The sequence below is a fragment of the Lygodium microphyllum genome, chromosome 18 (genome assembly GCF_053477565.2).
Source record: "Lygodium microphyllum isolate KBCC chromosome 18, Lygodium_microphyllum_v1.1.10, whole genome shotgun sequence".
In the NCBI taxonomy this organism is placed as follows: domain Eukaryota; kingdom Viridiplantae; phylum Streptophyta; class Polypodiopsida; order Schizaeales; family Lygodiaceae; genus Lygodium; species Lygodium microphyllum.
In genome coordinates, this window is record NC_141152.1 from 43,591,291 (window position 1) to 43,663,379 (window position 72,089).

The window sequence follows — 72,089 nt, forward strand, 5'->3', positions numbered from 1 at the left end:
AGATTTTTGTGCATTTAGGAGGGAATTACAGCTTACACATAGGATATAAAAATGAATTGCTCATAAGAAACTAATCATAATTATCCCTTAAAGGACAGAACTACTAGGAGTAAAGATAGATGCCTTGCTCATGCACATTGTAGTATTGCATGCTTAAGTGTTACATTACCTAGAGGAAAGCTTATAACCTTTGAAAAGTAAAAAGAGGGTTTGAGAAGTATCACATACTAAACATTAGGGGGACTGTCATGTATCACTTTATATGATTACACTTTAAGGAGAAAAAAAGTTTTGGATTGTATCTTTTCTTGTGGAATATTCAAAGGAAACTATTTTGGTTTCAATAAATGTTTTAAGATATACTTGTTGCTTGGAAAAGATATGGTTTCTTGGTTTGGGAATAGGTTGATTGCCTTATTTATGAATTATGGAAAAGAGATCTTGTACCCACATTGGTGGATTCTTGGATATGTGCTAGGTCTCCCCTAAGGCTAGTGATGGAGCCTTTCACAAAGGGCTAGATTTGTTCACACTCTAGGACTAGCCCTAGATGCAAAAGAGCTCTCCTAGGGCGGACGTTAGGCTAGGAGAGGTGACAAGGGTACCAAGGGCTTATAGGGGTTTTGGGTATTGAGGACCTGCCTAACCCCTATAAGCCCCCCCTACTCATAAGGCATAGTCTCACACTGGCCCCCTAAAATGATGCTAAACCAATTTCAAAACTCAATGTTAGGATAGTCATGATTCACAGCCCTTTCCTAATTTTTGGGAGAAGCCACCCGACTAACTGTATCCATCCATCCATAGGGCACCTTCCTCAAGAAGACTATCCACCTAGTTCCCATTTTTAGATGTGATCTATTTTAGTTTTCTAAACAAACATACTACTCATATTGTGTGAAACAAATAAAGAAAGCTTCCTTATTTAATCTTAACATAGGGTTCATTTTGTTATGTTTCTTAAGAAAATATTAAAATATTTCTTTGGAAAATAATGTATTTATATTATTGTAATATTTGTAACCTCTCCAAAGAGCAAAACCAACCCAAAAATTGGGTTGTCACCCTACCCTATTATTCCTAGGCCTTCCAATGTTAAATAAGACTAGGCTCGTATAGGTATCCCTCCCTATTAAAGGACTAGGTACGAGATTATATCCTCTAATCAAAGCCCCACTAGTTCTCACTTGCTCGTAAGGGAGAACCTTCATATACAAACGACCTTATATACTTAAGCAATGGTTGGCCACCTTAGATCATTTCTTTTTACTGTGGGTGAAGAGTTTTAGGTGTGGCCCTAGGAATCACAAACAATGCCTCAATCATGTCCAATTGTCAAAGGCATGGATGTCATTTTAGTATCGTCTACAAGATTTTCCTCCAATTAAAATCAATCATACAAAATAATTGAATACAAACAGTCCTTTGATCAACTATGTCTAAGATAACTTTTTCAATGAAACCTCCATAACTCATTCTATATGATAATAAACTCACTCCTTGGGTTCATTCTATATGTGTGTGTATGTATATTTTAATACTAAGGAATTTCAATCATTTTTTATTATTATGAACTAAAAATAGAAAAATAAATGATTTACTTACCATATTTGGCTAAATTATGGATAAGCTAATCAAAATACATTTAGTTCATAAGAGAATTTCTTTTTTTATTTATTTTTTATTTATCTTTAGATACTAATATTATTTTTATGATAGATTAAATAGAAAACTTTTCCAATATTCTAATGATTTCAAAATAATTTATTTAAAATTATTTAATAAATTTATAGTTAAAATATACTTTTTTAATTTTCTTGAGATTTATTTACTAATCTAGTTAATATTCTTAAGAGAATTGTCATTTAAACTCTAATTAAATTTAGTTACAACTTATTTATTTAATTTTATATCAATTATTAAAATTTATTATTTATTTATAATTTTATAGTAATTACATAGGTTACATTTTAATTATGATTTACATAGATTTTTAAGCTAAATTTTTTATAATATATTTGTTTTAGAATTTTTAGAAATAAAATAATAAATTTGAGTCTTATCGATGGCTATATTTTCAATATTAGGAATGGAAGAAAGACTTGCAATCTCAACAAGTTTTCACGGGCCAATGGTAGACGAAGGAGATGCTAGATTGTCGACACACAAACAACTACTAATCCCTCCTTTACATATTTCCCTCTCCCTAGAATTTTTAGAAATAAAATAATAAATTTGAGTGTTATTGATGGCTATATTTTCGACATTAGGAATGGAAGAAAGACTTACAATCTCAACAAGTTTTCACGGGCCAATGGTAGATGAAGGAGATGCTAGATTGTTGACACATAAACAACTACTGATCCCTTCTTTACATCTCTCTCTCTCTCTCTCTCTCTCTCTCTCTCTCTCTCTCTCTCTCTCTCTCTCTCTCTCTCTCTCTCTCTCCTATTTGTCTCGAGAGAGTTCTTAATGAAGGGGAGGGGAGGGAGAGCTTTCTTAGTTTCCTAAGGAAGAGGGGGATTTAACTTTATTAAGGAAGGTTGAAAGAAAGAGAGAACAACCTTTTTTCTTCCTAAAGGGGAAAAAGGGAATTTTGTTGCTTTTTTTCTTAAAATAAATTTTGAAAAGGGAAGGATTCCAATCACACAAAGAGAAAGTTGCACTTACATCTTTACTCTTAGTCACAGCATCACATGAAACTAATTTAGATTAATCGAGAGTTGGGGGGGATTAAAATAATGTAAGAAAATATATAATAATTTTAAGAAAATTGATAATAATTTAAGATACATGAAGAAAATTAATAATAAACTATAATAATTTGAAAAAATAATAAGAAATTTAGATAAATTAAAAAATAGTAAAATATTTAGATAAATTAAAAATTTTATTAGATTTAATATAAATCAAGGGGAAAAAAGAAAATCATTATACTTAAAATTAATTTAAGTTAATTTAATTAAGATTTTGGTAGTTTATTTGGGTAAAATCAAAATTAAATCGTGTTAAAATATTTTAAAGTAAATAAATAGAGAATGGGGTAAATTGAATTAGCTTCAATGTGAGTGGGAATATTTGAACCTAGATATAAGCATAAAATTCAATAGTTTGTATGAGAGGGGAAGAAAATCTATCACAATGGTGTGCATTTATTGAGAAAATTTGGGTATGTTACATGATGCACACTACCATTGTAAGTGTTGTTCTTCCTCCATGTGTTGCACCTATAGCTTGCCATTCATGTGTCACTCTTGGCTACTGTGAGCCGCATAAGATAAGCATTATTCTTCCTCCATTTGGATATGTTACATAATGCACACTATTGTTGTAAGCATTATTAGGGGTATCTACTCATGTGCAACTATTAACACAAGTGTTTAAGATATTGTCCATACACCACATGTTGTCATATATACATGTACTATGCATAATTGCATTAGATGTAACACCTATGTGTTTAACATATTCAGGTTATGTTTTTGCATAAATAAGTAACATACATCTATATAATCAGTTTAAGATTTAGTTTTTGTATATAAATGTACCATATGTTTATACAATTAAGCTACATTACACTATCGCATGAAAATATAACATGTGTAAATATACCATACGTTATCATACATATTTGTACTGTGCATTATCATCACATACATGTGTACCACATATTTATTTAATAAATTTAGATTTAATGATGCAAAGAAAATTAGATTGTATTAGCCAAAAAAGATACAACATGTTAAAGCTAGTAGACCGATATAAAATGTGTTTACAAATACATGCAAATGAAAAAACTCAATGTTTCTTCAATTTCTTTGATAATAAAGATGAGGGCCTTCTGACACAAATAAGAGTTCTTTCTTTGACTCAAATATGAGACACTTTCTCTTCAACTCTTTCTATAGAAGAAGTGGGTTGGACACCTTGCCAAGCTCACCTAATGCAGTGAGCCTTTTGCACTTTACGAGCACAACCTTATCCATGTTGGACATTGTAGATATTGTATAGAAGGGTGCAAATTTCCTCAATCTTGAATTTTCGTTATTATCTCATCCCGTCCAAGTGAGCACTTCTTATGGAGTAGCAATAAGGTTGTTGATGTATTCCTTCATGGATAAATCCTTGCACTAGTCCATATACCTTGATCCTCCTTGACATGATGCAAACTCATCAATTTAGATTAAGTTCTAGATCACATTGTCAAAATAAAAATATAATTACAAATAATCTACCTAAGCTAGGAAAATAGCCCCGAATATTCTAGCATTCAACTTTCACCAAGACTTTATCAGCAATCTCATAAGGACCATCCATACATTATGCATCCCCTAGTCTAGCTTTTGTCACATGAAAATATATGAAATGAAAATGTAGGAAACTTAGAACATTTGTTAATGAAGCACCTTTTGAGTAGAGGGGTCAACAAATTCTCTTGTGATTGAAATCTCAGGCCTCGGTCTGAATAAGTCATAATGCAAAGCTTGGAACTTAGCCTCAAAAATGTTGTAATTTATCTCAGCTACAACAATGTCCTCCTAAGCAATTGTGATGGCACTCAAGATATCCAAGATTGTGTCATCATACCTTTCAACCTCCACCACTATTGGATGGGAATCCATGTAACAATAGTCAATCATGTCATCCATCAAATCTCTAATTAGACTTGAGAAGAGCTCTTCCTCCTTCATCTCCAAATACTCTAGCACATTTGACAGTACTAAGCATTGTATGCCCTCTATGTCTATCTTTTTTGACTGTGAGAGCCAACCCTTTCTCTATCACCATCTACTACTTCTCTTCAATGTTGATAGGCCCTTAGACACACTCTTTTCCCCCTATAAGTCATAGCAAGAGCCACTAAACTTGCATCTTTATCTTTCTCCTCCTCTATGGATACATCCAATGCATGCAATTAGATAGCTAAGGCAAAGTCACACTCCATGATCTTAAAGGGTATCATACCTGGTGTATTGCCCATAGATATATTGCATGCTTGGCTAAGCACCTATTGATCACTTTTTGTTCGTTTTTCCCATCTTGCATGCTCATCAGCCCATCCAAAGGTATGTAAGATACGTCAACTCAGATCCATCGATTGAGTCTAAGTGAGTGATGAAGATGCTCACAAAGTTCTCTAAGTCCATCGATAGAGTCTAAGTGAGTGATGAAGATGCTCATAAAGTTCTCTATGACTTGGAGATTGAGATCTAGCCCTATGACAACATGTTTTAGGTTTAAGACCTTCAAGAGTATCTCAAACATCTCATCGCCCTTTATTGCAAGCATAGGATATTGTAAATGCTTATATTCTATTAGCCAAATTTTCAAAAATTACAATCATGGTATTACAACTTATAGAGTTAGGATATTTAAGGAGACTTCATAATTTCTAAGATATGTGGAGCCACGCACTTTCCACTAGTCATTATACTCTTGGGTCAGCATCGAATCTTCATACTAGTGAATTTTAAATAGAAGTTAGCAAGTGGATTCTCTATTAACATTACAATTTCATGATACATGATACTCAAGGGCTAATTATCCTCCAACTACAATATTTGGGGCTCATAACCTTCACAAATGATGGTAACATCCAGAGCTAATACTATCACGCGTGCCTTGTTCAACAAGGCAAATTCATTCTTTCTTGAGCATCCTCCATCTACAATACTTGAATACCAAGCACAAGATCTATTGCATGACAAAGTACCTATATTTGAAAGGGAAACTTAGCAAAACAACTAAAAATGTATTCAATTTAGAGGGAATAATGTTACCTAAAAAACATGTCCCTTTTTGTGACTCAATACTCTATTATGTCGGGAATATGAATGATTTTTATATTTATGTTTTACCTAATATTCTCATTAAAAAATCCTTTAATGTATTTTTTATTGCATACATGCTCTTGGTACATCTCAAACCTTCACATTCCTTCAACGTATACATAAAATTTGTAATTGATATAAATCAGGTAGGTGCATATTCTTTAAGACAATCATTGGCTTCATAGAGTTCAAAATGTCTGGTGAGATTTTTCTATTGTATAGTGCAAAATCTCACCATTTCACAATGGCCATTCTACATTATCGGGATCCGATACATGCATGCACTCACATGTTCCATATTCTTGATCACCCTTGGGTAGTATGTACTCGGAATCATAACAAAAAACAAGGTCCTTTGCAAGTTGGTTGGGCATACGCCCCTCAAAAAGCAATCAACTAATTTTGATGCAATAGCACTTGAAAGCCCTGTAAAGCTCTCAATACTTTGCCACTTGCAACATTATAAAGGGTATACTTCTCTAAACACAAGAAAATTAGTTGCATAGATATCATCAATTTTCTCGTCCTCAATGTACTGTGAAGACTTACTATTTGCAATGTTCCATTCAATGCTTACTATGGATGCAACACATGTTTGTTTATGCATGAACACGGGCACAATGTGAGAACCAACCACTCTCTATTTGAGAGCTAAAATTCTACCCTTCTAGTGCTTCGATACATCTTCACTTGCATATGCTTCCACCTTGAAACCTCCCTTCATAGTTGGACACATGTACACCCAAGATGGATATTGATATGTATTAGTGATCTAGTTCCCTTACTCATATTTTTTATTACACACTTCTATTGAGAGCTTCTCTTTTGCATTATGAGCTAGGCAATACATGTAAAGATTTATATGTTAACCCCTAAACAATATGCTGTCGATATTCACCTAAGATATTCTATGACACAATCCTCTATTTAAGAGCTAAAATTCTATCCTTCTAGTGCTTCGATACATCTTCACTTGCATATGCTTCCACCTTGAAACCTCCCTTCATAGTTGGACACATGTACACCCAAGATGGAAATTGATATGTATTAGTGATCTAGTTCCCTTCCTCATCTTTTTTATTACACACTCCTATTGAGAGCTTCTCTTTTGCATTATGACCTGGGCAATACATGTAAATATTTATATGTTAACCCCATAACAATATGCACTCGATATTCACCTAAGATATTCTATGACACGATACATTGTGTGATATATGAAGAATATGCCATGTGAGTTACATGGGTGATAGCCAAATGGCATGCACATCCAAATAGGCACAAGGGATTGACATTTTAAAGGATTTTCAAATATCAACTTCTAGCACACTCAATGCATCTAATATAAAGGAAGAACTCACTACAACAAAATACATCAAGAGTTACATGCTTCACCTAAAACTTGTATTGCATTTATATGTTGAAAAAACATAGCATTTCAAAAAAAAACTAGAAATAACATATTAGTCACAAGAACATTAGATTGTAAAATTATGGAAATCTCAAGAGAGAACACCAAGAAAAAGGGGGAAAGAACTAGAAATAACATATTAGTCACAAGAACATTAGATTGTAAAGTTATGGAAATCTCAAGAGAGAACACCAAGAAAAAGGGGGAAAGAACTACAATAAAACCTATCTTGTAACACCAACAATTATATTTTCTATCTTTTGATAGAGCCACACAAAGAAAACTCAACAAAACTTCAAGCAACATCATAGAATACATTTCCTATGATCATAAATTCAACAAAGCACGTAATATTCTTCATTTCAATGAAGAAAGAGAAAGAACATCCATATGCTTATATGAATGCAAGATGATCACATAGTATTCAAATCATGTCTTCAACAATGTATCCATAATCTTCTTCTCTCACAATCTGTCCTTCTCACATACACAATGTTTTGTTCACTTCTAATTGTCTTGCTCTCACAATCACTCTCTCACATACTCTCGTATAGAGATAAAATACAATAAGGATGCACTTCCTTGTGGTTAGAGTATCAATGAGCCATTTGGATTATCTTTGCATGCAATATGAATAAAGCTCAAGGTTTCTCATGGACAAAAAGGGTTGGGGGATTTCCCACAAGAAACTATGGTTTTTTGGAAAAATCAAAAACTGTGCCATTTATGACGAGACCACTTTCAAGTTTTTCCCAAAAACATTTGAAACCCCCCCCAAAAGAAAACCCCATGGGAATAGCTCCTATGAGTCATGCAATAAATAGCATCATGCGATGATAGATACGAGTCAACCAAATAGTCATGTAGGGTGCTCTTGGGTAGGGCAACCTAACTAGAAAACATGGGGTGGCCAGTTATGATGGTCAAGAGCTAGCACCCTTAAAGTAAGAGGCAAACTTGAGGATAGAGCATGCTTCCTTTTTGGGCCTTGACTTGTTTGCTTTTCACAATGAGGCTTCTTGTTAGTGCTTGTGTGCCTAAAGGTAATGCATGTAAAAAGGCCTCAAACCAACTCCTCACCAATTTGATATTCTAATCTAGCATGGCTAAGCAAATGAGACTCACAAATTAGAGATCAACTCTTTACCTTTCCGCATCACTCAAGCATGCACCCCTCCTATTCCCCCATGTGGTGAGAATGCAAGCAACTCGGGGAAGTCTATTTCATCCTTGCTCTTGCTCCTTGCAATGGAACCAAAATGTTGGCCTCAACAAGTGCTCCACAATGGGACATTCGATGGCAATCTTATTCTTTCAAGAGCTTGATTCTTTCACTACCTCTCACTTAGTTGGCTTATACTCTACCTCAAACTAGTAAGCTTCTTCTCACACTCCCTATTCAAGTGAGAAACCAAGAAATTCAAGTTGTAGCAGACTTATATACTTGCCTTCCCATATTGTAGTCCAAAGGCTTGAAGGCTCATAGATGGTCTCACAATTTGAGTGGTGTGCTCCTCAAGCTCTCTCTCTAGCTCCTTCACATCCACATAAAGTAGCTCCACTCTCACGAGGAGGAGAGGAAGAAGAAAAAGAAGAAGAAGAAGAAGAGCTTCTTCTCAATCAATTCCTCTATATACCACCTTCTTATGAGCAGAGATTGTGCAGAGGCATGGAGGCAGATCAGAGAACCACGCTCACCCACACCGATACATGACCCTGCAGTATGGCATGGATACGCACAGAGTTTATATCATGTACCCGCACAGCCACTGATACCCACACCATGTACACCAAGACCAGGTATTTCATCCTTTTTCACCACTAGTATGGTGAAACATGCTATCTCACGGTTACAGCATGGCCGCGCTCGAGACCAGTTTGATCTTCAGGCAGAGCATATTATATATGGCAGATACACATTGGCTCCACTCATTGCTCACCTCTTCAACCGTGCATTGTCTGAGGGGTTCCCTGACTCGTGGGGACAGAGCACACCATTGTACCTATCCACAAGTCAGGGGATCCTATGGATCCTAACACATATAGGACCATCATGATTGGGCCAGTTTTGTCCAAACTTTATGGCACGGTGATGGAGGAGGAGCTCAGCACGCTCACAGAGAGAGTGCATGCGCACACCCGGACAGGCAGGGTTCAGACGGGCATTTTCTACCATAGATCACATCTTCACTCTCCGTTGTCTAATCGACCAGACACGAGTGAAGAAACAGAGATTGTACTATCTGTTACATATACACATCGCACCACTTTATCACAGCCAACAGTTGTTCCCCTATCACAGCCGACATTTGTTCCCCTTTTGTAGCCATTATCTGGAGTACCAGAGCTACATACGCACATACACATACACGACACTTATCACACTCACAGCACCGTATTTTCAGTTTCTAGTTTTTAGCTTTTCATTCAGCACTTTTATTTTGGACAGCTGGACCTCATCAGTTGTATCACAGTTTGTCTCATAGGCCAGTTTTGGTCTTTAGAAGACGTTAATATAACTTTCTTTCTCTCTCTCTCTCTCTCTCTCTCTCTCTCTATATATATATATATATATATATATATATATAGAGAGAGAGAGAGAGAGAGACACACACACACATATATATACATGCATGCATGCATGTGTGTGTGTGTGTGTGTGTGTGTGTGTGTGTGTGTGTGTGTGTGTGTGTGTGTGTGTGTGTGTGTGTGTGTGTGTGTGTGTGTGTGTGTGAAGGTGAGGTGGAGAGAACATCCTTCATAAGAAAGAAGACTGTACTACGATGACTTTTGGGAGACCCCATCCACATAGACAATGACCTCTCCAAAATGCAAATGGATTATAGATTCACCAACATACCCAAAATAATCAAAGCTAGGAAAGAGGGCAAGAAGGTAATGTACAAAGATGACCGAGTCATCATCGATGGCAAAGCAATTGAGTAGGATACATGGCCAATGAGACAAATACTCCTAAGATATAGATGACAGTATAAAACTGTAATGGTTCACTCTATACACACCTAGGGAGGATAGAGGAGGTGACAAAAAGCTAGGATATGATCATGATTACAAAGTCACATCAAAGCCTTAAGAGGAGGCTACCTAAAGTATCAGACAAGAGCTTCAAGATTGAGTATCCATCATGGAAAAGGACCTTGAAGCTCAATACATATGGGTAAAAAGGAGGTCTCTCAAGATTAGATACTATATATACATCACACTATGTTTCTTTCCTCCGAGAGGATCAAGATATGTCACTAGGGAGACATAGCAATAGGAGTGAGAGAATGATGAAAGAGTAGATGGGGATTCACCATTCACAAATTGAGTGGGAGACATTCTCCTACTAGGAGTTTTTAATTCTAAGACATAGAGTAGATAGTGTGACACATATGATTTTGAGGACTTAGCATGACTACATGTGAGGGATGTGGAGGATACATGAAAGTAGATGATAGATTCCATATAGATGCATAACGGAAGGTGATTGAGACATGGATATGGAGGCTCAAGCTTTCTTCATTCTCTTCTTCTTCATTAATCTCCTCCTATCATCACAACCATCCACTCTTTCAAGTATCTTACAAAGTGATAGACACTTTGACCTTTAGGACACTTTACACAGCCTCTCACACACTTACTTATAATACAATCATAGGATAAGGCCTAGGCTATGCCTTATTTCTCAACACTCCCCCTCAGGCTCAAAATGAGCTTGCAAAGGTAATACTCCAAGTGCACTCCTGAAATACTCAAACTTATCTTTACCTAATGCTTTGGTAAAGATATAAGTAACTTGGTCTTTGTTTTTACATGGACCAAGTCAAACTCTCTATCAATGACCTTCTTTCTAATGAAGTGATAGTGCACTTCTATGTGTTTTGTCCTGGCATGGCAGACTGGGTTCTTTGCCAACATAATACTGTTAATGTTGTCACAATATATGATGTCTCCATCATCAATTTCAATCCCCAAGTCACATAAAATTAATCTCAGTCATGTCTACTCACATGCTGCCAATGCAATACCTCGGTACTTAGCTTTTGTACTTGATAAAGCAACTGTAGGTTGTTTTTTGCTGCTCCAACTTACCATGGCTGATCCAAACGAAAATGCATAACCACTTGTAGATGTCCTATCCATAAGATTACCTGCCCAATCTGCATTAGTATACCTAAACAAGGTAGGATTCATTCCCTTCTCATAGAATAAGCCATATTCAACGGTTTTCTTCAAATACCTTAGAACTCTCCTCACTACATCCAAATGTGATTTACATGGTCTTTTCATAAATTGATTGATCAATCCAACGCCATAACTCAAATCTAGCCTACCAACCATCTTCCTAAACATAGTCACATCTTCCACATATCGCCCATCATCAATCATTTTGATGTTCTGATCCAAGGGAGTATCCACTGGCTTACATCATGTCATGCCATACTTCTCCAACATCTCCAAAAAATATTGTCTTTGTACCAACCAAATACCATGAAGTGTATCAATGACCTCAATGCCCAAAAAATATCTCAACAAACCAATATCCTTTATGTCAAATTCTTTATGAAGACCATGCTTAACTTCAACAATATCCCTCTTAAGTGTGCCTATAAATAATGAGGTCATCAACATAGATGACAACCATAACCATGCCATCATTTGTATATCTCACATAGAGTGAGTAATCAGCCATACTATATTGAAATCCCATGTTGCACAAAAATCTATTAATCCTGTCACACCAAGCTCTTGGTGCTTACTTCAATCCATACAATGCTTTCTTCAACTTGCATATGGAGGGAGCATGAACACAGCAAACACATCCAAAAACCCTGAAGTAGGCAATAGTGGGTGTCCTGCCATACATCTTTTCATATGGTGATACATGATGAGTCAATGTTGTAGGTGTCCTATTCATGATATTACTATAGTATGCACTGCCTCTGTGCCCAACATGTCAATGGCATATTCATTTGGTTCATCATTACCCTAGCAATCTCTACAATGATACGGTTCTTCCTTTCTATCACACCATTCAGTTGAGGTGTGCACATGCATGTCACCTGTCTTTTGATTCCATGATCTCTCAAAAAATCTGAAAATTCATGTGGCATGTACTCTCCTCCATTATCAGACCTCAAGCATTTTATGTAACAACCAAACTGTTTTTTAGCCATAGCTTTAAACTCCAAAAATCTTTCAAAGGCTTCACTTTTATGCTACATGAAATACACCCAAGTCATTTCGCTAAAATCGTCCATAAAAGTGATATAAACCTGCATCTCCCACTCAATGAGACATTCTAACATGGACCTCAAATATCAAAATGCACCATTTCCAAAGGATAACTGTTGATTCTTCCCCTCTTTGGAAATGATAAGCTAGTTTGCATGCCAAACTGACAAGCCTCACATATATGATCATAATTAACATAATCAAAATGGGGCAAACCACGAACCACCTGTTTGGTTTGCATTTGTTTCAATCTTTGTAGGTTTACATGTCCAATTCTCCTGTGCCATAATTCAACATCCTTATCTTGACCATGCCCACTTTCAACATACATAGAATTCTGAATGACAGGAGTACTTGCATCCAAGGAAAATAATCTACATTTCTTCTTCCCTTTAGCAATCAATCTGCCAGGCCTTCCTTTTTGAAATTTCTCAATGAAACATCCATATCTATTGAATCTCACCTGCAATCCTTGGTCTGTGCCATTTGACCAGTTGATGCTAAGTTATTAGTGATTGTAGGTACATAAAGTACATCCCCAAGCTTATTTTCCACTCCATCTCTAGTGACAAATGGCACACTACCAATATGAGTAATTTTAGGTATAGTGTCATCCCTAGTAGCCACATATTCTTCATTCTACATTTGTTGCTTTGTGTCAAACCGCTCAACATGATGAGTTGTGTGATTTGTAGCCCCTGAGTCCAAAAACCCATCATCCTCACTAGGAGGGTGTGTCATGCTCGGGCAATTTGAGCAGTCTCTGACATTTTGATGGCTGAAATTTCAAAAAAACCAGCAATGTGTATCGTCCCAATTAAGCATTCAGCAACATGAACCAATCTACTGCCTCAAATGGTCAACCCAAGACCAAATTTGCACCAAAAATAGCCCAAAATTTCATGTAAATTCCCTTCCAAGTGAATGGTTGTTGCACATGAGCTCAAATTCTATCACATACATTCATACATGATGCCCATACATCATACATTGGCTATCCAGCAAGAAACATCCAAAACGAAGCTCATAACGGTGCTCATATGACCCACAAAGCATCAAAATGTAGGCTTAAAATCAACCAACTTCCTTGCTTCTTTTTTTTTTAGTTTTTTGTGCTAGAAATGAAGTCCCAATCAAGCTGAAACTACCAAAAAAAAATTAGAATTTTTTTGCACTTTTTTGGCCTCCAAAATGGCACATGAAAATGGCATGAAACCAGTCTTCTAGGCCTCCAAAACAACTAGTTCTCTCTGCAGCAGTATGAAATCTCTAACTATGAACCAGTTTATAGAATAACCAGTTCATGGACTGATGCCAGGAGGCATATTCCACGGTGGATTCCGTGAGGTTTTACGGTGGATTCCGTAAACTTAGATGACCGGGGCTCATACGCAAAGAGGATTCTTTGTGCGAGAAGTTGATGGGGACGCCTGTCCTTTCACTGGTGCGCAAATCGGTCGCAGATAGCTCACGTGGTGAATCCCGAAAGGTCCCCAAGAACAAAGTACTCTACTTTTTAGCACAAAAACCCATGTAAAAGCAAGCACGACATGAGACAAGAGACAAATTGGGTTCAATCTCCCCCATGCCTTGTGTGAGCGCTTCACAAAGTATGTATTTAATGTATATTTCCAATCTTTATGCTCAAAAATAGCCCAATTACAAAAATATGACAAGCTTTTAGCTTTTGAGTTTGCTTTCTACCAAAAATAAGAAAATAAAGCTAATGGATGGTGCCCATAGTGTCTGGCACGCCCAATCTCAATATCCAAATAGAAATAATATATCCAGGCGCATAAGCGCATACAAAATAATAATAAATAATCGATGTCTCTATAGACATAACAAAATATAGGCGTGGCGCCTATCAAAATATAGTCCAAAGATCGAAAACCCGCTAGACTCCAATGCTTTCCTCCGCCACTGCTGCTATCTCTACACATCAACTGAAGCATTCACAATCGTTAGTAAAATAACACAATTAAACCGACAAAAGTGAATACCTAGCAGTCTTCAGCTACATAAATAAATCAACTGGTTAGAAATAAATCCTAACCTTAATTTATTACGAGTGCGCACTCTAAACTCATAAACGTTTATTAATTTAATATGCATTTTGCGGAATCACCCGCTATGGAATCACCCATGTACACACTAAATTAATGAAACGCCCGAAAAGGACAGGCGTCCCCATCAACTTCTCGCACAAAGAATCCTCTTTGCGTATGAGCCCCGGTCATCTAAGTTTACGGAATCCACCGTAAAACCTCACGGAATCCACCGTGGAATATGCCTCCTGGCATCATGGACTCTCCAATATCAAAGAAACTCCTCAAGATAACCAGTTTTCCAAACGTGCATGTGAACACAGCTTAGTTGAAAGGGTTTAAGTCTTAGTAATAAGGCTATTAAGCCTTATAATTTTAAAGAAAAAAGAAGCAGCGTGAGCTCACTAAGCTGCAGGCTGCCATTCATGGCACCAATTTCTTGCAACGCCGTCAGCCCAGCTACTGTTCGTTGTTGCCACTTGCAACTTTTTCTTCGATTCGTTTTTAGTCGGCTGTCAGTGCAATAATCCACATTGAATCAACACTGAAATTAGTGCACTTATCGCAATGGCTGGCGAGGATGTGTTTGTGGGTGCTCTGGACCATGGAACCACCAGCACCCATTTCATCATATACAACTGTAGCTCCAAGGCTGTAGCTTCCAACCAAGTGGAGTTCCCTCAAATCTACCCTCAAGAAGGATGGGATTCAATATAGATGCACAATGGAAGGTGATTGAGACATGGATATGGAGGCTCAAGCTTTCTTCATTATTCTCCTCCTATCTTCACAACCATCCACTTTTTCAAGTATCTTACAAAGTGATAGACACTTTGACCTTTAGGACACTTTACACTACCTCTCACACACTTACTTAATACAACCATAGGATAAGGCTTAGGCTATGCCTTATTTCTCAACAATAAAATCACATGCACAACATCAAATGACACTAGAGGAGATCGCACATGATATGGCCAGTACTTGTGAAAGTTAGGTTCATGACCATTTTGTTATCTACAAGGAGGTGAGAAAGTGACTCTGATCCGAAGCATTGGCCTTCTTCTAGCCCACCAGTTCAAGTATAGTGAACTACATCCTAGGCTTCGTTGAGACAATGGAGCTAATCAAATCCTTCACTATCCCCCCCACTAATTGGAACAAACCATACCTACCTATCCCTCACCATATCCACCTCCATATACCCACCCACAAGCTCCAACCACCACCCACACCCAGTCCACCACCTTCCATTTCACAAATGAGCTAGTCGACATGTACAATCATCACGTCTATTATGGGCTCACCCGATTGAAGGGCATTGCTTCTCTAAGGACACTCACCTCCTACTAACCCCCACTCACTATAAACAACCAACTATTGGAGACAAGCTATTGATGTACCACACGAACTACCAATTCCACACCCTGTAGAGTCTCAGCCTACCACATCAAATTTCTTCACGCATGATATAGTGACGAGAGCAATAGAGTACCTACAACATGGATGATCGATAGATCATACACTCCTTCATTCATGCAATGAACATTTTGGCTCCTCTCCTTATTTTCATGTTTAACATGGCACAAGTGGAAGCCTTTCCAAATGAGTGGATCATGTGCACCATTGTGTCTATCCATAAGTTTGGAGATCCCCTAGATCCAGATAGCTACAAGATCATCATGGTGGGCCACACATTGACTAAAATATATGTAGTGAGGGGGGCAAAGCTAAGTTCCTCTGTAGAGAGAGGGAAATTGAGAGCTATAGGACACACTAGATTTACACACATGTTCTCTACACTTGACCACATCTTTACCTTGAGAGGCATGATCAAGCACACAATAGCTAGGAAAAAGAAACTCCACTATAGCTTTGTGGATTTCTACAAGGCTTTTGATAAATTCCACAAGATAGACTACTACAAAAAGACAGCATACACTTAGGATGCCATTAAACATGATTCGAAGCATCTATGCATTGTATGAGAGGGTGATAGGCCAAGTGAGCTACCTAGGGGGACTTTCAAATGTGGTCCCTATCACCACCGACATTACACGAGGATGCCCTCTCTCCCCTTTACTCTTTGGAATCTACATCTATCTGAAGGGGGAGGAGACAAGGTGTACATAGCACATATATTGGTCGTTATTATGCTTTATGCTAATGATAGTCTTTGGTCTCTGAGTCACTGGAGGGTCTATAATAACATCTCCACACTCTATATAACTTCTATATATAGTGTGGATTGAAAATCAATCTTGGGAAAACCCAGACCCTGATCTTCCACATAACAATCCCAGTGTGGAGGAGATCAAGCCAAACAAGTGGAGATAGTGGACTCGTATTTCACCTTTGGATTACACTTACTGCATCCACTAGGAGATTCACCATGGCATGAATAGCCAGAGATTTACATAAGAATATGAAAGAGTGCCATCAAGCATACTTCCATGAACCCCAAAGATGGAGATGGCTATTTGACACAATGATTACACCGGCCATGATGTATGGAGCAACTATTTGGACCCCTAATGTGGCTACATATCTATAAGCACAAATTGAGAAAACCCAAATAATTACGCTCATGGATTATCTACAACACAACATTTGTACCACATGAGATCATTAGAGCAAAGTGTGTTGCAACCCCCCATGATGTTGGAGGCCCTCTTTCAAATCATCAACTTCATACACATATTATGTGGCCACACCTACATAGACAACCTACGAGAGCTCTCAAAGCTTCTGAACAGCTAGCATACACAAGACACAATAACTCATGGTGTAGGCCAAGTAGTGGCTCACATAATATGGCAATTCCCCCTCCATACACCTCTCTCACACTAAGGGGAACATGGTCAAGTGACAATCTCTACTAGTTGCACAGCATACATGAATCTCATGTCAATAATCCCTCCCCCTAAAGATGTCATACTACATGGGCCACTTTATGAGGACTATGGCAAATGGTTTCATTGAGACCTAGATACTTAGACATATACATGCCACGTGAGATGTGAGTGGCCATTGGCTAGCTAAGGGTCTCCTCTCATCCAACTCAAGATTGAGACAAAGAGAGTAGCTACATCCACATAGCAAAGAGGATCTGCAAACTATGCCAAGAGGTGATGGCGAGTCAGAAGCACTACATTTGCAAATATAGGACCTACAATACAATCTGAGCTAGATACCCCACACTATTCAAAGGAGTCTTTTCTCATGCTAGTCATGGAGTCCCCAAACTAGCACTGCCTGAGAGAGTTCCTACTTGAGATGTAGAGGCTCCACATTTTATTACTACATGCATATACTCTACAAAGAGGGAGGCAACAATCACAACTCACTAATTTTTAGTAGCAAGTGCCCACAAATGCTTCACCTACATAGAGGGGTGACGATCGAAAGGGCTAAGATCAAAGTAGCACACTGACCGACAGTGCAAGGATACTAAACATAAAAGCTACACCAAGGATAAATAAGGGAGATCTACCAACAATATGAACAATATTAGAACGAACTGAGGAATCAATCCAATTACTAACCCTATACAAGGATGTATGGCATACCATACTCACTAATCCTAATGTATCATTATTCATTCACACTAGCAATGTAGTGCCCCATACATCCACCCCATGCTCTCCCTAGACAAGCATTGTATCATACTTTGCTTTAACTCTATAATATATTAGGATTGGTTGTGGACGCAATTCAATGTAAAAGTGAATAGACATCGCTTGCAACCTTCTCAACAATTGTAAGTCTCTTACACACGACTTCGAACATAATGAAAAATTGGCAAAGTGGGCAAACCCAATTCTCATTGAATATTTATAATCACAATTTGTATATTCACCCATAAGTAATAATTTGAAAAAATCTTAAGAGCAGCTTACAAATAAGTAGTACCTAGATTAACATATTAAGCTCTTTTGATTTGATATGGTCAAAAAAAATTTACTCTAGCACCCTTCCATCTTCAATATTTCCTTGCTTCCACTCCAATCTACCTTCCATAGAATCTCTCGTGAAGATCAACACAGTAACTCACCATATCCCAACAAGGAGAGTGGGGAAATGGCTTACATACGATTTTAGATAACCACGTATCATCACAAAACCAAGTTTTAGGGCTAGTACCTAGACTTGAAGAGCATATTGCACTTTAATGAAAAGGCTAGAACACAAACCCTGACCCCAGCCCCCCTATTATTAACTTTTGGAGAATTGGGTGGACTCTCCACACATCATGTATTGTAGGAGAGTAGTACCAGTATTCACTATATAAGCATGGAAAGTTTTTCTTTTGTTCCATTTATTTTGCCAACTACTCTTTAACCATTGAAGCATTTCTATTTGTAGCAACGCCATCCGAAATCACATCAAGCAAGAAACATTGACATTACATCTAATTTTTGGTTTAAGCAAGCTCAAGTAAGATCTTCCACACTTCCCTGTCATTGTAAGTTTCTGTCCATTACATCTTCCACACCTTGTCCCTGTCATTGCAATTTTCTGTCCATTTCAACATCCATGATGATTCCCTACCAAATGCTATCCATGAAGAGCAAGTAGGCTCCTACGACAAGCGCCACACAGGTTTAGTTTGTAGATTGGTAGTAGTGTCAATTATACAATAATATAGATTCAATCCAGCCAAAACCAAGCAAATAAAATTCCAGCTCATCCTGTTTTTCCACCAACTCAAGAAAAAAAAGGCATGCATGCACCAGCATACAGAGGGGGGTGGAAAGGTGAGAGGAAAGCCATGTATGACAATGAACTGGCATTAAGGTAAAGTAAATTGCAAGTGCACTGTTTGTGCCTCTAACCATTGTATAATCATATGCCCTATCGAACAATACTGATTACTTGGACATCTTAAACAAATGTCATCCAAGATTTCATAAAAATGACAAAAAACATTTGTATAGAGCTTAATAAATAACAGCAGCTATATTACAGGCCCTCCACTTTGTCAATCTTTTTGATTGATAATACTCTACAAGTTGCCACAAGTTGCATATATTCAACAGTCAACCTGAAGGGAGGGACAATAATGGTGCAGTCACTGCTCCCACATCTGTACACTTCTTTTGTTACATCAACAGCTCCAGGCAAACTAGGCATTCACATATGATTGCCAGGTCCCGTAAGTCGAGCTTAAGCAACCTCCACCCTGATGTGTTGCAACTTCTATCATTGCACTGCGTGCACTTGCATCCCATGCTTTTGCCATGTCTCCAAGCATGACCGGTTGAGATAGACATCGAACAGCTCTATAAAATTCATCTCTGGCAGTACGCGAAACTGGATGACTGCAATGGGAAAAGTCAACAAAGCACATCAATAATCAATAATATGGATTAATAAACAATGCACTCTCTAAATTCAAGGTTAGCTTAATATACAATATACGTACTCGAAGTCGGGGGCATTATGGTCTACTAGCACAATCGGTGAGCTCTCTGGATAATATGGAGGAATAAGCAAACGCAGAGGTGATATTGGGACCTGAGAAAAGGGAATGGTGAGTAAGAGTATTTTCAAATGCATGCACACCATCATAAAACCTTGCCAAGAAACTGATATAAGGATGTTTTCTCGTTTTGAAGGATGATACAAAGAATCACCATGGTTCACTTGCCTAGAAAAAACAACACTTATCCTGCAGAAGAGCATAAGAATGTTATTTTATTTTTGAAAGATGATACAACGAATCACCATGGTTCACTTGCCTAGAAGAAACCGCACTTATCCTGCAGAAGAGAGGGGCTCAAATACCAGGCCAAATAGGGAAGGAACCACTACATGCCCAACCCAAGAATCAGATAATGGCAACAGCAAGGACAGGGCAAGGCAAACCAACCATCTAAGCTGGGAGCAGGAATGAAGTACCTGCAGTCACCAAGCGTTATTCCAGATTCCATAGCCTTACATGACAAAGGACAGACAAGAAGGGCTGGCAGAACAACTGAGAAGTGGACTACCAGAAAACAGTGACAAGAGTGAGCCTGACTTAGCAGGTGTAGGGTTCTACTGGAGGAGTGGACTGTGGAACTCACACCACCACATTACAGTATCAAGTGGACTAGCAGAAAACAATGACAAGCGTGACTGAGCAGGTGTGGGGTTCTACTGGAGGAGTGGAACTCACAACACCACATTACAGTATCATTCTCTTAGTCCTTTGGTAACAACACACACAGAATTGCTGCAACAAGAGAAGATTGAAGTAGCCAGGTTGAAGCCAAAATCAGATATACTTCACCAGGAAAATGGCCTCAGTAATGTGACAGTCATGGATTCAAAATCTGGCAAACAATACATAGCCTTTTGCTAACGTGACTGCTGCAATGAAGTGTCGACACTTTTGAGGAGACTGGAGCATGTAAATCGAGGGCCAGCTGTTCATAGCACCTTAACACTGTATTTACCCTTTCTTTTCACAAAGAGAATTTTATCTTCTACACTGTTTAATATTAGCAATACGACTGGAGCTTTTCATTAGTCTATTACCCCCAAGTTGTTTACTCGAACCAAGAGTTCTACTGACATTTTGCCCGGAGATTTTTTAGTTTGTAAGGCACCTGAGTAACAGATTATTAGATGAGGGTGAATCATCCATGCCCTTGGGGACACAAAGACACCCCATTCAACATAAGTTGCAACATACAAACATCCAAAGGAATTGCTTTCAACCAGTTCCCTTTAGTCCACAATTAAATCACCTTTAAGCACTTCATACACAAAATGTCATACTACAAGCAAATGGGTTTAAAATTAATTAGACACAGGCAAATGGGTTTAAAATTAATTAGACAGAGAGATGTCATATATTACTACTATTCCAAAATAGTAAAGGTATAAGCACCAACTGATACTTTAGTCTCATGGTTTTGATATCCAGCCATCGTTTCAGAACTCAGAATAGAATCAAGTTTAGATAGATTCCCAAACGAAAGAGACCAAAGCACCATCACTTACCATACGAAACAAGTTGGTCCGAAATGTGACATTTGGATTCAATGCAATAGCATTATATGAGCACGTCAATACTATTCCTTCCTTTCCTTCTGCAGCAGCTGCTTCTACTCCCTCATCATCTATTTCTACTCGTGTGTCAATGAGTTGCTCATTAATTTCATTGATTTCTTCTTCTAAGCTTCTGCTTATCTGGATCAAAACAGTTAGCATAGGCATTAGAAAAGTTCAACATTTAGACAAAAATTAAATCAATTGAATGATCCCAATACATGACATGCAGATTAAGGAACTTCAAACTGTAAGCTAAATGTTGAATTCTCGAATGTCTAACTTCACTATCAGAGCTAAGGTGGACCAATTCCACCACCCTAAACATACAGCCATGCTAGTTTTGTATTCAGCCAGCCTTAATGGGTGTTTGTGGAATGCCATGAACATTCACCATTCAATGTTCAAAAATATGGGGAACACATTTGCTATGGTATCAGAGTAAGTTCACAAACATATTTTCACTACAAATTTCTTTTCCTCCTCCCCTATTAAGCAAACAAAAGCCAAAAAGAATTGGATAGGTTTGAGAGCAATGAAAACAAGCAAACATTAAGCAGACATCTGATGTAGAAGGTTGACATCATTGTAGGTCAAAAACCAAGATCCCAATTTCATACGAGGAACACAGACATATTGATTGCCCATCACAGCACTCAAGTCACCAGCTGCAAGCCTTCTAGCTGACCGACCTGCCAACTTAGCCCACATAGAAAGCCCATAGAGAGTAGTTGTTCACCGGTTAAACACAAGAAAACCCCAATAATATCTAAAATTTGTGCAGCTTAACAGGTTAAAGCTCTTCCTTTCTTTTTCTAGCTATGAGGATGACCTTTCTTTTACCAACTCTGTGGATGTCCATATCTACTCTTTGATACTGGTGCTTGCTGCTCAGATAATTAGCTCCACTAGGCCCATATACTGACATCTTAGAGAACCTAAGCTACTTAATCCACCACAACAATCTCCAATACACTATTCTGACGTTTTTGGCCATAATATATCTACTCAGGCCCTCTAAATTACCTACTGCACAACAGAAATACCCCCACCAAAAAAAACCCAAAAAAAAAAAAAAAACAAACAACACATTACCGAAGTATTATAAAAATACCAGCAATTAGGAATCACCTCAAATTTAGCCCGTTTGAACCTGGAAGTTGCTGTTGATTCTGTTTCAACATCAGAACTATTCAATTTTTGTAAACTATTTACAACACTTCCATCAGATGATACTATACTCAGTGCCATTGAATCAAACCGTCTTTTGAACTTCTTATTGCTGGCACCACCATCTGCAGAGGTGAAAACTCTGGCTTGTGATCTGCACTTAATCACCTGTGCCAAGTCCTCACCTACTGCAGCCCTTGACTGGCTTCCAGGAGCCGACCCTCCCAACTTATCTGACAAGCTTACCAGTGAATTAATGTCACCAACAGCTGATGCCAAAGCTTTGGATGACATTGCATTTATCTGATCAAAATAGAAAACAGATTACCAAACCTCAGTTAAAACTCTCTTTGGGTTGCGCACACAGTAGAAAAATTAAGAGGAAGCGAATCAAACCACTCTAATAAGCCGATCCAATGGCGGTTCAGTTGAAACTTGCCGCTCATCCAAGGCTGGATGGTAATTTGGGCCACGATCTTGAGGCCCAGTATTCTGAGGACTTGGAGTAAATTCTCCCAAGTAAGGTGACACAGAAAAACCAGGTGTGCCAATAGGAGCTGAGTGCCCATTCAATGGAGCAGTCGTCACCGTGGATATGCCAGGTGTCAAAGGTTTCAGTTCAGATTCCTCTAGCTTTGAAGAAGGAGAAGGAGCCATGAACGGTGGTGTGGCAGCCTGTAATGGTGTTCCAACTTTGGGAATCTGCAGAACTGAACTTCCAATACTCTGCATATCACTTTGAGGGGACATTTGAGGGGGAGATGCAATCTGTGGGGAGGATGCTGGTTGTGATGAAGTCTTTTGTTGCTGTTGTAAAAAAGCTCTTCCACCCTGAATTTGGATCATCTGCTTCATTACAGCTGGATCAGGCATAGGCTGAATGTGTTGAGGCTGCTGTGCTGCCAACAGTTGAGCAGCCTGCTGATGCTTCTGTTGTTGTATCTGAAGATGCTGCAACTGGCGTTGTTGCAGCTGCTTTGACTGTTCATCTTTTATTGTACGTTGCTGAAGTAAACTCTGCTGTTCATGCTGCAGTGCCTGCTGCTGCTGCTGCTGCTGCAGTGCCTGCTGCTGCTGCTGCTGCTGCTGCTGCTGTTGCTGCTGTTGCTGTTGCTGTTGCTGTTGCTGTTGCTGTTGCTGCTGCTGCTGCTGCTGAATAGAAGTAACATTTGTTTGCAAAGCAGTCAAATTGCTTTGTGTGAAAAGTGGCATACTGTTCTGATGCAATGTGCCCATGCCAGTACCTTGCATACCACCAAGTGAAGGAGTACCCTGTACACCATTGAGTGTGTTGGATGTACCAGTACTGGTGATGTTCTGCTGCAGTGAAGCAGATGCATTGCCTTGTAGCATTGGCAATGAGGTATTGGAGGATTGATTGGATGAGAGATCCGTTGTAGTTGTAGTAGCTGCACCCACTTGCTGTGGCTGTGTAAGAAGTTTCTCCTGTTGCGAGCTCTGAGGTAACTGATGCGATGTTTGTTGGGCTCCCTGGACCTGAGTCAGACCTGCTGCTGGTGCTGCAGGTGGTTGCTGCTGTGTAGATTGTTGTTGGGTAGGTTGTTGCTGCGGAACACGTTTGCGACGCTTAAAAGTCTCCATGATCATTATGATTTGCTTCTCAATGGCTTCAACCTTATCGATCTTAAAATCCTTTGGAAAGTTTCCTTTAGAAGCCAACAAGTATGGAATCAATCGTTTCAACACCTCCTTGTAATGAGACAATTTCTGAAGTTGTTCAGCTGCCATGGGCTGTACATATCAATGCATTGAGCTCAACTACTAAAAAAGCTGAAATGGCTCCCTTTGAACAGTTATTTAAAATCACTCTATGAAGTTCAAGGCACATCGATTAACAACAAATACTAAACCAGTTGTAAAGTTGTTTGGCTATGCCAGTCAGCACCCTAAATTGATTGGGAATAGATAAAACAAATTATCTGAATACTGACCAAAGTAGCATCATAATAAAGATCACCAGCTAATGCCCATTCACAATGTTAGCTAGTGGTCTGGCATTTGATGTGTGAATAACTGTCTATGCATTAGCCCTGTGATGAGCCCAAGATTGTTAACAATCATATAACCAAAGTGGCATCATTGTATGAGTGCAAGATTCTTAATGATCACATAACCAGTGGCATCTTTGTATGAAGTTCAATGCAGATTGATTTCAAAACCAGTAATTAAACCGGTTGTAAAATCATTCTGCTGTGCCCATCAGCAAACTAAATTAAGCTGGTCTGCTGTGCCCTATCAGCATTCCATGTTTGGTTGAAAATAAAACAAATGATCTAGAATCTGACTGAAGTACCATCATAACCAAGTTCAGCCACCAAACTTAAATTTGCAGTCTAATGATCTAGTGAACATCACTGCTAGCATCAGCACCTATCATTCCAAGGTTTTGCATGTGAATAACTGTCTAAGCACCAGTATCACTAGGAGTGTAAATTTGTTGAGCATCAAGCAATCAAGGTGGCATGCCACGCACAATCATAATAGTAAATCTTGATATTTAAAGTTTCCTTGGCATGAAACAAAAACCCAGAGTAGAATGAAATGAGCATGCATGCAATCCCCCACTAAAGGCACATGCAAAGTGGAAGAGAACGACACTCACTTCACAAAAGAGGATGCCAAATGCACCCTTTGTTGGTTGAGATGAACAAAGGAGAAAACACCTGTTATCGAAACAGTTCACCCCTGACAAAGGGATGAAGAGTGTGCTGCTGCTGATAACAGAAAGGTAATAAGCTTGGTATATGAACAATTCCTGCAATCTACTTTAAGATCTGAATTAACTAGTTTTGCAAGCTTGGAAAAACAAAACTTGGGTTTCCAGCTTAAAAATGTGCAGTATACATAAACTGCTTCAGTGTCCCATAAGCAAACCCCCACACTGGTTGCTTCCTTGCCTATAAAGAGATCGTGTGCAGTCAGTTGCATCATTTCCTGCTCATTCTCCATCACATGGCTGCATCCTCCTCAAGCTTGGATGTCACAACTCTATAGAAACAGAATTTGTATCCTTTTTCATTAATTTGTCTAAATAAAGATTTCTTAAATTTGTTTCCTTTGCACTAATTAGATATAAAGAAAGTGCATTGGATCTAGCCACTGATGAGTGGTCACAGGTTATGGTGGACCCACGCGGTGGGTTAGAGAAAAGATAGTTCATACTTCCACCTATATGGGCCGATTGGACGCCTGTGACCAGAACTCACGCATATCAGGGTTAGACTCGCACACAGAAAGGATTGATGCCTTGAAGTGTGGCCTAGATCCGCCAGAACAGACAGTTACAATCAACAAGATGGCATGATTATGAAATGCTTGTACAATGTGCATGTGTGGGCTGAAAGCTTGAAATGCACATTTCTTTGCATAGGAAAGTCACATGAAGATTCTGATACCGTTTTTGCGGTGTACACGGAAAAAACTTTCATATGACACCCATATTGGAGGGGTCCCTAAATTTTAGGAGGTCCCTAAATTTTAGGAGTCTCGAATTAGCCTAAAAATGCTAGTCCTAAAAAATAGGGATGTCATTCTAAAAATAGTAAATTCTGTACTCTGACTGTGCTTACTAAATTTGGTTGTTTCTATTCTTGACAGTATTCAGCCCAAAAAGGAAGGCCATAGAGAAGAGACAAGTGTCAAGACACTTGTCACACAAGTTTCCAAGTGTCCCACCACTTGTCACATCTCATGACATGTGGCTGGACACTTGTCTTGTGCTACTCCACTTTCCCCTTTTGTACTAGCTCTTCCCTCTCCTATAAATCAGAGCTCGTTTTTCTTCATTCAGCATCATTTTTCTTTGCTGTAAACTCATGTACAGCACCCACAGATAGCGAGAAACTAGCCCCATCCATCCCCATCATCATCCCCCACTTCTCCATTATCAAATTCCTCCATATTCCCTCTTCTATCATTGTTGTTTTACAGGACAGCAAGCCTGTAAATTCATTACAGCACCTCCTTCTCGAGCTCTTTCTTCCATTTTAGCAACAAGAAGCAAGCCCTATCCATGTACTGCTGATCAACAATGAAGAAAGGCTGATTTCCCCTCTTTCTTCTCTCATACTGTAAAGAAATCAATTCTTATCATTGCATAATAGATAATGCATATGTGTGTTTGTACATCTTTGCATGATCTTGTGAGAGTGAGAATTACTTCTCCTCACTCTCAGGTTGATTGTAACTGAGCTCTTCCCTAAGGGACTTGGGTTGAGCAGAAATACACTCCTTTCGGGGGGGGGTTGCCCATCTTCAACCCCCAATCTTGTCTCCGTTACTTTTACATTTTCATGGCTGTAATTTTGTGAGTAATTTTCATTTTCAGCTTTAAGTGTTCATTCTCTTTTATATTAAATCTCGAAAACAAGCGAATATCATAATTGTTAAGCATACTACGTTGTTCAGGGCGTTTACATTGGAATAACAAAACTTGGGTTACCATTGTTAAGCTAAAACAAGTGCATTATACATTCAAATCTTGTTTAGCTCATTTAAACAACCCCAAAACTCCAGCTTTAATGCACAAAGTGCTTCAATGTCCCATGAGTAAACCCCCGAATTTTTGGTCGGTTCCTCATCTATGAGAAGTAATTGTGTGACTAATTGATAGAGAATGAAAGATAATGAATTAATCAATCAATGCACAATAACACAATCATAAAACGAGAGGCGATGTATTAAACGAGTAAGAGAGAGTACAATACTCAAGGCGACCAAAAGATAATGGCACACTTACGTGCTAATGACACACAATGTGTCTTTTTATAATAAAATGAAACCCTATCGGCTTAACCGTCATAGGAAACCCTAACCCTAGTGTCAGTGACTAAGATCAAAGGGCAACAATTGCACTTAATGATAGTTTAAATGCCTAGGGGGCCCAAATCATGGATCAAAGGGCATCAACGCGTAGCCCATGAGATGATCTACACATGTGCCTCCATGAAATGTGCAAACTAATATAAGAACAATAGCAAAATCTTAGGAAAAATGATATATATGGTCATGGTTGCACACGTGCATCCTGATGGATATAGCAACCTATGACAACACAATGAATAACAGATCACGTTTTAAAAGTATCATGTGTAGAAATAGCAGAATAGCTCAAAACTCTGATGCAAAAATAGCCTTGATAAAAATATCTATCATAATGCCTTTTGAAAAACCAGCCCAATCACAATCCATGAATCCATGGAGAAGTGGAGAAACACCCTTCTAGAAAAGGCTTAAATCCTTGGTGTCCTTGAGGTTCTTTGCTACTTGCTAATGATCCACAAAAGAATTGTCAATGATGATGATGCTTGATTGGACAACTCAATACTTTGTTGGTCATGGAAGCATAGCCCCCTCAATGGTGACGAATTGGGGAGCCAAAGGTGGACGACAAATATCAACATAAATGATAGCAAGTGGTTGCTAGAAATGATGCTGTAATTGCTACAATTTGGACAGCACTGATCCCATGATCAAGAGAAATTTCAGCATGCTATTGATCATGGTATCAAAACAATAAATCTTGACATGAGAGTGCCAGTCAATACAATGGAAGAAGGTACTCAATGATTATAAATGGCACACCAAAGGCCTCAAAGAGAACACAAAAGCCCAAAGTAGCAATGGCTGAGATGAAAAGAAGGTTCTTCCTAATTCCTTTCACATAAAGGACATCCTATACCATCATGTAAGTGCCAAAAATAGTAGTAACTGCATATTGCCAATGCCTCAATTGCATAAGAGGCATTGTTTGCATACATGACTATGCCCCCCTTAGGTACATGAAAAACTCATGTGAGTAATTCTCAACTAGAAGTGATGTACTTAGAAGCACCACTCTCGAAATACCGAGTAGAAGCCACATAGTGATAAACGAACAAACATCGTATTTAGAAGGATTATACTGACACTCCACAAAGAAAGTATATTCCTTCGACTTGGCAAGGTTGGCGGTCTCATTGTTGACGTCAAGACTACACCCCCTTTTTCTTCTCTGATGCATTATATGATGTTGTAGCCCGTCTTTCCACAATAATTGCACCTCTTTGGTTTGTTGGATGTACCTTTGGAAGGGTTGAAACTTGAAAGATAATGGAACAGCATGGAAAAGCGTCTTGGAGGAATTATTTTACAAAGAAGATGAATGACCAGCATGGGTATCTACTTGTTTTTTTACCAATGTGCTTGTTCTTCACTTGATTTTTACTTTTTCCACGATGGTAGGTAGAAAAGGTTTGCTTAGTTGCCACAATATCATTGCCGTTGAGATAGCTCTGTTCTTCCTACAAGAAGAGAGAGACAACCTGGTCGAAAGTGTAGGTAACTTCGTTGCCCATAGTTACCAGCCGCAAAGTGGTAAAAAAACCTTTATATGATTCTGTTAGGCCATTAAGAGTGATGGAAACAAGCGGACTATCGCAGACAACTTCATTAATATTTAATAATTGTTCAATAAGATCTTTGATGCCAATGAGATAGACATCCATGTTACCTCCTCCTTCCATGAGAACATCTTCCAACTGCTTACGTAAACAAGTATGCACGCTTCATTGCATAGTTGACACAATGATGAAAGCTTATCCCATGCATCCTTGGCTATCTTGCATGATCAAATGTGTGGGAATGACAGCTCTCTTCACAGATAAAGCAACAAGGGTGTGCACTAGGTGTCACAGTCATCCCATTGAATCTGCTCGAGTGGGAGGTGATGTGGAAGAGAGATGATTCGGCATCATAATAGCCACATCTCGATGTGGAGGCAGGAGATGGTGCCAGTGTTGGAGAAGCCGGCCTTTGCTCGATGACATTGACAATATGCCATAAATTCTTCACAACAAAAACACGTCACATCATGTAAACCCACATTGGATAATCGGTGCCATCAAGCTGATTGTGAGTACTAAGCATGCCCAATAATTCATTGTTATTGTTGCCCATGAGTGAAAATCAAAAATAATTTGATAATTACCAAATGAATAGAGAGAAAATAAATGCTGAATAATGATAAACCACAAATAGAAGAGATGCTCACCGCTTCAATGAAGTCAAATAATAATAATTTTGTTGTTTTAAACTACTAGTCACTATATGCCTCAAACAAATTGCTACCTCTACATCTTCAATACATGTTCGTCTCTAGCTACCGCCTTGCTAATCTACGATTGGAGGACTATTATCGCTTTACTCTTCATGGATCATCCTCCTCCAATGTCCCTCCTACAAACCACATTTTACTACCTTGCCTGCCCACTCAATTGATGTCGATTTGGACTCCTGGTTTCTAGCCTCACAATCTGTCTCCAATGGATGACACACTCTTTAACACCTCCCTCAACTGGCTTCCATGAGAGCCATTAGCTCTTGGCATAGTTACCAGGAACGGGACCCCCCGGAACGGAGGGAACGCCTAAAGTTAGGGAACGGAATATATATATATATATAGAGAGAGAGAGAGAGAGAGAGAGCTCATAGATTAAGTTAGTTGGAAGATTGCATGGTGGAAGTGAGAAGAGTGGCATGATATCACCGTTGCATCTTGCTCACACCAAATCTGGACAAATCCCCAAATTTTCCAAGTCCTGCGTGCACTAATTTCAGTGAAATTGAAAGAATTTCACTAAAATGTGAAAAGCCCCAAAATTCCCGGGTAGATGTGCACCGACTTTGCAATTTCTGAGTCAAATTGTCCAATTCTGTGTTAAGATCCCCAGATTCGAGAAAAGCCCCAAATTTTTGAGCCGATTTTGAACAGATAAGAGATCTTATGCTCACGCATGTGAAACCCCGTCAATGGGTGAAGGAGATTTCAAAAAAAAGATTGAAATTTTGAAAAAATCTACGGGTCAACCGACCCGTCAGTCGTGCGCTGTGACGCCCGCCTTTCGCCGTTACGTACTGGTAGCCGTGTCCGCCGTGCAGTCGCCCCGTCGCGTGCAGCTGTTGCCTGTTACGTATTGCACAGCAGTCGCCTCCAGTCGTCTGTCCACGCTTGCTGCAGTTCCAGGGAACGGTTGCTGGAACGGCCCGGAACGGGCTGGGAACGGGCAGGAACGGGGCTGGGAACGGGCAGGAACGTTCCATTGGCGTTTCGCTGGTAGACACATGCCGGAACACGTTAATCCGTTCCTAAGGCCCGGAACGGGCGTTCCCTGTTTCTATGGCTCTTGGACAGCTCTACCCTTGAGCATTGTGTAAACGTTTTTATTATTCATTCATAATTCAACACTTTTTGTTTCATTCAAGTAATCTTCATTATTCGGTTTTGTGTTTTCATTAGTGTTTCGATTCAGTATATTTCAATCACGGGAATACACTCTATGTTCTCTTTTGCAAACTCTACCATATCGCCACATGGTATTAGAGTCTATGCTCTTCTAAAGAGTATCATAAGGCTATCATGGATTGCTTGGTTTGTCCTTGATCATTCTATATGTCACACATTGACTCACAACAGCCACTCCATCTTGGGGGGATCCTCCGATGTTTTGTCATGCCACTCCTTCAGTGGAGGCCTTCTTGAGGCATTATGATCCTCAAGTGGAGAACAACACTTCGTCATTGTTATCTACTTATTTTTTGTTCTAGGGACCATCCACCAAAACCCAGCTCTTTTTCTTTTCATATCCCTTCATTAAATTTAGGGCTCTACTTTAGACCCACCATAGGGCATCCAATCTTGGCACATATCGTTTTGTATCAACATTTGGACAGTCTTGGCATTTTCTTCCATACATCTGGAAATCAGCCTTCCTCCTTGGATAGGGTAGTAAATAACTTGATTAAGTACTACTTACAACAAGCATAAAATTCACATAAACTGAAAATGCACACTTTACCACTTTAATCTTGGACATTGGACACCCAGTTGACCCCAAAACTAGCACTTCTTGCAATATTTCTTTATCTTATATTGCAAATGGAAGGAGTACAACTAAGATCCTCTAATCTGCTCCGCTAATCCAAGTGTCTCTTGCCTGTCAAAACTGACCAATAAGCCTCCAAACCAATTGCCCCTTGGATTGCTTAGGGATTGGCCTTTACCCTACTCCTTGAAAGACAAATTCAATCCCAAATCCGATATTGGTCGGCTGGCCTCTTGAATCTCTCTAAAATTTCTCAATTTCAGCTATTCGAATTGAAGTCCTAGGACCTCAATTTTGCGCACACATCCTGAGGCGGCTATCAAAACCCTAATTTCTATTGTAAATTAGGGTTTACAAAAAAGATTGACTAAAATCTTTTCCTCCAATGGCTCAAATTGCTGAAAAATGGCGAGATAACTTAAGAGATGGCTAGGGGGATGAGTGAGAATGCTATAGAGAGAAATTTCAAAGTCTTATCACGAGAAACACTAAAAATTTGTTGTTGCCCTGCTCAAACAGCCATGGAACCTATCACCTACAGCTTAGGACCACCAGAAATACTGCTACCGCCTCCTATATACTATCACTTGCAATAGGACCTTGGGCTGCTGTCACCTCCTCCTAGAGGGCTCCAAATTGCTATCACTTGCTATAGAACTAATCCCCGGTGGCTACAAATCACATCAGCAACCTCTTTTTGATCTCTAACAACCTCCTTCTCTCTCACAATGGCAAGAATAGACTCCATCAAACCCTAAAACCGTTTATCCCACTTGCATGGGCAAGTTTTACTAAGTAACAACCTTCTAATCCCATTTTCCAACATTATCCAGCTTATCAAATTAAATTTTAGGATATTATTTTTAACAATTAATTTAATAATTATTCTAGTGCTCAAAAAATTAATTTCACGAGTCAATAATTAAATTCGCTAGGCCAATTTGTCTTCCAAGTATCCTTGCATAATTATTGACCCTTAAACCGGTATTAATTAATTAATTAATGCCTAGTCTCAAATGTCATCACCACTGATATTAGTGGCCAATAAATTGATCTAGGCCCAAATCTAACACCAGGTACCACCTCATACTTGTCAGATATACCACCTTTTTGTTAGCGAGTCACTCCCTGGCCACATCAGCAATACGGACAACAGAGGTGCCACGTCAACAAAGCAGGTCCCAGCAAGAGCCACGTCAACTGCCACTTGGTAGCAGATTGTGCAATCGGTTAGCAATTTGTGCAGTAGGACAATTTTATTATTATTTTATGCAGTCCGTTGTATTTACTGCAGCCGGCTTGGTGCTGGGCACTATTCTTTTCCGGCTTTATAGTCAATTGATGGCACACTCTCATATATTTTGATCTCACATCTAACAAAGTTGATCTGTTGAGACTAACAGTGCGCGGGTTGACGGAGATCGAAGTTCTCAAGGTGAAGACACACGCAAATATTTTATCTGCACCCATGTATATTTTTGCACTCCTATACAGCATACTACACTGCAGATTTTCTGTGTTGCACTGTCTCCTTTTCTCTCTCTCTTCTCTCTGTGTTCACTCTCTCTGTCTTTGTCCTACGCTTCCATATCGCTGCACTTTGACATGGTATGAGAGCGATAAAATCAGACGGATTGATTAAAGAACCTACCTGAAGAGGAGATTTCAGCACGACACAAGGCTGTGTTTTCAGCATTGGAGGGCGAGTGAGAGGGCTGCGCATCGAAACAAGGCTGAAGCGAATGTGGGCGTGCGAGAAAGGAGTCCAGCTGGTGAATTTGCTGCAAGAATTGCAGGTGAACATATCTACAGAGACTGATTTGGAGTTCCAGGCAATCATGGACTGTCCTACCGGCTCTTCCATCAGATCAGAAGCTTGATGGTGACAATTACCACATCTGGCGGGTGATGATGTTGGCCGTTCTGAAGTCTTATGATTTGGCAGAGCTTGTGATGGAGGAGATTAACAAGCCCTCAATAAGAGATGAGTCCAAACTCCCTTCCAATGCTCGTGCGGAGTTGAACAAGGCCCAATATCATTGCAACAAATTGAATACCAGGATTCGTTCTTTTCTTTTTCTGTCATCTTAAACTACAACCGTGATAACTCACATCAAGCACTTGACGGTGGCTCGAGAGATTTGGCTCGAGCTCGATCAAATGTATAACTGGATGACCCTGAAAAAGAGGGTTTCTTTGGAGGTGCAAATGCGGACCTTGTCCGTGAATAAGTCTTCTTCGCTTCGGGAATGCATCAACAAGCTTTGGCAACTTTAGATGCAGGTTCAAAATGCGGGGAAGCCTATTTCCTCCGCAAACATTGCGATCACTTTATTGTCCCACTTGCCGCCACGATTCGGTACCTTTTCTTCCCCTCTTATTGCATCAGGGCGGGAGTCGACTCTTCGGTGGAAAGAGTTGGTTCCTATGATCTTGGACCAAGAGAAACAATTGAAGGGACAGAATGCTTCCAAATCGAAGGCTTTGGTTGGTCAAGCCTCTCAAAAGAAGGGAAAGGACCAAAAGAAGAAGATGGAGGACAACAAATCCAAGAAGGACTAGGAGAAGGAATCAACTTGCCATATTTGTGGTAAGACCAGTCATTGGAAGAATGATTGCCTTGACAAAGACAATAAGAACACCAAGAGGAAAGACATGAAGGATTCGGGAGCGATGGCTGCACCCTCATCAACTGCTTTTCTACACTTAGCAGTCATTGAGGACTCTACACCGAAGACTTCTAATGCTGCAATGACAGCTCCCCAAGCTTGAGAGTGGATCGTGGACAGTGGTGCCTCACGGCACATGGCTCCTTCTCCCGTTAGTGTTGCCCATTTGCGACCTTCGCGCAGGCAGATTCTCATTGAGGACAGCTCTTCTGCGTCTATTGCTGCACAGGGTGAGATGCAGTTGATTCCAAATGGACGTAGTGATACCCACACTTCCAAGGTGTGGCATGTGCCACGCTTAGGGTATCATTTGCTTTCGGTCCATAAGATTTGTTCTCTTAGTCTCTTGGCGGAGTTTGAGAGTGATGCGGTTCGAGTCCTTGATCGTGGATCGAGAAAGATTCTCTCTTCTGGGTTTGAGAAGAATGGTACCTACAAATTGAAGTCTTCTACAGCTCTTACCTTTCTTCTTCTCACCTCTCACACACAATCCGAGCTATGGCATGCTCAATTTGGCCACTTGAACTATGAGTACCTTTGGAAGGCGTCACGAGGATCATTTGTCCGAGGTTTGCCGGACATAGTGGTGAGCCATCAGTCATGTATCTCCTGTATTCGTGGGAAACTGCATCGGGATGCAATTCCCAACAACGCTTCAGGGTGGTCTACATCACCTATGAAGCTTGTATCTACGGATCTTTATGGCCCGATAAGGACCAAGTCTCTGAAGGGGAGCTTGTACTTCATGTTGATCGTAGATGACTACAGCAGGATGACTTGGGCCTATTTTTTAACATTGAAATCGGAGGCTCTCTCTCACTTCAAGGATTAGCTTCTCTTTGAGGAGAACCAATCTGGCCGGTGACTGAAGACCTTGTGTTCAAACAAGGGCAGTGAATTTATGTCTAATGAGTTTACTCGTTTTTTGTGTAGATAGGGGTATTCACTAGAAGTTTGCTAACACTAACACTCCTCAAGAGAATGGCATTTTGAAGTGGAAGAACAAAAGTGTCATCGACATGGCGCACACCATGATGAAGCACCGACAGACACCTCAGTTCTTGTGGGCCGGAACCGTGGCTACTGCAATTCACATTCTCAATCGATCTCCCACTTCGGTCGTTGACAGGATAACACCTTTTGAGACTTACTTTGGGACTAAGCCTGATGTCTCTTATTTCCGGATCTTTGGGTGTGACGCCTATGTGCACATCTCGGCGATACAACATAACAAGTTTGAGGTGGCTTCCCGACGACGGGGTTTTTGTTGGCTATAGCTCCCAGTCCCAAGGTTATTGTCTGTTTGATCTCATCAAGCGGGATGTCTACACGAGCCGAGATGTGCGGTTCGTGGAAGTTCTGGCCACAGAGGGGGTTGAGAAGCACCCCGTCCTTGGAGATCCCGAGGAGAGTTGGTATCCCAAGACAATTCTTTTGGAGCCAAATCCCCTTGATGGAGGTTCTTCTTCTGATTCAAAGTCTTCTCTTCCACCGGCCATTCCAGTGGAGCTGCCACTGGTGGATGTTCTCGAGTCTTTAGCAAATGGAGAGCGACAACAAGGAGAGGTTCGACCTCCTCCTCGTTGGGCCCGTGACACACTTTGAGATTCAGGGATCGAGGGGGTCCCTGAGGAGTGGGAACCACAGGATGGACCACAGAGGTCACGGAGAAACCGGGCACATTCTACAAAGCTTGTTTGCTCTAACTATTATTTGATTACCTGTGTTATGTAGGATCGAGAGCCCACTTCAATGAAGGAGGCTTTGCAGTCTGACCATTGGCGACAAGCTATGGAAGCCAAGTTGAAGGCTATTGAGAGGAATGGCACTTGGTCCCTTGTGCCTCGTCCCTCTCACAAGAAGGTGATTGGCATCAAGTGGATCTTCAAGACCAAGTACCTTAGAGATGGTTCTTTGGACAAGCACAAGACTCGCCTTGTTGCTAAAGGTTTTGCTCAACGCCCAAGCATTGACTTCCATGATACTTTTGCCCCCACTGCTCGTATGGCGACTATTCGCGTTGTTCTTGCCTTCGCTGGCCATAGGAGATGGCTTGTCTATCAGTTGGATGTGGAGTCGGCCTTTCTCAATTGTGACTTGCAGGAGGAGATCTATGTTGAGCAGGCTCCTTGCTTTGGATCCTCAGATGGAAAAGTTTACAAGTTGAAGAAGGCCTTATATGGCCTCAAGCAGGCTCCACATGCATGAAACGAGAAGATCAACTCATTTCTTCAATCGAAGTTGGGATATCGACGCTCCAAGGCCAATCCGCAGCTTTATGTGTACACTTCTGAGGTTGGTCGTGTGTTGTTTGTGTTGTATGTTGATGATTTAATTCTGACAAGGGATCATACACAAACGGTCCAAGCGACCAAGACAACTTTACATTAGACGTTCAAGATGACGGATTTGGGGCTTCTTCATTTTTTCTTGGGTCACGAGATTTATCAGTCTTAGAGGGGGATTTTTATCTCTCAGCAACGATACATTCGGCAGCTTTTGGTGACTTTTGAGATGGAGACTTGTCGGACCATTTCTACTCCTATGGATCCGACCTAGAAGGCCACTTCACACTCCGATTCTCCCTTAACGCATGCTTCCCGCTACCGTCAATTGATTGAATCCTTGATTTGGCTACTCAATACTTGTGTTGATCTTTGTTTTGTTGTGGGTCTTTTGGCGGGGTTCATGAGAACCCAAACAGGTGCATTGGCAGGCTGCCCTGAGGATTCTTTGGTATTTCAGGGGGACCTCTGACTTAAGGATTTCTTATCCAACAGGTACATATGCTTCCGATCTTGTTATTGCAGGTTGGAACGACTCGGATTGGACTGGTGATGTGGACCACCAACGGTCTACTACAGGTTACTGTTTTACCTTGGGTACAAGTGTTATCTCTTGGAGTAGCAAGAAGCAGCCCACGGTAGCCCTTTATTCTATTGAGGTGGAGTATCGGGCCGCATCTTCCACCACATGTGAGATTGTGTGGCTTCGCATATTGTTGGAGAAGCTTGGCTGCCCTCAACCTCGTCCTACTCTTCTGCGGTGCGACAATGAGAGTTGCATTGCCTTCTTGGTACGGAACCCTATATTCCATGCCTGAATGAAGCACATTGAGATCCAATATCACTTCATTCGGCAGAAGCTTCTGGACGGGACCATTGATGTGAAGTACTACAAGACAGAGGATAATCTTGCGGATCTGTTCACGAAGGCACTTCCCCGGGCTCTTCTTCAGAGACATGCCAGATCCCTCAGTCTTTTGACCTGTCCAAGATCTGAGAGGGGATGCTAGCAAGTCATTCCTTGGACACGTCAACAGTACGGACAACAAAGGTGCCACGTCAACAGAGCGGGTCCCAACAGGAGCCACGTCAACTGCCACGTGGCAGCAGACTATGCAGTCAATCAGCAGTTTGTACAATCGAACAGTTTTATTATTATTTTATGCAGTCGACTGCATTTATTGCAATCGACCTAGAGTTGGACACTATTCTTTTCCGGCTATTTATAGTCAGTTGGTGGCACACTCTTATATATTCTGATTTGACATTTGACAGAGTTGGTCTGCTGAGACTGACAGTTCACGGGCTGACAAAGATCAAGGTTCTCAAGGCGGAGACACGCAAATATTTTCTTTGCACCCGTGTATATTTCTACACTCCTATACAACATACTACACTACAGATTTTCTGGTTACACTGTCTTCTTTTCTCTCTCTCTCTTCTCTCTTTGTTCACTCTCTGTCAGTCTTTGTCCTACGCTTCCGCATTGCTACACTCTTAACACTTTTACCTTTGGCACCCACTGTATCCTCGAAGTCTATGGTCTATTGCCATGAAAGAACTACCATGTGCATCACATGTGCTAAACAACCTTGCATATTTGATTAATAACTTAATCAAATGTTATCAACAAGATTAAAGCATCTCAAAATTTCACATCCTCGTGACAAACCTTTCCCTTGAAATCCTTGCAATTGTCCTTGATTGCACTGCATTGTGCCTAAGGAAAAGCATACCGTAGTGAAATTTTCATAAGGCATCACAATCACAACATCGGCCACTGTTTTCCAACCATGCTATATGCCAAACTTGCTGAAAATTTCCAACCAACATAAACATGATATAAATCTAAAATGCAATCCACAATTGTTGCTAGAAAACCATTTAATGCATCTATAACTCATGTTTCTCAACTGTTCTAACTTCAGAACCAAGTAAATCATAGAATATTCTCAACATAAACCATGGTTGAAACTATCAACGGCATTTACTAACATGCTGCTGTCTGTGAAACCAACTATAAACCATTGAAAACTTAGCATAAATTGTTAACAAGCTGATCACTTATTGATTTGAAAACTGATCGCAAACTCCCACAAACTTGACCTCAAACTAATCACAAACTGATTGCAAAAACCGATCAGCAATCAATGCAAATACTGACGCAAAACTAATCTCAAAAGTAACCATAAACGGTTCTCAAATTGATCAAAAACTGAGCTAAAACTTATCAGACTTTGATCTCAAAATTGAGACAAAAACTCATGTCAAACTGATCATAAACTGATGCAAAAGTATAGTTTCAATTATCGAGTAAAACTCATATTTATCTGCATACATCTCACACTGACTAGTACACTAGGTAGTGACCTCATGAAAGACATACTATCAATACAATACCTTGGATGCATGCTGAATACATGTGAATCCGCTATATATGAGGGATGTCCACAACCCGAGGAGTGAAAATGCTACCTTTGTCATAAGGACATGTATCTTTGAAACCTTGCTTAACATGTGGATTAATTTTTAATCACATGGTTAAAGTAAATGTTGCACATGTGAGATGTAACTAGGATTAGAGTAGATTTACGAGTCCAAGACCAGAGGAAATCACGGGATGTCAAAGGCAAAAGTTGTTATAAATTACGCCGCACATGTATTTGGAGGTATCTGGTATCAATTTGTTGGCCTAGGTCATTCATTTGGCCACAAGTGTCAACTGGTGACACTAAAAAAGTGGCGTTTCTTAAAAAGACCCACATTTTGGTCTAAACCAACATTATCAGCTTGCTAGCCATGTTGCATGCCTTGTCCAGGATCAAGCACTACATTTTTTCCAACACTCAGTGAAATTTCAGATTAAGAGACATCCATCATCCCTGCTTGATCCTATATGACTCTCCGAAGACATTATTGTTGTAATGCTCAAGTGAATACAATTTCAGCACTAGAGCAAAGCTTTTGACCTTTAATCAGGTGTCTCCAACCTACCAAGTCAAGGGAATTGATGGCATATCCCAGCTATGGAACCTTGAAACCGATCTTTCCCCTCGAATAGGGTGGTAAATAACTTGATTAAGTACTAACTAGAGCAAGCATAAAATTCACATAAATTGAAAATGCACACTTTATGACTTTAATCTTGGACAATGGACACCCAATGGCCCCAAAACAAGAGCCCCTTGTGGTATTTCTTTATCCTATATTGCAAATTGAGAAAGTACAACTAAGGTCCTCTCATCTCTGTTGCGCTGAACTGCTTGCTAGAATGCGAGCTTGAAATTAGCAGAGATAGAGCTGAGAGCTGAGAGCTAAGAGCATTGAGTAAGAGTGTACCAGTGTGTTGCATGGTACACAAAGAAAAAAAATGTATTTATATGTTAGGATACAAGTAAAGGGTGTGTTCACACCCGTAAGTTTGTACACGCGGGAGTTTACACCCGAAGGGGCTTTATACCCAACAACCTCCCACTTAAAGGCCCAAAGTGGTGTCTGTAAACCATCCAACTCCCACTAATCGAATGCAATGCGCATATAAGCCTTTGCAAGACTTTTAGTGAGAACATCTGCAGGGTTATCTTGGGTTTTGACCTTAGTCAATGTGACAAGGACATCATCCAAGACCTATCAAATGAAATTATACTGAACATCTATGTGTTTGATATGGGCATGAAAGATGGCATTTTTAGCCAGACATACTGCACTTTGGCTATCACAACCAAGCACCGGAGTACAGGAAGAAATACCAAAATCCTTGACCAAACGACCAAGCTAAATAGCTTCCTTAGAAGCTTCTGTGCATGAAATATATTCAGCCTCTGTAGTACTCAATGCTACAATTTTTTGCAACCTTGAACACCAAGAAATAGGTCTTCCAACCAAAGTAAATACATACCCACTCGTAGACTTTCTAATGTCAAGATTTCCTGCCATGTCCCAATCACAAAACCCCTGCAGCTCTAGTGTACCCTTTCCATAGCATATACATTTGTCTTGTGTATCTTTTAAGTATCTAAAGATACATTTCACTACTTCCCAATGTGGTTTGCCAGGGTTAGACATGAATCTACTAACAACTCCCACTAGATGGACAATGTCTGGATGAGTTGCAACCATGGCATACATCAAAGAACCACAAGCTGATGCATAAAGTATGCCTTTCATCGCAATAGCGACTGCATCATCTTTTGGGCAATCAGCTTTGCTAAGCTTTGTATATGGTAGTAAAGGTACACCAAGAGACTTAGCATCAGCCAGATTAAATCTGTCACGTACTTTACTAATGTACTTGTCTTGTGAGAGAAACAACAAGTATTGTTCTCTATCTCTTTCAATGCACATGTCCGAAGTGCGTTCAGCTAGTCCCAAATCTTTCATTGAGAAGTCTGAACTCAACTGCCTTTTAAGTGTATGTAAAGTACTCTTATGCTTTCTTGCAATCAACATGTCATCCACATATAAAACCACCACAACAAGGCTTCCATCATCAACCTTTTTAGTATATAAGCAGTGATCTGCATGACTGCGTTTGAATCCATGACTGAGCATAAAGGTATCAAATTTTTTATACCACTGTCTAGGAGCCTGTTTCAGCCCATATAAGCTGTGTTTCAACTTGCAGACTAAATGCTCTTTCCCTAGAATAACAAAATCTTCGAGTTGTTTCATGTACAACTCTTCATCCAAGTCACCATGAACAAAAGCAGTCTTCACATCCATCTGATCCAACTCTAAATCCAAGGATGCAATGGAGCAAACAAAACACGGAGCGAAGTCATCTTCACCACCGGTGAAAAAACCTCTTGGAAGTCTATGCCTTCCTTTTGTGTATAGCCCTTAGCAACCAGACGTGCCTTGTATTTGGACTTCCCATCAATACATTTCACCTTACAAACCCATTTGTTAAGAATAGCCTTCCTATCCTTGGGCAAAGGTACAAGTGTTAGAGATCATAGCCTGCACAGTCGGACCAGCAGGCAGCTGCACAGTCGGACTGTGCAGTCGGACTGCCACAGTCCGACTGTCTACAGCCCAGTCGGCTGCATTTAATGCAGCCGACTTATTTCCAGGCTACGCCCTGTTTCTGGCGCCCCATTTCGTGGCAGATTTCGACTATTTATAGTCGACGCTTTCAGCAGTCTGACACTTCTTCTCTGACGCAGATTACAGACCGGTGACGCGCGGTCTCTGTCTCTGTTCACAGATTTCAGACAGCAGACAGTGCAGACTGCAACAGACTTCGAGGTGGACAGCAGGTCGCATCGTCGAGGTGGAGACACGCAGTCCAGCACACTACGCCATTGTATATCTTTGTATTCAGCATTCTATATACAGCAGATCTTCATCGTCCACTGTCTCTTTCTCTCCCTTCTCTCTCTGCGTTCTCTCTCTCTCAGTCCTACGCTTCCGCACCGCTGCACTCTGACATGGTATCAGAGCAGTGTTTGAGGGCTGACTGAGCGCAGAATCAACCTGAAGAGGAGTTTCCATCGCCACACAAATTTGCGTTTTTTGCGTTTAAGGACAGACAGGAGGGCTGCGCCTTGGAACAAGGCTGAAACGAGTGTGGGCGCACAGGAAAGGAGTACAAGTGGTGGATTTGCTGCTGTTTACTGCTGTTTGACGCGGAGGAAGTTTGAGTTTTCAGCCTAAAAGTGCAGTTTTTGCTTTTTCATCGCCTCCGGCGGGTGAAGAAGCTTCAGGACGCGGAAGAGCCTTAGCAGGCTGAGTTTACCCAATCAGAGGGGGCTGCTTTTGCGTTTGAGAAGGCATTGCAGGTGAAGATGTCTACAGAGATGGACTTGGAGTTCCAGGCGATCATGGACCGAAAGGTGCCTGTCTTACCGGCTCTTCCTACAGATCAGAAGCTCGACGGCGACAACTACCGCATTTGGCGCGTCATGATGTTGGCCATCCTTGAGTCCTATGATTTGGCGGAGTTGGTACAGGAGGATATTGACCGGCCCTCAGTAAGAGATGAGTCCAAACTCTCTTCCGATACTCGTACGGAGTTGGCCAGGGCCCAGTCTCATTGGGACAAACTGAATGCCAGGATTCGATCCTTTCTCTTCCTATCATGCACTACAGCCGTGATCGCTCACATCGAGCACTTGACGGTGGCTCGTGAGATATGGCTGGAGCTTGATCAAATGTACAATCGGATGACCCTGATGAAGAGGGTTTCTTTGGAGGTACAGATGCGGACCTTGTCCGTAAATAAGTCTTCTTCGCTACGGGAGCACATTAACAAGCTAAGGCAGCTACAGATGCAGGTTCAGAATGCGGGGAAGCCAATTTCCTCCGAAGACATGGCGATCACACTATTGTCCCACTTGCCGCCACGATTCGGTACATTTTACTCTGCCCTTATTGCTTCGGGGCGAGAGTCTACTCTTCGGTGGGAAGAGTTGGTTCCTATGGTCTTGGACCAAGAGGAACAGTTAAAGGGACAGAATGCTTCCAAGTCGGAGGCGTTGACAGGTCAAGCCTCTCAGAAGAAGGGGAAGGACCAAAAGAAGAAGAAGGGGGATAACAAGTCCAAGAAGGACAAGGAGAAGGACAAGGACAAAGAATCCACATGTCATATTTGTGGAAAGACTGGCCATTGGAAGAAGGATTGCCCTGACAAAGACACGAAGGACACCAAGAAGAAGGACACCAAGGATTCTGGAGCGGTGGCTGCACCCTCATCAGCTACATTTCTTCATCTAGCTGTCATTGAGGACGCTTCACCGAATGCTTCTGATGCTGCGATGACGGCTCCCCAAGCTTGAGAGTGGATTGTTGATAGTGGTGCCTCACGGCACATGACTCCTTCATCAGATGGTGTTGCCCAGCTGCGACCCTCGCGTGGGCAGGTTCTCATTGGCGACAGCTCTTCAGTTTCTGTTGCAGGTCGGGGTAAGATGCAGCTTATTTCGGATGGACGAGGTAGTACCCATACCTCAGAGGTTTTGCATGTACCAGGATTAGGGTACCATCTCCTTTCAGTTCATAAAATTTGCTCCCTTGGTCTTTTGGTGGAGTCTGACAGTTCTACTGTGCGAGTCCTTGATCGTGGATCGAGGAAGGTTCTCTCATCCGGATATGAGGAGAACGGCATTTACAAACTGAAGTCTTCCACTGCCCTCTCTACTCTTTTTCTTACTTCCCAGTCACAGTCTGAGTTATGGCATGCTCGGTTTGGTCACCTGAACTATGACTATCTTCGAAGGGCATCACGTGGACAGCTTGTTCGAGGGTTGCCGGATATAGTGGTGAGCCAACAGCCATGTGTCTCCTACATACGGGGGAAGCAGCATAGAGATGCCATTCCCCCCACAGCTTCGCGGCGGTCTACTTCACCAATGGAGCTAGTATCTACGGATCTATGTGGCCCTATGAGGAATGAGTCCTTGCGTGGGAGCTCTACTTCATGTTGATCGTGGATGACTATAGCAGGATGACTTGGGCCTACTTTTTGGCACTAAAGTCAGAAGCTTTCTCGCACTTCAAGGATTGGCTTCTCTTTGAGGAGAACCGATCAGGCCGGAAGTTGAAGACCTTGCGATCCGACAAGGGAGGTGAATTTGTGTCTAATGAGTTTGCTCGGTTTTGTGCAGATAGAGGAATTCACCAGGAGTTTGCCAATACCAATACTCCTCAAGAAAATGGTATTCTTGAACGGAAGAACCATAGTGTGATCGAGATGGCGCGCACCATGATGGAGCACCAACAGACCCCTCAGGTTCTGTGGGCCGAGGCTGTGGCTACTGCAGTCCACATCCTTAATCGATCCCCTACTTCGGCCGTGGAAGGGATGACTCCATTTGAGGCTTATTTTGGGACGAAGCCAGATGTTTCTTACTTTCGAGTCTTTGGGTGTGATGCCTATGTTCACATTCCCAAGGCTCACCGTGATAAATTTGAAGCGGCTTCCCGAAAACAGGTATTTGTTGGCTACAGCTCCCAGTCCCAAGGCTACCGATTGTATGATCCCGTCAAGCGGGATGTGTACACTAGCCGTGATGTGCGGTTTGTGGAGGTTCCGGCTACTTCAATGGGTGAGGAGCATCCCGTTCTTGGAGATCCAGGGGAGAGTTGGGCTCCTTCTACAGTTCCACTCGAGCCCGTGCCTTTTTATTATGATTCTGTTTCTGACACAGAGTCTACTGTTCCACCGGACCCCTCTGAGGAGTTACCACCGGTGGATATTCCAGAGTCTTCTGCTGATGGAGAACGACGTGGGGAGGTTCGGCCTCCTCCTCGCTGGGCCCGTGACACACTCCGTGATTCAGGGATCGAGGGGGTTCCTGAGGAGTGGGGACCGCAGGATGGTCCGCGGCGGTCACGGAGGCACCAGGCACATTCTTCGGAGCTTGTTTGCTCCAACTATTGTTTGATGTCCCGTGTTATGCAGGATCGAGAGCCCACCTCCGTGAAGGAGGCTTTACAGTCCGCCCCATGGAAGAAAGCTATGGAAGCTGAGTTGGAGGCTATTGAGAGGAATGGCACTTGGTCACTTGTGCCACGCCCCCCAAAGAAGAAGGTGATTGGAGTCAAGTGGGTCTTCAAGTCCAAATATCTCAGTGATGGTACTTTGGATAAGCACAAGGCTCGCCTTGTTGCTAAAGGTTTTGCACAGCGCCCAGGGATTGATTGTCATGACACCTTTGCCCCCACAGCTCGTATGGCAACCATTAGAGCTGTTCTTGCTTTGGCTGGCCATAGGAGATGGCCTGTTTATCAGTTGGATGTGAAGTCGGCCTTCCTGAATGGTGATCTGAAGGAGGAGATCTACGTTGAGCAGCCTCCTGGCTTTGGTTCTTCTGATGGGACAGTCTACAGGTTGAAGAAGGCCCTGTATGGCCTCAAGCAGGCCCCGCGAGCTTGGAACGAGAAGATTGATTCGTTCCTCTAGTCTCAGTTGGGATATCGGCGGTCCAAGGCCGATCCGCAGCTGTATGTTCACACTTCCGAGGATGGTTGTGTGCTGTTTGTCTTATATGTTGATGATTTGATTGTCACAGGTGATGATGCACAGCAGGTCCAGGAGACAAAGTCAGCTTTACATCGGACGTTCGAGATGACGGATTTGGGGCTCCTCTATTTCTTTTTGGGCCATGAGATTTATCAGTCTTAGAGGGGGATCTTTATCTCCCAAAAGAGATATGTACAGGAGCTCTTGGTGTCTTTTGAGATGGAAGATTATCGGGCCCTCTCTACTCCTATGGATCCGAACTGGAAGGCCACTTCCCATTCAGCTTCTCCTCTGGCGGATGCGTCCCGCTATCGCCAGTTGATTGGGTCCTTGATTTGGCTTCTCAACACCAGGGTTGATCTATGTTTTGCTGTTGGGATCTATGTTTTGCTGTTGGGCTCTTGGCAGGGTTCATGAGTGAACCTAAGACGGTGCATTGGCAAGCTACTCAGAGGATACTTCGGTATCTGAGGGGGACGTCTGATTTGGGGATTCATTACCCCGCAGGGACAGATGGGTCAGATCTTGTACTTGCAGGTTGGAGCGACTCGGATTGGGCCGGTGACGTGGACCACAGGCGGTCTACTACAGGTTACTGCTTTACTTTGGGTGCAGGTGTTATTTCATGGAGTAGCAAGAAGCAGCCCACGGTAGCCCTTTCGTCTACTGAGGCGGAGTATCGGGCCGCGTCTTCCACCACATGCGAGGTTGTGTGGCTTCGGAGATTATTGGAGGAGCTTGGGTGCCCCCAGTCTCGTCCTACATTGCTGCGATGTGACAATGAAAGTTGCATTGCCTTGGCAAGGAACCCTGTTTTTCATGCCCGGACGAAGCACATTGAGATCCAGTACCACTTCATCCGAGAAAAGCTTCAGGATGAGACCATCACTGTGGAGTATTGCAAGACGGAGGACAATCTTGCGGATTTGTTTACGAAGGCGCTTCCTCAGGCTCTACTTCGGCAACATTCCAGATACCTCAGGCTTCTGCCCTGTCCAGGCTCTGAGAGGGGGTGTTAGAGATCATAGCCTGCACAGTCGGACCAGCAGGCAGCTGCACAGTCGGACTGTGCAGTCGGACTGCCACGTGGCAGTCCGACTGTCTGCAGCCCAGTCGGCTGCATTTAATGCAGCCGACTTATTTCCAAGCTGCGCCCTGTTTCTGGCGCCCCATTTCGTGGCAGATTTCGACTATTTATAGTCGACACTTTCAGCAGTCTGACACTTCTTCTCTGACGCAGATTACAGACCGGTGACGCGCAGTCTCTGTCTCTGTTCACAGATTTCAGACAGCAGACAGTGCAGACTGCAGCAGACTTCGAGGTGGACAGCAGGTCGCATCGTCGAGGTGGAGACACGCAGTCCAGCACACTGCGCCATTGTATATCTTTGTATTCAGCATTCTATATACAGCAGATCTTCATCGTCCACTGTCTCTTTCTCTCCCTTCTCTCTCTGCGTTCTCTCTCTCTCAGTCCTACGCTTCCGCACCGCTGCACTCTGACAACAAGCTCCCATGTGTTGTTTGCATATAGAGATTTCATCTCTTCCTGCATAGCAAGCTCCCACTTTCTCTTGTTTTCACATGACTGTGCCTCTTTAAATGTCAAAGGCTCACCTTCATTAGTCAATAATATGCAATCCAAAGATGGCTGTGGCTGCCTTTTGACCCGTGTAGACCTTCTTACCCAGAGATCTATGTTGATAGGCAATGGGTCTACATCCTCAGGTATATGCACAACATCACTTGGTGGCTAGTTTTTAGCATTTTCTTGCTGCTGTAACCTATTTTCAACATGTTTTTCTTGCAGTCCTCTTCCATCATGCGTATCAATTTGCTATCCATTGTCTTCTGGCTGTACCCAAAATTGCTACGGGAGATTAGTTGTGGACAACATGCATCTGACTCTCTCACAAAGTATGCGATTAAATCTTTCAACCACGCCATTTGATGTAGGGTTGTAAGGGGCTATCAACTCCCTCTTAATGCCACGCATCTCACAAAATCTTTTAAACTCATTACAGATATACTCCCCCCATTATCCATTCTTATAGCTTTTAACTTAAGCCCTTTCTGTGTGGTAACAAAGACATGAAACCTTTTAAAAGCATCAAGCACTTCTTTTTGCTCTTTAGTACATACACCCATGACTTTCTACTGAAATCATCAATAAAAGTGACAAAGTATCGTGCATCCCCATGTGAATTAATAGGCATAGTGCAAACATCTAAATATACTTAATCAAGAGCATTGGACTTCTTAACAACACCAGAGTAATAAGGAGACTTCACATGTTTTCCATATATGCAATCATTACAAAAGTCAAGTCCAGAGCCTTTTACATCAAATCTCCCTGAAGATGAGAGAACTTGAAGGCCTTTTTGGCTCATATGACCAAGTCTTTTGTGCCAAAGTTCCATCTGTGAATAAACTTCAGCCACAGCCAAAAACTTGCCAGGTAATGCTTTACAATTCAAATTGTACAAAGTCTCCTTTTTGCTACCCTTAACAATTAACATAAAGCCCCTGTGGACCTTCCAAGATCCACCACCAAAGGTAGTAAAATACCCTATTGCATCAAGCTGCCCAACTGATAGTAGACTTTTCTTTATGCCAGGTACATATCTGACATCACTCAAGATCAGCTCTTCACCATTTTCAAGGGCCAAGTGAATGGTACCTACACCCTCTATTTCACATGCATAATTGTTGCCCAAGTAAACTTTGCCTAGACAACTTGAAGTGTATTCAAAAAATGACTCCAAAAAGGGAGTGACATAAAAGGAGGCGCCGCTATCCACTATCCATGACTGAGACATCCCATCATGGGCTGAAAGGAAGGCATCAATCACCTCCTTTTTAGTGATGTGCATATCACCTGCTGCTACCATAATATCTACATCATTACATGAGGTTGCAACAAGTATCTCTCCAATGTTAGAGAGTTCTTCGATAACCACACTAGATGCAACATTTGCTTTTGCAGCTTCTTTTGAGCAAGAGCAATCATCATCTTTCTTGTCATTCTACTTTTTCTTTCCTTGCTGTTTACTTCTTTCTTGGTCTTTCTTGTAGTAGCGACAATCGCTTTTTATGCCCTTTACATCCACATTGATAGCAAGTGACATCTTGTTGTTTGCCCTTGCTTTTACTCCTGCTTTTGCCTTTATTTCTTGCACTACCTCTCTTTTCTGACCTGCCTCTCAGATGATAAGCTGAACCACTTCTTTCTCCACTGGACTTTCTTCTAATCTCCTCATTGAGAATAGAACCCCTAACACCATCGAAGGTTAAAGCAAGGTTGTGGCTCAATGAAACAACCAAAGACTCCCAGCTATCAGGCAAAGTCATCAACAAGAAAATGGCCTTCAATTTATCATTAAAGAACTGCCAACCAGAGTCCTGTAACTAGCTCAAAATCCCTGTGAAAGCACTCAAATGCTCCGATGCAGACTTAGACTCATCCAACTCCATGTTTATGAGCTTGCACATAAGATGAACTTGATTTACTGGAGTTGTATTCTCACAAGTATCCATTAACATTTTCCATATGGCATAAGCTATATCAAGATGCTTAATGTCCATAAGGACATCATCAAATACGGCCATTTTAAAGTATGGAATGGCCTTCTCGTTGAGCCTAACCCAATCTCATCTGTCGTAGTTGCAAGCTTGACTTCCAAGAGAGCATCATCACAATCTTTGAGAAACAAAATGTCTTGCACTCTGTCCTTCCAAAAGTCAAAACCATTGCCATCAAATCTCTTGATTTCAAGAAGGGATTTAGTGCCACTGCGGCTTGAAGTATTTGCAGCCATTTTTCAGTGATATACCCAAAAAAAAACTGCAATTTATAACAAATGAGCTGAATATTCAGTTAATATCAGCCCAAATTTTCAAGCAATGAGAGCAAGGATAAATCCAAGTACATGTACAGCAGTAGGACTGATGACTTTCAGCAGTATAACTGAAATTTCAGGACATACTCAAAGCATACATCACTGCCAGGTGACTCCGACTTCAGCAGTATCACCAAAAGTACATCTACAATAATCCCAGATCTGCAAGTGATCACTAAGACTGCTGCAAAATGACTGTTCAGCAATACATCAACTCAATGGAAGCTGCCCAACATATGTACTGCATACATATGCAACCAAGTACTTCTGATACACAAAAGAAACCAAGATTCTCTGCAATTTCTTCAATATTTCACAAGTGGGAATGAATCTCACTGCTTGCAGCCCCAAAATTTTACTGATAAATCTGAACCGATTGCATCATTACATAAACTCGAGACCATAAAATGGGCAAAATTGGCAAATTTTGCAAAAATTTTGCAAAAGCCACAAAAATTTCTCAAGTCAATTGTGCATCAATGTCAGCAAATTTGACTCTGCTAAGCAAAATTTCATTGATATGAGAAAAGCCCCAAAAATTTTGAAGCCAATGTGTACAATTTCTGCAATTTTCTAGTCAAATTGTCCTCTTATGTATAACCAACATCAAATATGGGAAAACCCCCAAATTTTTTGGCATAAAAATGCACTGGTCTGAAGACCGTGCTTGCACACGCGAACCAAGGCTTAGAATAAGCCACTTCACCATAAAATTGAAAGATAATCTGTTGATCATCGCTTGACACGTGACATGGTTGATTGCGCCTGTCCCCGTCGTGCTTCCGTCAGGTCCGAACTGGTCGCCCGCTGGTCCCCGTCGTGTTTACTGGTCGTTGCTTGACACGCCAAGTCCGAACTGGTCGCCCGCTGGTCCCCGTCATGTCTACTAGTCGTTACCTGACATGTCAGGTCCGAACTGGTCACCCGCTGGTCCCCGTCGTGTCTGCCGGTCCCCATCATGTCTGCTGGTCATTACCTAGTACGTCAATTCTTGTGGACGCCAATCTCGCTGGTCTATGCTGGTGTCGCTGGTCTCTATTTCTTCACCTCGACCTATGCGACCTATGTTGATTGCTTCTTCCTCAACTCTTTACTTCAGCTCGACATGCCTCACGCGTCGAGTGTTGTCTGTTGGCTAGATCTTGTGTCACGACCTGTGACATTCTTGGAAAGCGCGAATGCTGTAACCAAGGGCTCTAATACCAGTTTGTTGCGCTGAAGTGCTTGCTAGAATGCGAGATTGGAATGAGCAAAGATAGAGCTAAGATCTAAGAGCATCGAGTAAGAGTGTACCAGTGTGTTGCACGGTACACAAAGAAAAAAAAATGTATTTATATGTTAGGATACAAGTAAAGGGTGTGTTCACACCCATAAGTTTATACACACGGGAGTTTACACCCAAAGGGGCTTTACACCCAACAATCTCCTCCGCTAATCCAAGAGCTTCTTGCTATCAAAACTGACCAACAAGCCTCCAAACCAATTTGCCCTTTGGTTTGCTTGGGGATTGGCCTTCCCCTTGCTCATTGAAAGACAAATTCAACCCCAAATCTGATATTGGCTAGCTGGCCTCCTAAATTTCCTTGAGATTCCTCAATTTCAGTTGCTAGAATTCAAGTCCTAGACCCTCAATTCTAAGCACACATTCCAAGGTGATTATCAAAACCCCAATTTCTATTGTAAATTAGAGTTTATAACAAAGATCAACTGAAAATTGCTGAAAATTGGTAAGAACACTGAAATATTGTTGCTGCCCTACTCAAACAACCATGAAACCCATCACCTACAGCTTAGGACTACTAGAAAGATTGTTGCCCCCTCCTATATGCTATCACCTACACCAAAAGGACCTTGTGCTGCTGTCACTTGCTCCTGGAGGCCTCCAAATTGTTGTCGCTTGTTGTAGGACTGATCCCTAGTGGCTACAAATCACATCAAAAACCTCTCCTTGCTCTCTAACAACCTCCCTCTCTCTCACAATGGTTGAAATAGACTCCACCAACCCTAAAAACGTTATTTCCACTTGCATGAGCAAGTTTTGCCAAGTGGCAACCTTCTAATCCCATTTTACAACATTATCCAGCTTATTAAATTAATTTTCAAGATATTAATTCTAAAAATTAATATCATGTACTATATTACTTCCTTGACTTTGTGAATTTCCAAGTTAAGAGGCACCATCCTTGCTTGATCACATCTCATTAAATGAAGACATCCTTGCTATAATCCCCAACTGAGAAGAATTTCAGCACTAAAACAAAGCTTCTAATTTCCAATCAAGTGCCATGAGCCCACCAATTCAAAGGATTTGATGGTGTCTTGGCAATGGAACCATGAAGCCAACCTTCCATTTAGGAAAGGGTGGTAATGACCTGATTTAACACTAATCACAACAAGTAATAAATTCAGAAAAACTGAAATTGAGATGTTACTAATCTTGGACATCAGACACCCAATTGGCCCCAAAACCAATGCCCCTATGACAGGTAACTTTTATTTGCAAATAGTCCGAAGTACATTGAGATTTCTTCAATCTTCTTCATTGTCCGAATGCCCCTGCTATCAATAATGGCCAATAGGCCTTCAAACCAATTTACCCCTTAGTTTGCTCAAGGATTGGCCTTTGAAACACTCCATGATGACAAATTCAGCCCCAAATCTTAAACTACTGGTTGGCCTCTTGAATTCTACTGAAATCTCCCAATTTCAACCTCTAAAATTCAATACTAGGCCTAAAAATCTGACCACACTTTCCAAGGTTGCTATCAAACCCTAATCCCTACTATGAATTAGGGTTTACAACAAAGATTCTTCAAAATTTCCACCTCCAATGGCTTGAACTGTTGGAATTTGCTGAAGGAAGCTAAGAATTGGTTGGAGGATGTGAGAGAATGTGAGAGAATGTTGAAGAGAGAAAGTTCAAACTTCCATCATGAGAAAGTGGAAGAAATCAGTTGCTGCCCTGTCTAAACAGCCATGAAAGCTATCATTAACTATTGGAACACAACCAAAATGCTATCGCTTGGCTGCAACATCCCTCCTACTACTATCAATAAGTTCCCATACAGCAAAGATCTCCAGGCATCATGACCCAGCCAGTGGTTAGTCAAGTCCGTGACATAACCTAGCAGAGTTAAACCCCATTACACTCCACTTGAACCGGGAACATCAAACATTATAATAGTCTAAGATCTCAATTTGAAGTAAGCTCACCCCTACTAGTCTGGCAACAAGCACTAATCTAGGCGTGTTAAAATGACCAATAGACAATCCAATCCCCAGCCAGGAGTTGTGGACCTTCTGCATGACTGCTGAGAGAGAGAGAGAGAGAGAGAGTGTGTGTGTGTGTGCGTGTGTGTGTGTCTCCCTCTCGTGTGTCTGTGTGTGCACATATGCACATGCATTTTTCTTCGGTTCTTCAGCTTTCAAGGCTGTTTGTTATTATGTTATCTAGTACTCTGGCCTCTCACAGATCTAAATGCCAGAGGGCTGCAAAGAGTGCAACTTTTCTAATCTGCATGAACACTCTATTTTTTCTGGCTGCTGCAATTGTGCAAGTTCAGCCTGCTCCCTCCAGTTATGTTTCCAATTAGGTTTGGATCAAGCTCCAGACATGCACAAAAGAAAACACACATTTGTAGTAAAACATGCTTGAAATTTCATGTTTAGCAAACTCATTGTCAAAAAGGAAACTATGATGCAAGCTGACAATTACTCTGGCAAATCAATGTAACTCTTCCAGTTAAAAAGAACATGCAAAATAATTCTGCTTTACAACAGCACCATGACTCTTGCTAAGGCAAGTACCTGTTCGCTCCGTACTGCAAGCATTTTGTAAAGATCAGTCATATCCTGGAGATACTTATCTTTCAACACTTGCATCTGGCAAAGCACGACAACAAATGCCAATAATTCAGTTGTCAACTAACTCTGAAAATAATCATTCTGCTCTACCACATCTGGTTCACTTTTAGCACTATCATCACAATAAATACCTTTGTCCAAACAATCTCTTGTGGATCAATTATTCCTGACTGTCCTGCCTGTAACAAGGAATCCAGAGCTGCAAGCAGGCAAAAGCAAAACCTTCTTTATAATCCACTAAGCCAAACATTCCAAAATCAAGATCTGCTCTCTCCAGATTTTAGGATCTTCGAGAGTCTACAGACCAAAAGAGTTTGCTACACCCCTTGCATGTGGACTAAGTGACATGAATCAAAGACGGTAGAGTTTATGAATTAAGAACCATGGCAAAGTATATAACCACACGTGATAAGAAATGTATGTCAAAATATTTTGGCTGCCCCCACCCAGCTTTTGTTAGCTCCAAAAATTCTTTCAGAAAAAGGACAAAGTCAATTAGTGTTGAGAGGAAGTAATACTAGTTAGAACTCAGCTAAATGCTACAAAAGATCAAATTCTCAACCACATGAAGCCAAGGAAAAATAATCAAAAACCATCCTAGCTTTGTATCCGTATTGAAATAATTGCTCATGATGACTGAAAACCACTTACTTGACTGTGGTTGCACTTGAAGTGGCTGTTGCTTGTGTTGTTCAACTTGCTGCTGCATCACACCACCTGGCTGTAAAAGCCTCTGCTGCTGATCCAGTTGAGGTTGTGCAGCTTGTTGTTGCATCTGTTGCTGCTGAGTGGCTTGTGATTGTGGAAGCAGAGACTGTTGCTGAGAAGCCGTGGACAGTAATGAAGGTGTGTGTCCTGATTGTGTTTGAGGGGGTTGTAGAGACTGAGGCATCAAAGCTGCCAGGGAAGCTGATGCCTGGTGCTGCTGTTGCACCTGTGCTTGGGTTTGTTGCTGTTGTGCCAGCTTCGCTTGCAGAAGAACTTGATGCTGTTGTGAAGTCTGCAGATTGTTTTGGCCAGGTAATTGTTGAGGAAGCTGCAATGATTGCAAGACAGACTGTTGTTGCTGTGGTAAAATTGGCTGCTGTTGAAGACTTGATGATGGCTGTTGTTGAAGGACTGTTTGATGTTGAAGCAGTGATGGAGTCTGCTGTTGCAAAGACAGCTTCTGCTGCTGTTGCAGTTTCTGTTTAATCAATGCTGACTGCTGCAGCCGCTGCTGCATTAGAGCATTCTGTTGGAGCTGCAAAGGCTGCTGCTGCTGCTGCTGTTGAAGCTGATGTGACTGAGGCTGTGCCTGCAGATGTTGAAGTTGCTGGGCCTGTGATTGTTGTGGTTGTGGCTGTGGCTGTAGCTGCTGTTGCGGCTGTGGCTGTGATTGTGGCTGCGACTGTGGCTGAGGCTGTGGCTGTGGCAACTGTTGCAGGGAGATTGGCTGAGGCTGCTGGAGTTGTACTGATTGTGAGATTGGCTGCTGTTGCTGGTGCTGAACAGGTTGCTGTATAGCAGACCCCTCCTGCATGATAGCACCAGAATGTTGCGGTTGCACTTGTTGTGCCTGTTGATGTTGTTGCTGTTGCTGCTGCTGTTGTGATTGTTGCTGCTGTTGGAACTGTTGCTGTTGTTGCTGCTGCTGTTGCTGGTGTTGCTGGTGTTGCTGGTGTTGCTGCTGCTGCTGTCTTGCTTGTAGCTGAAGTCTTTGGCTTGCAAGCAGCACATTTTGTGCGAGAGACGATTGTGTGTTGTTAGTGGCATGTAAGTTTTGTGAAAGAGATTGCCCATTGTTAGTGGTAATCAAAGAACTGCCAGCGAGAGGTGGTGGGTTAGCAGGCATCTGTCCTGAACTCAGAGTTGGAGTCTGTTGGGGCAAACTGCTTACACTGCTTCCACTAGATAGGCTTGGAGTCAATCCAGTAGAAGTCTGCATGCCCCCCGCAGTTGTCATGCCACTTTGAGCAGATTGAGAAACCTGTGGCCACACTTGAGGTTGAGCAAGGCCTGGATTTGTAGGCAGTCCTTGAGTCCGTGAAGGATGTTGCACAGTAAGGCCTGGTAACAATAATTAAACAATCACTTTTATATGACCATGTTTTGAAGCGCATTGTCTATTTTTCAGCATGCCTCAAGGAGCTAGCATGCAAAAGCATTCTCACACTTACTGGAATCTAGAGACTTGGTAGGATTTGAATTTGTTGGTAAAGCACCATTTGTACTCGGTGTCCGTGTTTCTAAGGTTAACATTTTCAAAGAAATTTTTCGCAGGTAATCATGCTGCAGTTGGACATCAAAACATACAGTTACAGAAAGGCTTTCAAACTGCTGAAAAGATTTGGTGTTAAGAACTAAAATCCTATGAAATTGAGAGTGCTGGAGGAGTCACTGGAGATAGTCCTCACACCTGGCTCTGAGCTGCATAGAAAATCTTCTCCTCAAACCGAGCAGCAATCTTCCAGAGATCATTCATACCTTCTTCACCAGAATAAGGTATGTGCTTTTGCAGAGTATCCATACTGCAGAGGAATAACACATTCAAAGGCATTTATACAATGAATAATTGTGAAGATGCAGGTTTTGTAATAAAAACAAGCACACATGATTGAAATCAGTAAACATCCAACATGAACTCCTTTGATGTTTGCATAGACACGAGAATCACATAAAACACGAGATTTAATGGCTACGTCTCTTTTGTCCTCTGTCTTGCTAACACAATCTCCTTTCAAACATCAAGTCTGGTAAGTCAACGAAGCCTTTTATAATGAAAGGCTCCACTCCCAATTACTCATATCTCAAACTATGCTCTCAAAGAATATCTTAACTGAAAACTGGAGTTCCATAACAAAATTCTGACAAAATAGCCTCAGATGAACTGAAATTCCTGGCATCGTATCACATATCCTCTTGCCTCTTCTTATTAATCAATAATTTCATAGAGTCATATTGACATGTTAACCTCAGCACATAATCTCTACTGTTTCAGCATCAACGAGTAGCCACATCCCGGCTGTGCAAAGGGTTCTACAATAAATCAGAAGGTAAGAGCTAGCTTCGCCACAGCGATATGAATACAGCATGCCTTGAATATCCACAGTATAACTAAGAATTTCATGTGTTCCTACTCCGACGTCCCAATCCGGTGGATGTCATCGACCAAACCAACAACAATATGTCTACCTAAGATTGTCCCGATTCAAAATTGTATGTGCAAACTCGACCTTTTCATGTTCTTTCTTCTTTCAGCTAACTATGAGCATATGTTCTCCACACGCAATAATTAAAACAGCAAACGTGTAACGTAGGATTATCTGCATCCGGATCCAGAAGGAAACAGACTATTCTCGGAATGTCTGTAAGGACGGGAAAAGAACCTACGGCAGAGAAACCGTGAGTGGGAGGTTGCTTACATTCGATTGACGATTTTGTGGCGGGAGTCCTGAGCTAGAGCTGCTCTCCAATTGTTATCCATGGTGGACATCCAATCCGGGCTGCGTATCACGATCGAAGAGGGACCGAACACACACACACAGACACGCAGAGAGAGAGAGAGAGAGAGGCCGGGGGGGCGGGGGGGAAGAGGACGTAATAACGAGGAAATATGAGTGAGAGAGAGAGAGAGAGAGAGAGGAGGAGGCAGTGTTCATTTTTGAAGGTTGCACAGCCCTTCTAGGCCATTATTGACCTGCTGGAGAATCCCAAAATATTGCAAGCAATGCAATTGAAGGGGAAAAGAAAAAATTTGCCCTTCTTGGAGAAAGGCAAAATTCTTCAAGCGCTGCATTCGAAGGGCACTTTTTTTCCTAAAAAATTAATATATTATATTATAAATAAATTTATTAGTAGTGAGTCTACTAGTTGGTAGTAAGTTGTAAGTATAGATAAGTTTGTTACTAGTTAGTAATAAGTATAGATAATAGACTATAGTAGTAAGTACTATACTACTATCTTCTAAGTACACTGACCGGTGCCGGGCGATCAAAACCCTAGGCAGCTAGGCTCAAAACCCTCCCCTCGACTCTCGACTCTCGAGGCTCACATAATACATTCTTGAAAGCGACAGGCTGCAGGCAGTGAGGCATGCCGCATGTTACCGACTCGTGGAGTGACGAGTCGTGAGTCGTGACCACGGTCCAGTGTCCACCATCCTGGAGGCTGCCGGCTGGGACTTGGGAGTCGGGACTCGGCCCTCAGAAGTCAGGACTCAGGAGTCGACCGCCGACGTGAAGCTTGAAGAGCCAAGGCTGGCTGCTGGACTCTGGGATCTGGGTTCGCGAGGCTCGAGCGGTGGATTCTGGTCCAACAGTCGACTTCCTAGAGGCTGGCCGCTGGACTCTGGAGTCGTGAGCATCTCAGGAGTCGGGCTTCAGCGTGGGGCCTGGGCGTGACGAGAGTCCTATGTGCCCAGTGCCCATTGCGGGCAGCGGCACTTGCCACTGCCTTGAACTTCCATCTGATTCGTGGAGTCGAGTCTGTGACTAGAGGGCACTTGCCACTGCCTCAGTGCCTAGAGGGCCGAGTCCCGACTCCCGACTCACGAGGCTAGTACCAAATGCCATTTGGCACTTCAGGATTCATCATTCAGGTACCGTCCCAGGAATCAAGATTCAAGATTCAATACGAGCTCGAGCCTCGGAGCCTCGGAGCTATAATAGAAGCTGTCTTGAGGTCCACCACCCGAGGGGCTAAAGCCTAAAGCTTACTCACTGCTCAGCCTTGCACAGCTCGAGCCTCGAACTTCAAAGGTACATTCCTTGTCGAACAACATATGATTCTTGAGCTTGGAGAATTTACATTTGAACATACAATTCTTGAGCTTAGAGACTTTCAAAATCTAAGACTATTAATCTTAGATAGATGTCTTTGCCTTGCAGCCTACAGGGCAGATTGATATTAGAGTATACCATCTAACTTTAAATCAAGTCTTCATCGAAACTTTGAGCAGGTATGAGTTCAACATTCTACCAATTTTTAAATCTCAAGTTTTAAAGATTGCTAGTATTTGTCGCAGTCCACTACCATTTGGACTTTGGAGTGTTTAACTTTAGCATACCTTAACTCTTTGCATCCATATTATAGATATGGGTCGTCCTAAGAGGGATTTGAGTCAATTGACTCTATCTCTAGCACTTGCTCGAAGGAAACGGGTTGCTCAAGGAGATTCCATGCTTGTAAGTGCCTCATCGATTGCACCTCCGCCCACATCTGACACACCTACTGCATCTACTCATATAAATGTGAGTTTGGATCTAAACATGCCTATAGGGGATGCAAGTGAAAGTGTGGATTCTTTTGATGAAGCTATGAGAAGTCTTGATGGGGTAAGAGAGCAATATGTTGCTCATGTAGATGCCACCCTCGATTATGAGGGTAGTGCACCTCAAAAAGTGAAAGGTCAACGCTCTTACAAAGAGCATTGGAAAACATATCATCCATGGAGTTATTCATTGCATGATGCTTATGGTAAAGAAAGGATTTTTTGTAGCTATTGCATACAATTTCGAATGAGTAATGCTTTTGCTACTGTTGGGAGTACAGTACTTCAAAGGCCATCATTACAGACTCACGAGAAATCGAAGGAGCATGAGAAGGCTGCATTTCTATGGGTTGAAAAAGAAAGGAAATCTATGGTGCCTATGAGCTTGCATCTTGAAAAGATGGACTCTAATGCAGTAGATAAAAAGGTATCTCGTGTAAAAGTTCTTTTGAAAGTTTTGTATTTCATTTCCATTAGGGATAAATCTTTGTGTGATTTTCAAAAGAATGTCGAGGAATTGGCATTCCTTGGAACACCAAATGTTCCTATTGAGAATTGTTATGCATCCTACCTTTCATACACATCTTCTTTGCTTTTCTTGGAGGCATGTTATACACACTTTTATGAGATGGTTAAAAGTGAAATTATTGAGAGTCCTTTCTTCTCCTTGATGGTAGATGAGAGTACAGATGTCTCTAATGACCATCATATGATTGTGTGTATAACATATTTGACAAAAACTAGTCATGTATGCAATCGCTTCATTAGGTTGCTTCATACAAGAAATGGAACTGCAGCTGCTTTATACGATGCACTTTCAGAGTTCTTATGCATGTATGGTTTATCAAAATCAAAATTGGTGGGATTTGCCACTGATGGCTGTAGTGTTATGATGGGCATGGAGAATGGATTGGTTGCACGTTTTGCGAGAGATGTACCTCATTTGGTTGGAATTCATTGCATTGCACATAGAGATGCTTTGGCAGTAAAAGATGCATTGGGTGGATTTCCTATTTTTGATGTTGTGGAAAAGGCAGTAAAGAAGGCTTACAAATGGGTGAATAGCTCTTATAAGAGACATGAAGAGGTAAAGGACCTTGCTTCAGAGTTTCATCTTTCAGCCCATGAGATTTTGAGAATGCATGACATTCGTTGGTTATCACGTGGGCAAGTAACAAAGAGGATGGTAACTTTGATGCCAGTGCTCTTGCGAATTTGGAAGCGAGAGAAATGTGATTTGTATACCTCCTTTACCTCTTTTAAAGTTCAGTTTTTTCTTCATTTATTGACAGATGTACTTCATCATTTGAATGTTTTGAACAAAAAGTTCCAAGTTGATCATGTGGATATTACTACAATTGGCACGGAGCTTGTGACTACAATCGATATTCTTCAAGCTCGCTTTCTTGCAGGTGAGTTTGGTAGAGGTGCTGAGCATATTACCCAGTTTTTTGGGCAAGTGAAAGATGGTTGCATGGTGTTTCAAAATGGTGCACAACTGATAGATAAGCATACACTGCATATCAATGTCTTGGGAAATAAAGATACAGCCAAGGATCTTATCACATGGGATGCTTGTATTGATGTTGGAAGACAGTTTCTTCGTAGTGTGATAACTTCATTGCATGCTCGATTTCGTGACTTGGAGCTTTTTGAGGCTACCAAAATCTTTAGCCCTAGAGACTATCCAGAGGATGTACGTGGTATTTTCAACATGGGTGCTATATGGATTAGGCCATTGTTGGAAAAGTTTGGAGATATAGTGAATGTGAATATGTGTAAGTTGCAATATGAAGAGTTCATGGCAAAACTGAAGAGAGCATGTCCTGGAAAGAGTATGCATATGGCATGGCAGTTTTGTGCACATGATATTGAATGGGATCAGTCTTTTGGTGAGATGAAGAAGCTTTGGCGTGCTTGCTTGGTTATTGTTGCAAGCACAGTCAATTGTGAAAGGGGATTCTCCAAGATGAACCGGATCAAGTCAAATGACCGCAATCGATTGAGCTTGGAGAATGTTAACAAGCTTATGTTTCTTTCTTACAATGGCACACGAGATCCAAGAGAGGTAGATTGGGATGCGATCTACTCTACTTGGGATAGCTTGAAAGCTCATCGGGATGTTGATATCCATACCACAAGTTAGATAGTTGTGCTCAAGCCTCTCACTATTTTATCACTTGTATGAACTATTCTAATTTATTTTCTTTATTGACTTGAGATTTGAAAATTGTTATTTTGCATACAATTCAAATAAAAAGATATTAACATTGTTGTTAAAGCTTGTAAGAATACAAAGATTTAAGTCTCATTTATTACTTTGAAGTTTCTTACCAAAGATACATGAAAATAGGTATGATTACATAGTTTATCGAGAATAGATAGTAAAAGCTATATCAATGATTCATAATAGAGTCGATATGATTCATAATAGAGTTGATTAAATCTAATATGTATAGTAAAAATTGAAAGGAAAAATTGTATTGTACATGTATTAGAATTTTACCGTTGTTAAGTGATTTTGATTAAAAAGCTTCCTTGAATCCTTGCACAAACTTTAGATCTTGAAAGGAAATATTTATTGCACACATCATTCGAAGGCTATATTTTGAAAAATGACCTTCAAGTCGAAGGGCAAGATCATAGAGAGACCTTCAGGAGAAAATATGGACTAGCCCTTCAAAAATGAACACTGGGAGGAGGGCGAGGCGGGACTTGGGACAGAGGACCTAATAACGAGGAAATGAGGCGCAGAAAGAAATTCAGAGACCAAAAGAAACGACTTTTTCTTCAATAATTGTGACCTGACAGCATAACCCTTTTTATTGTTCCAAAGTTTTTATTTTGAAAGTTATTTCTATGCAATGCAATGTGTCAAATGAATAGGCCTTGCACTCAAAACCTTAATTTTTGTAAAATCAATCGATCAATCTCTCTCTCTCTCTCTATGTGCAAGTTTACACTCCCCATCAATGAAAACCCAAGGTTCAATGTCAATCGAATAGCAGCAAGTGCGCACCAGGCCAACAAGTGCGCACGAGCCTTGCGCATTGGAGCCCTATTTTGTGTGTGTATGTGTGTATCTGAGCATGTAGGAATGCATCCCTACTCATTCTTTCATGCAAATTAAATAAAACATAACATGTTCTATGTGCCACATGGCTAGGTGACTCTACTGAGCTTTGGTGATTTTGTAAAGCTCAAACAAGCAGGGCAAAACCATTATCCTAAAATTCTTGTTAAGGCAACACTAACATAAATGCGAAGAATACCTCTAAGCCTTCAAGAGAATGTCCTCTAAAGCAAATTATTTTCCTAAGACAAGACACAAACACCCCAAACACCCACAAAAAGGCAGCTCCCAAATATTAGTCCAAAGAATGTGCTAAAGTCACACCAGCATTTTTCTTATGCTCAAATAGGATAGCTAGCAAGTCCAACAATAAAGCTTCACCACATTAGGACCCTCCTCCTTGATGACCTTACCAAGGACAAAGACCAACCAAGTGTTCCAGTGGGCAAGAGCTTGGGACTTACACAAGCATGCAATGTGAATATAGCTATCCAACCACCAAGTGATGCACCCAGTGAGATTTGAACCCACAGCCTTACAACTATGAGCCTAGGTGTTAAATGTCAGGCCCTCACCTTATGGACTTCTCTAAAACAATGTTACTTCTACAATTTAACATGCATGGTTTAACCCCAATACTGCTATATTGGTTCTCAAAAATAACTCCATAAACATGGTAGTGTTGGAATATTGCTATATTGGTTCTCAAAAATAACTCCATAAACATGGTAGTGTTGGAATACTGCTATATTGGTTCTCAAAAATAACTCCATAAACATGGTAGTGTTGGAATACTGCTATGTTGGTTCTCAAAAATAACTCCATAAACATGGTAGTGTTGGAATACTGCTATATTGGTTCTCAAAAATAACTCCATAAACATGGTAGTGTTGGATTGATTGGCAATAGTTAAGTTATGCCTCGACAACACTTTTCCTCGCAACATGCACCAAAGAGCCCTCATCTACCATGCACACATTTAAGCATCTCTTTCATGCATGGTTGCCATAGCCTCCAACAAACATATGAAGTCAAGAAAGTTCGGTTAAACTCCCAGCCACTCAACATAATAGTCCCTTTTAGCACCATGTTGATATATTTAGATAGACCTTGGTGTGTCCATTCCATGTGATCACCAATCCTTTTACCCTTTGCTCCATGTACCCTTGTGCTCATCTCTTCACATCCTATGCCCTAACATAGGCTATCCCTTAACCCCTTAACCTAATCAACACCTTAGCATGTTGACTCATTGTGCACTATCGATGTTACGATTGATTTATCCTACGGGCATGTCTGCCTAGGACCCTTGTGCTGACGTCATTAGAGACTTGAGACGCAAAACACCAACACAATTGCAAATGGATTTCTACTAATCACTTTTTGGCACTATTGCCTTATATAGTTTTAATCCATAGTCTACAAGAAAAAAGTGAAAATTCCAAAGGTACTTGTAGTCTTTTGTAGCTTTTTAGAATTACCTTTGGCATGTACAAATTGTTAGGAGTTTTTGGCCCCTATTGACCATCTCTACTCGCAAAGTGGCTTTTGCGTGTGTTGTTATTCATTTCAATTCCTTGATTATGAAGTTTTACTTAAAGCCTCACTAGTACAAATATATTTCTCTCGTATTCTATGACAAGTGTCTACTTGATAGAATCGGGCTTTGTCCAACTTCATTCTCAAAGCAGCAACATCACAACAAAACTTAACTTTGCATACTTTGCATGGGGTCTAGCTTGGTGCCATCTTCGTTCTCAAAGTGACAACATTATCACTAACACAAAGCATCAATATCATTAAAAGCATCATCACCCAGGAAGTGTGCGCCACCTTGGGTATTTTGTGCTTTTGTAAGTAACTTGAAAGCTACACATAATGCTTTCTTAGAAGTAAAAGTGTACGATGCGATTTTCTTAGCATTAACTTGAGGTCAAGATGCAACAAAATATAACATATTTTATGTGCCACATGGCTAGGTGACTCTAGTTAACTTTTGATGATTTTGTAAAGCTTGAACAAGCAAGGGAAAACCATTGTCCAAAAATGCTTGCTAATGCAACACTAACACAAATGAGGAAAATACCTCTAAGCCTTCAAAGAGGAGGTCCTCTTAAGCACAAAAAAAAAGGCATGAGACATGAACACCAAAACACCCATAAGAAGGCACCTCTCCTCCAAATGTTAGTCCAAGGAACATGCTAGAGTCACATTAGCATTTTTCTTATGCTCAAATAGGATAATTCGTAAGTTAAACAACAAAACTTAACCGCATTAGGGCCCTCCTCCTCAATGACCTTGCCAAGGAGAAAGACTAACCAAGTGACTCAGCAAGAGCCTAGACTTACACAAACACAACATGTCAATATAGGTGTCCAACTAAGTGATGCACTCAGTGAGATTTGAACCCCCAACCTTACAATCATGAGCTCAAGTGTTAAAAGCCAAGCCATCACCTTTTGGACTTCTCTAAAGCAGTATTACTTCTACAATTAACCTACATGGTTTTAACCTCAGGATTTGTATATATGGTTCTCAAGAAATTTTTCACAAATAGGTTGGGTTGGATTGATTATCAATAGTTAAGTTGTGCCTTGACGATACTTTTCTTCACAATGTGCACCAAAGAGCCGTCATCATCTGCCATGCACACATTCAGGCATTGCTTTCATGCATGGCCACCATAGTCCCCAGCAAACACAAGAAGTCATGAAAGTTATGTTAAACTCCCAACCACTCAAGAGAATAGCCCCTTTTAGTGCCATGTTGACATATTTAGACAGACCTTGGTGTGTCCGTTCACAGTGATCACCAATCCTTTTACCCTTTGGTCCATGTACCCTTGTTTGTGCTCATCTCTTCACATCCTATGCCCTAACATAGGCTATCCCTTGACCCCTTAGCCAAATCAATACCTCAGCATGGCAACCCATTGCCCATTGTCAATGTTACAGTTGGTTTATTCCACAAATCGTGTCTACTCAGGACCCTTGTCTTGATGTCATTAGAGATTCAAGACACAAAGCACCAACATAATTGCCAATGGGTTAGTTGTAGACTTTTGTTGCTTTTTAGAATTACCATTGACATGTATGAAGTGTTAAGAGTTTTGGCCCCTATCTACCATCTCTACTTGCAAAGTGGCCTTTGGGTGTGTTGTTATTAATTTCCTTTCCTTGATTATGAAGTTTTACTTAAGGCCTCGCTATTACAAATATATTTCTTTCATATTCAATGACAAGTGTCTACTCTAGGATCTTTATATTTGCTATTTGCTTAAGAAGGCAATCTTGGAATTTAGAATTGATGCATTCTAGAAATATATACTTGATAGAATTGGGTCATCACAACGTAACTTAGCATACTTTGCATGGGACCTAGCTTGGTACCATCTTCATTCTCAAAGCCACATCATTATCACTAACACAAGCATCATCACCCAAGAAGTGTGTGCCACCTTGGGTATGTTGTGGGTAGAATACAAAAGTTTTGTAAATACCTCGAAGGCTACACATAACACTTTCCTAGAAGTAAATGTGTACGATGGGATTTTCTTAGCATTGTGTTTCTAAATTCTTCTTGGCATACCTTCGTCTTTCGTTTCACTTTTGCCTTGCCTTGTCTTCTGCTTTAGATTTTCTGGATTCTCCACCTTGTCCGTCTAAGGGTTAACATTACCCCCCTCTTAGACGAGTGCCAATCCCATGGCACTCACCGTCATAGGTAGCAGGCTTTGGCATGCACCGAAGATGTGGGCAGTAGGGATATCTATGGTTTGCTGTGGAGGAGTTTTGGTGGTGGTGCGGATGAAGGTCGTTGGGGGCACGTTGTTGACCTGGTTGGTTGGTGGTAGGGTTGTTGGAATTGGTGATAGGGGGTTCTTTGTTGGGAATTGCACTAATGGCTGGTACAGGTGTTGATGTTCTGGGGATTCTACGGGCGACGATTCTTTGGTGGGCTTGCAAGATGATAAAGGATAAGAATTCAGAGTTGAGTGTTGATGAAGAGTTTACGGTACTTTCGTTGGAGTCTTCAATACCTGCAATTGAAAACCTCTCATATGGTCTCTCCCTAGGGGTTAGTGCTAGTTTGATTATCATGTACAAGACATAGTTTGATTAATTTGCGAGACACGTTGAACTCTAAGCAAGCTAAGAGTAATGTCCTGCACTTGAGAACCCAAATTGTGTATATATTATGGTGCAGATATTACGTGAGTGTACGTGCATACTTAGATATTACATAGGTATAGAAGATTACTGGTCGGGTTTCTCATAGAACTGTGTAGATGAAGCGAGGGTTCAATGGGGTGGAAAAGATTGTTGATGTTGAGGAGAAGTACACTTGAAGGTTTTTTGAGACATTATTTGTGTTTTTGTCAACACGATATAGGATAATTGAGTTCATTGACGCTGGGATTAGATTTGATCGGGTAGTGAGGGCCTTCAATGTCAGTGGTGGATCACCATTGTTGAGTCTACGTGAAAAAAGAAAAAGGAAGTGCACTACTACCTGGGGGTGTGTCAATCTTATTGTGTAGTGTTGCATGGTTTTCATGCTAGTGAAAGTGGGAGTTGGGTCGAACCTTAAGGGAGCCTATGGTGTTGTCCCACACTTGAGGACCCAGTTTGTGTACAGGGGAGGTGTTGTGGGTGTTACTTAGGGAGACAAATCTAATCGTAGGCAAGCACAAACTCCCTAGGTGTGTCTTGCCCTTGATGTGCCCTAAGTGTGAAGTGGGGGGACAAGAAGGGCTACTGGATCCGATCGACCAAGGGCACTGGACATGCCTAACCTAAGGACCCCTAGGCACAGTGTTTGTGGCACTCTGATATATATGGAAAAGCTCATTATTTCTTTCCTTTTTCTTTGTGTGAGTCTTTATTTATTTGCTCTTTCTCTTTCTCTTTTTTTTTGTTTTTTTTTTTGGAGATGCATTGGGAGGGGGCACACTAGACATCATCTTGATGCTCTACAATAGTTATATTCCAAAGGGGCCTAAGGGATTTACCCAAGGAATGCATGGCTTAGCATGAAGCCCTTTTCTCTTCTAACTGTACTTGTTGTGGCCACGGAGGGGGCTTGGTTCATGTACTCGTTCTTTCTTTCGTTAATCTAATTTAGAGTTGTGCCCTTATTTGTGGACCAACTCTAGTGGCTCCTGTTGAGGTGGCCACATTTGCTGTTTTGGCTCCCCAAACCCCTAGCAATGAGAGTTCCTATGAGGTTTAGCCAATTGAGATTAGGGGAGCACATTGCTCCTCTACTCCTAAGCCGATGTTAGGCTTAGGTGTCATGGCATGGAGTCCATGTTGTAGCGATGTGCCAGCTTGTAGGCTAAATCTTTGATTCCATCTTCATTAGAGTAATCTCCTCCTCCCTTTTGCCTTAGTTGTTATTTTCCTCTTCTGGCTTTTGCTTGTGCTCTTCTTCTAATCTCCTCAATTCCTCCTTCACCCTTTGCAGCTCTCTATTTTCTTTGGAGGTGGATTGAGTTCTTCTTATGGGGATTTTGAGAGTGTGATCTTTCCTTTCCACTTGACTTGACAATTTTTTTGCCTTGCTGCTCACGAATTGTCCTCTCGCTCTCTTGCTATTGAGATGGTTGTTCATTCTCCTTTTTTATTAGCAACTCTCTCCATGTTGTCATGCTGTTCCTTATGGACTTTGTCTCCCTCTTGTTCTTGGATTGGTGATCACAAGCATATTATACACATCCCTCCTTGGGCATTTCTCAATCTTGCTGTTGGATAAACCCAGGGCCTTCTCCACCTCTACTTGGTGAGCTTATTCTCCTCTTCTCACCGTCACCACGCCATAGTATCTTTCCATATCGAAGCTTCTCGAAATTCTACACACTTGCTGTAATCGATAGCCTGCCTGACCTTCTCTACATACTTATGTAGACTGCACTGGTCCAGGAGTTGTTTTACAACTGGCTCCTCCATGATGGTTTATTCTAGATTTAGGGTAAGCTTGAACGTGAACTAGCTGAAACCCCTCGTTTCCACTATTAAGCCATACTTTGCTTGCTCTTTCACTGTGAACAAGATCTTGCCACCTTAATCTTTCCCCAGATGTAGAGTTTGGCTGAGAAAGAGAAAGTAGCCAATGACTATGCTTTGGGCCATGCTCAAATGCAATGTGTGCTTTTTGTAAGGGTGACTTTGTCTTCCAGCAAAGGGGCTTCCGTCATGGCTCTTTGTTCTTGGTATTTCTATCGCTTTCTCCATAATGGTTCTTTGTGGGCCACAAGAGTTAATATGTACAAGAACAATGTATGTGTAGATAAACTAAGCATGTACACAAGCAAGAGACTCCCATAGTCTCTAATGAACCAAGCTCTACAATGTAAATGCAAATGTCTCCCATTACAAGGAAATTTGAAAAATGCAAGAGTACAACAAGGCTCACTGCATCACGCACACAACATTCGAGAAGCCCAAGTGCATCAATGATACATCTCGGAGAATATCAAATATGTTTTCAACTCGCAAGTGGGAAAGCACTGAAGCAACCTTTTAGGTGATAAGCCACTATAAGAAGTGCATAATCGAGCTCGAGAATGAAGCTCAAAGATCTATGTAACCATATCCCATACATGTGATAAGTGGCAAGCATTAGAGAAACATGTAGTATTCTCAAATATCTTGTAAGCATTCAAAGCATAAGCTTGCATAGAGTATGCTTACTATCCAAACTATATTATAGCAATAAACCTTGCTAAAATTGAGCTAAGTAAGCTCTATCCAATGCAATATCAGCTCAAGGCATGAATATAACATCTGACTATCAAAATAGCATTCCAGAAACCATGATGGATGCCAAGTAGTTTGCCAAGTGCTAAGAGTAAGAGAAGAGCCACTAGAGGTTGTTTCCAACCAGGACAAAGTTCTATCTTGGCAACATGAATTGCATGAGTAGCTACTAGGGTATGTGTAGCAGCAATGGACCAACATAGGGTCTCAACTAATGCTCAATAAATATCCTTGAAACCTTGGAACAAGCTTTGACAAGCCTAGAGCAAGGTGAGACCTAGTGCATATATTGAAAGAATGAAGAGTGGGTTGGCATGAAAGCTTCAGGTCAAGCTCTTATTCGGGGGGGACTAAAGCAAGTGATGAAGAAGAGTGGGTTGCCATGAAAGCTTCAAGTCAAGCTCTTATTCGGGGGGACTAAAGCAAGTGATGAAGAAGCTCCTCGAATGCCCATCCTAATACCAATTGAAAGGTGAAGAAAAAATGGAAGCACAAGCAAAAGCAAGAAGGAAGCAAGAGCTATGGACATTCAAGCCAAAAAGAAAGAGACCGGTGTGTGAGAACTCTAATAGTCATAATGTGTGATGTGGCTTCCTTCATTCTATTAAACATTAAAAGAATAAATAATAAAGTGACAATGATGGAAGCCCACCACTTGCAATGTATAGGTATGCGGGTGCAATGTATAAGTAATGCATGGGTCATCTATGTCCATATCTAAAAGGAAACATGTTGTTTTCAAAATGTCTGCATGGGAAAAGAGCCTAACATAGAGAAAGTGTGAGTTCTTAAGAGGATGATGCTTATATTTGATTGACAATTTTGTGGCACGAGTCTTGATCTATGGTTGGTCTTGAATTCTTATCCATGGTTCAATTTGTGCTACTTATCACAATCGAAAGGCTACTCTTGCAGAGGGACCAAGCACACTAATATACACACACACACACAAAGAGAGAGAGAGAGAGAGAGAGAGAGAGAGAGAGAGAGAGAGAGAGAGAGAGAGAGAGAGAGAGAGAGAGAGAGAGAGAGAGAGAGAGAGAGAGAGAGAGAGAGAGAGAGAGAGAGAGAGAGAGAGAGAGAGAGAGAGAGAGAGAGAGAGAGAGATGAAATCAAATAGAAATGTGATGACACATATTTTTTTGTTTGTGATGAGGATAAAATGAAATCAAATAGAAATGTGATGACACATATTTGTTTTTTTGTGAGGATAAAATGAAATTCTAGGAAAGGGCATGCCACTTCATACTAGAATTTTCACTTTTAATAATTACATTAAATCCATGTAAATATTTGTTTAAGGCAATTGATTCAAATATTTGAGTTAATTGGATATTGCAAGTGCAAATATTTGCCATCCTCATATATTCTAAAATCACATGGAAAAGAATAAAGGTTGCATGATTGAAAAGGACTGAGAATACATAACCAATCACCAAAGAATCCAATACAAGCTTGTTGCTGATATGTGAGGTTTTGATTTTTTGCATCATTTGGCAATGATTTTTGGGAGTTACATAGAAAAGCAACAAAGCATATATCATAGAAATTTTTGGAGATCTCATTCTATACTATTAATAACATACAAAATTTTGAACAAGGAAGGTCATGGAATGTATAGCAAGCATTATAATTTAAAAGAATGGTGGCTCTAACATGAAAAGTTTTTCACATGATAAGGGGTGTTATGAAACATTAGTGCATCTCTATTGTGATCTTGAGACATGTTGATAAAGATTTGCAAAAGATGGTGAGGATATGCGGGTGCTAATTCAGAAATTTCAAACATACTATTAGATTAAGTTTTTTGATCATGCTAATGCATGATTAAAAGTGTTACTCTATAGTAATGAAAGGATCCTCTTCATTTAGGAGAAATATAATGGAGCTCAAAAGTCTATTAGCATAACAATTGTGTGGGTAGGAAACTTGTATGGTCCATTGTAAAACATGCTATATTGGAAAACCTATTGATGTTATAAAAAACATGTGCATTAGATTGAAGAACCTATGAATGTTGCAACAAAAGGTGTAATAAAAGTGAAATTCTATGTGAGAAGAGTGTTGACATATAGGCATCATGTTTGCAATTGTGGCCCATGCAATAAAATATACTTATGCACTAGAATTTATGCTTTAAGGATGACTTCTATGCATGCTTGCCTTGGTGTTTCAAGATAAAGCACAAAGGCTATTAAAAGAAACCCTATGCGTAATGTTGCGCTTTTAATACTAATCTTTTACATCAAGAATACTGATTCTTCACACATGAGTATTAAGAAAATAATATGCATTTAAGAAGGTAAATTCACACATGTACATTTAGAAACACATCCCACATTATATGTTTTAAGGACTTCTTGATTACCAAGTGACATCTCAACAACGTTGGTAGCCTCTATCATTTAGTAGAACCACATTTATATGTATGTATGTATGTATGCATGCATGCATGCATGCATGCATGCATGTATATATGTATGTATGTATGTGAATGACACAACAACATAAATAATATGACGTAATGATTTGAAGCATGAGTTTCAATTGTGTAACCTCAAATAAACCATTGTAATGGAGTCTTTATCCCCTCTCTTTATATGTTCTTTGATCATGCATGCTCTTTACACAAGCGTGTGTCAACTTTGTACTTCATACATGATACATTTCCATCACCTTGGCTTGTACTTCATATCAACAATGGGTGTGTGTGCATCTACATGTGCATGTGTGGTGTGTCACATGCTATCACATCTCGTACTTGGTTAGTGCTTCACATCGGCAGTGTAGATATGTGTATATGCGCATCTCTTTTTCTTTTGTCCTTCCTCCCTCTCTCCCCTTCCACTTTTCTTAGCACATCAATAATGTTTATATGAATTTATTAATGATATGATTAGCATATTAATATTAATAACATACATTAATACCATATATTAATCCAACATTAATACTAGTATATTAATACTATACTATATGATTAATATCAACATATTAGTAGCATTAATGTGTTCTACCTAACATACATACACACACACACACACACGCACGCACGCACGCACGCACACATGCATGCACACGCACACGCACACACACACACACACACACACACAAATAGAACATTATAATACAAAATATTACTATACAATGTTAATAATAAGGTGTCAATGCTATGATATCATTAATGTCAGTATTAAAATTATTTTAACATTAAATGTATACATGAATTTTGTTATATTCTATTATAAGTGTTTATATTTTCATTTATAATGTATGTGTAATAGCAAAAAAAAAGAAAATATTAAATAATAAACATTTATTTAATAAAATTGTAATAAATATTCAATACATAAACAAGAAGTTACAATGCAACATTTATAATTGATAACATTCTATTGTGATATTCACAATTCAAGTTTGTTGATAATTTAGAATAAAACATTTAGTATACACAGAGAGTATGATGAAGGTCCATGGAGGAAAATACCCATGTCTTGAAAAGCGTGATAAAAGAATAAACCTAATTATCAAGTTGATGAGATACGATGGCCTTACATGGCATGGAATCCTCCCAAAATTGAGCAAGTTAAAAATGGATTGTAACCCATCAAAATATCTACATAATATAGAGAAGTTTCTTCTCATTCTTGCTAAACTTGTGTTGTTATTGCTAATCAATAGTTAAGGCATGAAAAGAGAAGAGCAATAAA

At 40.8% G+C, this 72,089-nt stretch overlaps 2 protein-coding genes across 2 annotated transcripts; one reads left to right on the forward strand and one right to left on the reverse strand.

Annotated features, from left to right (window-relative positions):
* Window positions 1-19,440: 19,440 nt before the first annotated feature.
* On the reverse strand, window positions 19,441-56,912 carry LOC148020812 (mediator of RNA polymerase II transcription subunit 15a-like). Its single transcript, XM_087698623.1, has 11 exons — window positions 56,702-56,912; window positions 55,696-55,807; window positions 55,457-55,568; window positions 53,949-55,346; window positions 53,429-53,496; window positions 53,241-53,315; window positions 23,133-24,488; window positions 22,698-23,039; window positions 21,519-21,707; window positions 19,954-20,045; window positions 19,441-19,849 (listed from the first exon to the last, which is right to left on the reverse strand). The coding sequence occupies exons 1-11, from the start codon at window positions 56,770-56,772 to the stop codon at window positions 19,654-19,656; spliced, it is 4,011 nt and encodes a 1,336-aa protein (XP_087554749.1). The 5' UTR covers window positions 56,773-56,912; the 3' UTR covers window positions 19,441-19,653.
* Window positions 56,913-58,372: 1,460 nt separating this feature from the next.
* Window positions 58,373-60,694, forward strand: LOC148020813 (uncharacterized). Its single transcript, XM_087698177.1, has one exon. The coding sequence runs from the start codon at window positions 58,373-58,375 to the stop codon at window positions 60,692-60,694; it is 2,322 nt and encodes a 773-aa protein (XP_087554303.1).
* The last annotated feature ends 11,395 nt before the right edge of the window (window positions 60,695-72,089 follow it).

What these genes read in the sequence shown, in the direction of transcription:
- LOC148020813 (XM_087698177.1), top strand. Translation starts at nt 58,373, where the DNA reads ATGGGTCGTCCTAAGAGGGATTTGAGTCAATTGACTCTATCTCTAGCA.
- LOC148020812 (XM_087698623.1), bottom strand. Translation starts at nt 56,772, where the DNA reads ATGTCCACCATGGATAACAATTGGAGAGCAGCTCTAGCTCAGGACTCC. An exon ending in TCTATGCAGCTCAGAGCCAG is followed by an intron (nt 55,569 to 55,695) that starts GTGTGAGGACTA and finishes GTCCAACTGCAG; the next exon opens with CATGATTACCTGCGAAAAAT. An exon ending in GGACCAACTTGTTTCGTATG is followed by an intron (nt 20,046 to 21,518) that starts GTAAGTGATGGT and finishes CCCTTTTCTCAG; the next exon opens with GTCCCAATATCACCTCTGCG.